The sequence below is a fragment of the Haemorhous mexicanus genome, chromosome 1, assembly GCF_027477595.1.
Source record: "Haemorhous mexicanus isolate bHaeMex1 chromosome 1, bHaeMex1.pri, whole genome shotgun sequence".
Taxonomy (NCBI): domain Eukaryota; kingdom Metazoa; phylum Chordata; class Aves; order Passeriformes; family Fringillidae; genus Haemorhous; species Haemorhous mexicanus.
The window spans coordinates 129,948,123-130,014,009 of record NC_082341.1 but is presented as its reverse complement, the minus strand read 5'-3'; the positions used below and the strand labels follow the sequence as shown (position 1 = coordinate 130,014,009).

The following is a 65,887-nucleotide window of genomic DNA, read 5'->3' as shown; positions in this document are numbered from 1 at the left end:
CTTTTTTGAAATGTAGCTATGAAGAAACAGCATTTATTCTACTAGAAAAAAAATTGATTTTGAGTAGAACATTGTGTAGGAAATTTCATGTGGTTTGTTTGTATAGGGGTTTTTCCTATCCTAGCTGTGGCAGGCTCTGATACATGCTGGGTGAGTGATGTGGAATTCAAAAAGTTGCATCCTGAAGTTGCTGCTACAATCAGGTTTTTTTTTAGAAATGTCAGATAACACAAATCAATAGACCAAGGTGAAAAATCACCAAGGAAGGGAAGAATCTTATAGGAAATACTCTAGAGAATGCCAGGTCTTAGGGGTCTTTATTCCTATCATTCCTTCCTATATTTCAATTAAGTCTTCATGCAAGAGATCAGAACATTCCGATTACTAGGCAGTTCCAACACTCCAAACCAGACACATATTTTTCCTAAAAAATACAGAACTTGCTTTAAGGGATGCTTGGGCAACTGAACTGTATCCTCACATCCACCTTTGTTTGAATCTAATAAGGAATCTAGGAACTGATAATGCATCCAACTGCAAAAGATGTCTCTCTTAAGAGTTTGTACTGACCAGTGCAGTTGGTGGTTCTACACTATTATGATCTTCAACACATTGTTAATGCATAAGATCTTAACCTCCTAGAGGAAAGATGAGAGAGAATGGAAAAAACAGAAGGGAAAGTGCACAAAAGAAACTTGTCCATAGTTTACACCTGAGCATTTTTCCCCTTGGAAATTTAAAAATTTGTTGACGCATTTGTTGACCAGAACTGCTTCTCTACTAATTGTTAGCTTCTGTGTTGTGAGTGGTTTAGGCTCTGTGTTAATTGTAAACCATTCAGGATCACCTTCTCCCACAGCACTGGGATTTCTTTCCAGCCTCACTGTGCTAACCTTTATCCCAGTCTTGTTTCAGAGGACAATCTTTTGTGTTCAGTCCTCAGGTTGTGCATTGCAAAGAAAACACTGAGCCCAGGGCTTCTGTTCAGTCTTTTTGATCTGTCAATATTTTATTTACCTTTTGTTTCTGATGCAACTATGTGGATTCAGAGGAGTGGAAAAATAAGGAAAATGCTAAACACTTAGCATAAACATGCTTCCTGCTAAACAATAAAATATTAATGTATCTATAGATATCCTTATTTTGTAGTAGATCTAAATGACAAATGTCATCCTCAGAGTAATAGTGACTGTTGGTCAGTTTACAGCTTATTCTCCAGCTGGGTGTCTTGAGTGTTACACTGGAATACAAAATGTTTCTCTTGTAATTTCTCCTTGGGTTGCTGAGTTCAGAACTGTTCTGATGGTTGTTCTGGAGTCAGGAAAAGGTTGTCATGAGACATGTCTAAGCATAACTCTGTGTCACATACAAAGCATCTTTTTTCTTCTGGTGGACATATTTAAAAGCCCCAAACTGCAGGTTTATCCACCATCAAAACAAAGTGATATTAGGATTGAAGAATCTTACTAAGATTGAAGAATCCTGTTTAACAAGCGTCAGGCAGAGTTACACTGATGCTGCCCAGAGCACAGGATGTGCACAAGCAGGATGTTTCCAAGACAAGCATTTTTCACTGTCATGTAACAGGAAGGCTGAAGGAGCTCTGTAATTGGCTGAGTTCTCAAATGTAATTCTGCTTAGCTGGATAAATCAGCCTGATGTGTACGCTATTCTTACTTAAGAAAATGAGAATTTTTTACATGAAGTCTTTTTGCAACAGAACAGTGCTTGACACTGAAATTAAAATTCAGGAAAGCTAGTGATGTTCTAACTCAACTGGCAAAGCTTCTCTTTGTCCTTTTATACCCTTAACCTCCTCCTGACATTGAGAAAAATGGTCTTCAGTGCATTTCTCTTGTGTATAACTCAGATCTTCACTGTTTTCCTGCCCCTGTTTGTATGACTTGTGCCTTTTCTATCTCATTAAGCACATCAGAGCATCCAGCCCAGGCTGGAATTTTGGTATGGCTTGCAAATATTGCAAAATGCAAAGCAGGGCAGCATGGCTCTGGAGAAAGAGGAGGCATGGACATGGCAGTGCTGAACTTGGAGTAATAATTTCAGTCCTTAGAAGTCCCTGCTAGCCAGAGCTGAACCCTTTGGCTTCGGGAGACAGGGACCTCACCTGTCACATGCATCACCTGTCAGGAAGAGATCACTCCCCACAGTGCAGAAATCCTCAGCATGGGTCTTCCTTCTAGCAGAGGCTGTTCAAAGCACTGGCCTAATAAATGGGATTCTGGGATCAAGTCTCAGCAGTGGCCAAGTCTCATCTATTTTCAGGGAAGTTAAAAGGTTCTGCCCCTTAACCCTTTGCTAAGCCTTCAAAAGCAGTGCTCCAACCTATGTTTTCCTGGTTTTCAGCACAATCTTCATGGAAACCTTTCCCCTTTTTAGCTCTTTCAAGCTCTTCATGGTGACCCTAAAGGCTTGCTGATTCATACTCAGCACTTCTTTGACTTGAGGATCACCAGAATACTTGACAAACGAAGTTTGTCCCCACTTTGTATCTGAGAGATAGGTATTGTATTTCCCTCTGCTGTGCAAACAAGGAACCTGAGGAAGAAAGCAATTACATGATTCACCCTAATGGCACAGTAAGTCAGTTGGTGCAGTCCTAGGGTTACTGCTGACCCCTTTGACTTGTCAGCAAGCTAAAATTAGATGATTTGCTGATGCAGTCAGACTTTTACCTGTACAATACAGGAATTTTGTCTTGGGATATCTCAACTGGATTTCAAGTAGGTTTAAATATCCTTGCTTATAAAATTATTTGCTTCTTCTAGATTTGTAATATTCCTTTCTTCTTGGTAGAAGAATTGAACACAATCAATTCTTCAAACTGAACACATTAGGATGCTTTCAAGTGGTGGAGAAACAGGCCTCTGTTTTCTCAATCCCATGTGGATTAATGCCTTTAATTGAGAAGAAACCACAGCTGCCACAGCTGTTTTATGGAAACGCTGAGGATGACTATGAAACACTGCTTGGTTGGTTGGTTGGCAGTTAACGTGGGGTTGCCAAGCATTGTTCATCTGGCAAGCACCTACTGGGAGAAGGTTGCATATTGACCTTTCAAGATTTCAAAATTTCTTTGTATTTTCTGAAAAATCAGTAGATAGATAGATAGATAGATAGATTAGATAGATAGGAAGCAGCTGCAACATGTGGCAAAACTACAGGATTTCTCCTCCAAGATTTCCTGTGTCTCTTTCTAGGCATTTCTGGTGACCAGGTTATGGGGTGGATTGTTTGTATTGTGATGGAGTCTCCATTTCCCCCTCATTCTGCAGGATAAATACACCTGTTACAGGCACAAGCAGAGGCAATAGGTAAGAGCTCTACCCTATTATGGCAGCTGCTTTGTGCACTTAGATGTCTTGCCCTGAGAAGTTTATTTTTTGTGTGTGGATGTGTATTATGAATTTAGAAATCTTGCAGCACAGCTTGTAGGATAATTGTAAACCTAACAAAAACATCAGAAGCTTCCTTTTAGATTTTAATTTGGTAAGGAAAGAATAATTTGCATTGGAAAAAACAGATGAGAAAACTGTCTCACTCTGTGTAATCTTTTGCAAAAAAAATGACCAAGATTCAGTGAGATGTTCGTGTGCCTATAGAGACATTGCTCCTGCTTAGGTTTACAAAAGCAGCCCAAAAAATGTTTCTTGTAGACATAACTGCAGAGAACGACCGGTCATATCTTAGTTATTCCTACCTAAACGGGCAATTAAAAAATAATTTAAGAATGCTGCAAAATAATGTGCAAAGTAATGTATGATGAAAGAGCATTAAACAATCAAAAATTCAGCTCAGCTTTGCTGTGAGTTAACATGAGAAACAGAACGTGCAAATAATTACATTTATCTATTTTTGCTGTCGGCAGGCTGTAGTTCACCACTGGCATCCTCTGTGAGACCAGTTTCGCATCTGAGTCTAGAAAACCACAGAAAGAACATCTCAACTCATTTCACTTTTCAAATGATGTGAGTTACACAAGACTCATGATTATCCAAAGGTCACAGGACAAGATCTCTTCTCTCAACAAAGAGGCTTCTATGCTCTGCTCTGGTGAAGCAGCTGTTGACTCAGATTTCAGTTTATTCAGACACAATATGGGCTCTAGACAGATTCTCAGGCTACATAAATTAGTGTCTCAACTTGTTATCATTTTCCCCCATCATTTTTTCTCTCCTATTGTCTTCTTTATAAAATTAAATCCTTTGTGTCCAACCACAAGCGTCTGCTACAATACAGATACGATCTGTTCTCAGGTTAGTGCTGTTACAAACCTTTTCCAGAACTACTTGGTTCACATGGGGGGAATTTTTTTCTCTAGCTCAGTGAACTGAATTGACTAAAATATTTTGCCAACTGCTTGCAAAGCATTGGGAGCTGAAGGTTTTAATTTGAAAAGTGTAAGGTGGTATCTCCAACCTATGTTTATCTATGAACTTCTGAAACTGCATTACAGCTGTAAGAAGGTGTCAGTTCAGATGGAATTTCCTGTGCTAAATAAACCCTCTCCTTGGTGAAGCTACCTTTTAAGATCCAAATCCTCAATAAATCAAAGTGATTACTTTCACACATGAACATCAACAGCCTCAAAACCAGCAGCTGCAATACCTCTCTGTAGGCATGTCCCACATGCTCTCACCTAACCCAAAGTAGCACTGACATTACCTCACAATGACTGATGTGCTCTGAACCCTCACAGGGTCTGAGAGACAGACCTGACCGAGAATTCAGTGTCCTCAGTGTGTTCCAATGACATCCAGCTTGCTGTTCACTGCCAAGCACAAGTCACTGAGCCAGTATTAAACTTCTTCAAAATGAGTATTTTTAAGAGATTTAAACCTTTGAGGTTGGTCTTAGCTCTTTTCCCTGGCCTGAGTGTGTAGAGAGGGGACTGGTAAACTGCTGCATGACAATCTGCTTCTGAGCTCCTGCAGTAGTGCAGAGCAGGGAACAAAGCTGGGTGCCAAGATGGCCACAGATAGGGGAAGAGAAGAAAAAAGAAGCCAGAGAAGCAGCCAGGAAGGTGGGTTAGTATTTAAAAGAGCATTTTAGCTCTGAACAAGTGGGGATTTGTGAGAGGAGTGAGAAGAGTGGGAGGGTTTCACCCCTGGTGTTTGAGCAGTACTTCCAGGCAGACCTTTTCCTCCAGCATGAGCAGTAAAACTGAAATCATGTCCTGTGAGAAAACTGCAGCTTTCCAGCCTGCTGGAGTTTATTGCTGTATGCTGAACCCAGAGCTCCTCCTGGAGGCCCACAGAGTCCCAGGCCTGGCACTGATGGACTCACCACTGCTGCTGGGCAGCAAAGCAGCCACACCAGGCACTCCAACACCCCATAAATACACAGGGTACAGACAATAGCTAGGTATGGGGTAACACAACAACCCTACACATGCCTATACATCTGCAGTCCCAGCTGACTTTAGTTTGTTCAGCAGCTGCACCAAGGTCCCTTTAGTAAGCTGAGTACAAAAGTAAAGCTAAGATATCTGGATATATTTATAAATTAAATGTATCAGAACACTCCTTTTACTCCTAAAGTGCAAGTTTAATTTTTTGAGGATAGGATGCTAAACTCAGGGTAGAGTTGGGGTGTCCATGTAAATCCTGTTTGAACCCACAAAACACTCCTTGCCCCATTAGACTTACACCGTGAAAGCTGATGTCACAGCAATGGGAATGGGAGGCACTGACACGTCTCACCTCCATGGGAGCAGACCACCAGCTCAGACAACTGGCCTACCACCTATTTGATTAAATTTAGCTCAATTCACAGAACCTCAACTTGCCTTTCAATCCTAGGAGAGTTGGATGCCTGCCCTTTGAGAAAGCCAGCTGAGGGATACCTAAAGTGCCCTGCTGCCCTAAAAACAGTGGTTTTTTGCCCTGGGTAGCAGTGGCTGCTGAGACAGCACAGGCTGTAAGGGGCTACGTAATGTCAAGCCCAAAGTCCCCAAGATGGCATTGGCCCAAAGTTTATCTTGGTAAAGAGGAATTTGACAGTCAACTGTAGTAACAGCAACCAGGGAATTATCAGAAGACTTCTAACTGCAAGGGGAAAAGTCAGCTAGCATACATACAAGCAAAACACGAAAACACAAGTGTAGTGTGCAGGAGAGGAGGGAGCAGGGCAGCAGAGGGGCTCTGTGACCCTGCCAGACACAGTCATCCTAGGTATACAAGGTTGTTCAGAAATTTCTAGGCACATATTAGCATTTCATAACTACATAATCTAGTTTGATCTGCAGATATTGATCCTAAGAGTTCAGTGGTGACCAGGTAATCACATGCTGCTAACAAAACAAACCATTTAAACTATGATCAAGGTCACATAAAGCAGCTATACTTTTCCTACAATATACACCTGACTCAACAGTGCTATGAAGGTGGGTCTCTGCAATGGGGACAAATGTGAGAAAATGACAGCTACCTGAAATTATACTACTTGTAATTCTTAAGATGTGCTGCTAAATAATTTTGAGACTAAATTTTTCTCCTTATGTTTCTAAAAAAATGACATAATTAAATAATATAAGCTCTACATCATATGAAAGACAGTGAGATTTCCTAAATATTCCCCCTGCACACTCATCCTGTTTTTCCACCCCTCCCCCACAGGTGTAGACACAAACAGCAGTGCTCATACCACAGCAGTTCCTTGGCATTTTGTGACAAAGCCCTTAGGACTTACAAAGAGGAAAAGAGAAGCTGCCCAAGCAATTGAAACCTTTCCACACCAGATGATGAATGGTGGTCCTAAATCACTGCTCCAGCATTTCAAACATACATGTAAATATATGTGTGTGTACATAAAAGGTGAGACACTATACACAGACTTTAAAGAGATTCTACTAAGAAGAATGAAAAAAATGCCCTTTGTATTTGTCTCACTTCATCCTTGCCTATCATATTTTTTTCTTTTTCATTTTTAAAAGACCTGATCATTCTTCCTTTCAAGTAAGGCCTGGAAAGTGAAAACCACATATTTCTGAAACAATTATGAGATCTTCAGGTCAGAGGGGAGGAGAGGGAGGTATTTTGGATATATTAAATTAAAATAATTTCTTACAACACAAAGGTTAAATGTGAAGGAATGCAACCCAAACACCACAGCTTACACTGTGGGGTGGGGTTTTTTGTTGGTTGTTTTTTAAACCGAATCAACTTCAAAGAATTCTTGAATTCCAACTGGCTGCTAAAAGATTAATACATCCAAAAAATGTTTCAAAATATTCTCAAATCCTTTAAAAGAGCACTATATGCTAGTAACAGTATAAGGAGGCTACTTACAATTTTGCCTGATAGGAAAAGAAATTTAATAAAATCATGTAACACAAATATGACACCAAAATATTTATTTACAGTGTGTATATATATACATACATGAATTAGTTTTACTTTTATCAGTATCTTTTCCCCTTTTTAAAGTTATCCAGTTTAAAAATGTCTAAGCCTGTTAGGAGTAAAAAACCAATCTCAGAATAAATAAGCAACAAGAAAGGAAGTAATTTATAGTACACCATCTGCTGCCACAGTCCTCCTGTAAAATATGTTCCAGTTAATAGGGTACATTTAGAATAACACACTGACACTATTCACTCTCGACTGCTTACATACTAAACAAATACCATCTTGGCATGAAGAGAGGCATATGTTCAAATAAGAAAGAGCCATTTGTCCCACTGTTATCTGAATTTACACAGGAAAGAGCCACTCCCTCAGCTGAATTAAATCCCTACAACTCTTTTCCCTTGAAGAAAACTCGTGTCCAAAAAAAAAAATGGCAACAAACACTCCAGTTATGGAGGTCCAGGGTGTCTTTTCGTTTCTGTACACCACTACAGTGTTTCTGAGTATAATTTCACCAACCTCACATCCTGGCCTATGAACTGGTACATGAGTCTGTCTTTCAGGATCACCAGCCACTATACATAAGCTTTCAGAGCAGCTCAGATGAATATTCAGTCTCATTTCTTCACCTTTCAAAAGTTTTGTTTTTAAAGTGCTTGGTCTGAAACATTAATAAGCTGAACACACCTGAAGCTTCTTCAGGATCAACACTTGGCCAAAACATTGCTAGAGGTCAGCAGTCAAATGCTGGTTTGCAAAGGAGATCTCTACAGGATTATTTTGTCTCCAGTGAGGGGTGTTCACATGGAAAATTCTTATTCAAAAACAGCAGGCCTACATTTTGCAAAGCAGAATGAAAATCACTTTAGTTTCAAAATGGAAGCTTAGAGACCCATTAGGTTGTAGAGCACTTCAAATATGCCAAGTGCTACCTACATAAGAGCTAAGCATTGTTAAACTACTAATTCAAACAAGAACAGAGGCTGGAAGCCAGCTTTTCCAAACTAACTATGGGACTGTGTTGGCATGGCCTCGTATTTAGAAATGCCAGAAGTGTCCACAAGCACACTGCCAGCCTTGCACAGTCACACCCCCAGTGTGTGCTCATGTGTTCTGTACACAATTCAGAGACCTGCATAAACTGCACACCCTGAACACAGGATTCAAGCCAAAAGGGTTAGTAAATGGATTTCAAATAACTTTGAATATATGCTATTTTACTAAATATTCCTGCTTTCAGATAACAACATATCATGCTGAATTTCAGCGAGCATTAAAACCAAGTAGCACATGGATAGTATTTGGTTTCCTACTCCTTGAGAGTTCAAAATGTATTTTTAAATTTAAGGCAGCTGTGTCTTTTTTTTTATTTTGTATTTAAAACAAAAATTAAATAATTCCAGACTTCCTCTACTCTCAACAAAAAGGGACAATTTTCTTGGTACCTCCAAATTCCAAATTTTAGGACAGAATTAACACACCCAGTTTTATCCAGTAAGAAAATTATTAATTACGTGGAAAGGCTTGATTCAGCTCTCATACAGATACAATCCAAAAGCAATTCCTCCACAGAGAATGAAAGCCCTGAAAAAGTCAATCTCTTCACAGGGTTTATACATTCTGGGTTTCATCCATGGGGCTCAACTTGACAGGCTCTGAGCAGACCATGTCTAGAAGCATGTATTTGCTTATACTTAACCTAAAATTCACTAACTTGAAGACTGTTGAAGCTGAACACCCAGCAAATCACAGGCTAAAGCCTGCAGGAGAAGGGGTCAGTCTTCTGTTGCTAAAGATCTACAGAAACCAAGTCCACCACTAATCCCCAAGTGGTTCAGTCATCACTAAATTTAAATTCATTTGAAAACAAGAAACCTAGATCAAGGACTCTGCTTCCTACACCCCTAGGAACTCCACACTGTTCTAAGCACACAGTTTAAGACTAATTTAATACTTTGTTAATACAAAGCAGCCTATTTAATTTTTGGGTTGTATTTGAACAGCCATCTCTCCATGTATGTAGTAGTTTAGCACTCAAGAGTGGCATTTTTTCCTTTGGCTAAAGCACTGTCAGTTGGACAGAAACACACCAACTTCACAAGCAACCCAGAATCAGCTTTTAATCAGGGTTTAAAAAGGCCCTGTAAATACAACACACTGGTATTATTTCCATTCATAAACTGAGTAAGAGAAAAGAACCAAATGCTCAGAAATCAAAACTATTTTGAAATTGTGTAACTAAAAACGTGTTGCTAATTTTGCTTTCCTCGATCACTGTAATTCTGTAACCTAGTCAGAAATAGTCCAAAATACAATTCAAGTTGACCTGCAGAAGTGCATGGGACATTGTGGCCAGTTAAAACAAAACAAATACCACATACCACTTCAATAAGCCTACAGAAGAGCTTCCTCTTAATATCTAGGACACCATAAGTTGCTCCAGGCAAACTGTTTGAATCTTCATGTTCAAATGAATAGTTATTAGTTCTTGGGCTCGAGGAACTTGCAATGAATCCAGCTTTGAGCATAAGTGAGGCACGCAGGTTTTACAAACCAACAGATATGGTAAGATAATGCCTATAAAAAACTGATACTAATAATATAACAAATTTCTTCACAAGGCTGAAAAAAAATTATGCCTGAAGGTTTAGACAACTATTTAATTCTTTTGTTTGCTGGTTTTTAAGCTAGTTTTGTAATATGGCAGTAACACTAGTCTCAGCAAGATGTGCCATAAAAAACCCCAGCCTGTATGAAATGCAACCACAGTAAATCAGTGTGGTTATAAAACAGCAGTACAGCTCTTTACTATAATGCTTGGTGTTATAAAAAAAACCATGCTCTTATGAAGCCCAGGCAGCCAGTTTCTTCATTTCATCTTCATCCTCTGCTCTTTTCCTGGTCGATGCTGCAGATAAAGAGACAATAACCATCAACTAATGTAACAATCAGAACCATTCTATCTGTTTGCATGAGGACTTGCATAGTGCTTTTCTGTTTGAAGATCAGACCAATTTACTAAGTAGCAAGCTGAACATGAGTAATGCAGGAAAGAAGCTCATAAGAGATGTGACTATTTTGCCCCATCATTATTTTGTATAGAACTCTAAAGTTTACAATATAGGTCTGACGTCATTCCTACTAAAAGACTCACACAGAAAAAATACTTAATTTCTAAAGGCTGTCACAGCCAGAAAAGGCCCACAAGAATGCTGTCAGTTCTCTCTCCACCATGTAAATGAGAAAAGTGACCTATCCTGGTCAGCTGCACATCCTGCAACCTTTCCAAATAGTGCTGAGAGGTTCTGCACATGCAAGTCTCTGGATGAACTCGCCCCATTTTAATGGGTGGGGTCATTTATTAAATGGAGAATGACATTCCTGAACTGGCTTTGTTCAGGTGACATCAGTTAACTGCCGTGGTCACTGCAACTACAATTCCCAGCTCTGTTTCAGGTCCTACACACACTTTGTACCCAAATCTCCTACCCACATCATCTGCATTCACTGAACTAAACCTCACCCAAACTGCCTTCATTTGCTGACCTGCAAACTAGATGCCCAAGAGCCAAGGTTCAGCCTCAGGCTGCCTCCTCCATTTGTGGGCTGCACACATCAAGACTGGCATCTCTGCAGCCACCAGTGGAACACTGGTGTGGGTGAAACACCTGTGTGTGCACCTTTACAGCAGCCAGCTGGCTCCCACCTGAGGCAGCTGCAGGGCCAGGAGCTGCTGTCTATAGGGAAACTGCAACTACCACCTTCAGGGATTAGGGGTGGGAGAAGCACTGGGGTACCACAGCTTCAGCCCCTCTTCTGCAAGTGTCACAGGTTCACTGTGTGACTGGGGAAGGTCACTATGCCTTGCTTCATTGCAGTTTCCTCATCTTCAAAATCAGGAGGGCAACATGCATCTCCAGTTAGACGCATTATAAATCCATCAACTGGTCTGACTCTACTGTTGCTGTGTAACAGTAAGCAGGAAACATAAGTCAGTTTTTCACAGCCTTGAACTATATAATTGTAACCAGCTCATCTTGCCTAAAGCAGCCATACAGATGGATGTAGAAAATTAAAATAGTGAGAAGCACATGGAGATAGTCTGGGTTTAATAAAAATGTCAACTGGCACAGCTGGATCTGAATCTGGAAGACAATGTATGAACAAACCATAAATGGCCAGACTGAATTTTCACTGTTTTTCTAAATCCCTTTTTTTTTAATAGCTGTTCTGCAACTAAGTTCAGTAGATGAGGCCACAGTCTCAGCTTGAACATTTTAAACTGCTTCTCAGGATTTAAGTGTCATCTGCCAAAACACATATCATAGTACCTGAGTTGAGCTGGTCTAGGTAACCTGTTCTGTAGCAGAAACCATAAGCCACCTGTGCCACATGTGTGCTGTCATTACCATCAAGTATTTATATTCTTTTACTAATGTCAGTACATAGCAAGTCTTTCAACTGACAGTGCAAAGTGTAGTAAAAGTTGACTGCCACTGGCTGAATTCAAAATGAACAGGGAGGAACTACAGAAAAATAAAATTAATACAGCTTAATACCAGGAATAAGCCTGTTCAGTACAAAGAAAGCAAAGGAATGAACATATGTCTTTAAATATGTACTTCCCAATGCCTCCTTCATTTCTAATTAAAATACCAGTAGAAAATATCAAACCACTACCCTGCAAAGCTGGATCTTTATGACATAAACATTTGGAATCTAGGTCAGACTCTAATTGAAAGAGACTAAGGATTTAATTGCCTAAAGAAGAAAAAAAAAGGCAAAAAAGATCATTCCTCAATGATCTCACTACATTTCAGTAGGAAATTCATCATCATATGTGCAAGGTCAAGTTCCCCAAGTTTGTACCCAAAATCTACAGAGAATTTGGTTCTAAATGCTTTCACATAGCAAAATGGAATCCCACTCTGCTTTTTCTGTTAAGCAGATACAAAAATAGGAAAAGGAATTTATAACATTTTAAAAGTTGTAACAGAGTTGAATGCATATTTTAAACCCTCTCTTCCTCTCCCCTTTCTCCCAGCATGGCTTAATCATGAGAAATGTAAAATGGCAAGCAGGCACTTTACCAGGGCGAGAAGGCAGCGATGTGGACGGAACACTTGGCAACCTGACATCTTTCATTCCCTTGTTCAGTTCTTCTTGCTCCAGTTCTTCTAATTCTGCCATCAACTCATCCTAAATTCAAGGAAAACATTATTTACAAATTCTGACAGTGATTACACGCAAGGGTACATTAAACCATCGTGAAGCAAAGTACTACTGAAAAAACAGTTTACACCTGAAAGAACATATCAAGAAACAGCATATTAAATGTGCAATTTTTACTAAGTATGGTCAATTAAGTAAACCTTAACTGAACACTGAAAATAGGACAATGAAAGTTAGAAACAGGACAAGGAATAAACTTAAAAACAAAACTAACAGCAGTACAATACATGCCAAAAAGGCAAATACGGGAGTAAAAAGCCTCTCTGCTCTCTGCTGTCCTCAGGTTTGCTCCAAATCTAGAGCCTATACTCTTCAATGGATTCTAACTTTAGTGTGCCATTTCTCCCATTTTAAAAGGCAAACACCTTCCACTGGTTATAAGGCAGACTGTCATTAAACATTATGCTTCAGCCCTATCATGTAAGTCCAGGATTATAAGTGATTTCAAAGCAGCCCTGGAATCAAAACTGTCCTCCTGGGTCCTGTTGTTCACTCTTGAAGCACGCAGCACTCGTGGGCTTTTAGGTGCAGAGGCTGATTTGGACAGATGATCTAATCCACTTGTACAATGCTAAAAATAAAAAGCCTGTATGCTTTTTTAAAAAGCAAGGAACTTATTCCTGAGCTGAAGTTGCCCAAAGAAAGGAAGTTAAATGCTACATATACATGGAGAAATGGACCTTTGCCACATTGATAAAATGATTTAAAAGAAGCAATGGGCAAAAACAACAGCAGAGGGGTGGGGTACGTGTCAAAAAAGTAGTAAAATAAGAGCTATTAGGTACTGAAATGGGCTTTACCTACATTTATACATTTATACTTTGTTTATCACCAAGGTAGAAGTTAAAATGATAGTTGCATAGCCACCACCGGACTTTATTCCTGCATTACTTTCTCATGGTTTTATAATTTAATGCAAACATACACTGTGCCAACCCAGGGAGAAGGAACTCTTATGTTTCTGTGCCTGTCTGGAGCAAGAGAAATCACATGCTTCCATGGTCTCCTTACAGCCACAGCACACACGTGAAGAGAAAATGCATCCAAATGCATGGAAAAAAAATGCATGTCCTTAAAAAAAATTAAATTAAATATTATCCTTCAACACTAACCAGCTTATATCCCAGCAATTAAGTCATTGATTCTAGAACTCTTAAGGTGCAGTAGCCTGCAAACCAGGTTTCCCAGTTGCTGCCAAGTGCTCTAAGTATTTGGCTCCCATGCAAAAGCTGGTACAACAATGCTCCAAGTGACAGGGGCTTATTTCCCAAACAGGAACAATGCACATCAGCTTCAAGTGGAATCCCTTAGAAACTTCCAGGTCAGTTGTAGCAGGTGCAGGGCCAGCTACGGCTCCGTGGAGGGATGTTTAGAGATTGGTATTTGCTGAGTCATAGGAATTGAACCAGGAGTCCTCACTCTCGTCCTCCAGGCCTGCTTATCTCTCTGTGACCCCATAGGCTAGTTTTCCTAACCCTTACAATTGGTCAGTTTTCAATCCTCCCTAACCCTATAAAAGAGGCTGTCTTGGCCCATTTCTTCAGAAGAGCAGCTTCAAGACCCTTCGCGAGACCCTCAGAATAAACCATTGTGGAACCCTTGGCCGCCTTCTCCTCTCTCCTTCCTCTGCCTTCCAGAAGCCACAGCCAGCCACAGCCCCTACGAGCAAGCTAAGAGCTGAAATCATAAAAGAGCTGATTTTCACTAATATCTGACAATCACTAAGCTTGCTAAGGGTCACGGCTGTGCCGCAGTCTGGCCTAGGGCACCCCAGCCTCCAGAGGGCTGAGGTATCCGGCCTTGAGACTGCTTGCCTGGGGCGCTTACCCTACGAGGGATCAGCTATCCGGCTAAGAAGCTAGCCCCGGTGGCTTCATTTTATTTTACTGTCAATCTGCAACGTGCTTACTAAGCCTAGACTCCAAAAAGTTAAGCACTGTTGAAAAGTAAGACACAGCTGTTTGGGATGGGAGTATGTTTTTCAGTTGTTTGAAGCTCAGGCCAAATCCCATTCCTTGTGCCAGTAATGCCTACATATTTCTTGGAAAGCCTATTTACATTCAAAGGGGAAATACAGGAAAACAGTCATTGGGAACAAAATACAAAAAATCATTATTATTTTCAACAAATTAGATCTGTTGAATTAAACTTCCTCTTCCTCTCAGTCAAGCAAATATGTGCAATACAGCATTTATATATTTCTTTTTTGTCCATTTGGGAACATAGGAACAAATTAGTTGGGAATACAGTGAATGATTTGAGTATTCAGGACATTCTTCAAATGATTCCTAGTGCTTGGCCATTTTGAAACAAAACTGAAAAACAAACCAAAAATGGTTGTGATATTGAGCTTGACACCCATCTCTGCATTCTACAGATAACAAGAATTTTGAATAACCTTGACCTTTGAGTCCTCAAACATGGTTGGATCAGAACCAAATTATATCCTGCTTAGATGTACAAAATCAAATCTGGGGGCACTGGATGAAAGCTACTGCAAAAAATTTTGAGAAGGTCCTAAATGCCTTGTGGGGGTTTCAGAAAAAAAGAGCTGTAGAATGAAAACTTATTGTCTCCAGCGTGTTCTACCTATCAGAGCTACTTCTGTGGTCTGGGCAACAGGCAAAGGACCTGCATCTCCAAGCACTAAAAGATATTAACTTAAAAAAATGGTCCAAATATTCAGAATTATGAACAGCAGCCTGTCCATGACACAGGGACATGCACTTAAGTCAAATGAATGTCTATTTTGAGCAACAAAAAATTATATGTTTCAGTGTCCACTTGGAGTAGTACAAATTACATGTTTTAGTGACCTTCTTCCAAGGCTCAAATGAAAACAATAACTACAGGAGTGCAGTTAAAAATGCTTTTCTTAAAATTGATACAAAAATAAAAATATTTTTCTATTTTTACATTTAAATATCTTTTATTCACTACATTATGTATTTTATAAATAATGGTTTTATTTCATTTTTATATTTTTAATAAAATTATACAATTGTCCTAGATAGGGTAAGCTAGAACCAAGGAATTTCACATCCGCAGTTCTTGAGAAACAAAGCACTGTGGAGCAGAATAACTATGGAGTTAAAACTCACAGGCCTGAAGTACTAACCTCATCAAACTCATCACCAAAGGTGGCTCGGTTTGAGATTGCATCTGAAATTTCCTGGGCAACATCTTGCTGTTCAGTGATATCTTGCATCAAATCATCAATTTTGTTCAAATCCCTGGCAAGGTAACATGGAAACATTTTTTAAAAGATGTATCATTCAAATCCTACAGAACACACTCACCTGAACAGACCCTGTTTTCTTTTTATGCCCATGACTCTATAAACAGCAGCATTCACAGGGAATAATTTTCTTTACCCACACCCAGTCCAGCTACTTCCATGTTGGAATTACAACAAAAGTCAAACTGCAGGAAAGTGTGTCTCTCCCTCTCTGTGCTCCTCATACCTCTGCTAGCCAGTGACAGCCCATGGGCAGATCCTCAAGGTCAGCATCTTTACAGGCCTTTTGGTACTTAAAGGGCCTTTATAAGAAAGATGGGGATAAACATTTACACGGCTTGTTGTGAAGGGCAGATGGTAACAGCTTTAATCCAAAAGAAGGTCAATTTAGATTTGATTCAAGGAAGAAGCTTTTTACTATGAGGAGGTGAAGCACCAGCACAGGTTGCCCAGAAATGGTGGATGCCCCATCACTTGGAAACATCCAAGGTCAGATTGGATGGACTCTGAGCAACCTGATCTAGTTGATGATGTTCCTCTTCACTGCAGGGTGTTTGGACAGGATTATCTTTAAATGTCTCTTTGAACCCAAACTATTCTATGATTTTATGGATCTTTTTTTGATGTTAAGCTTTCACCAGAACTAGGGAGAACTTAACAGAATTGTACCCCACTTAAAGGTTTCCCCTTATTGTTAACTTCATTATTGTTTCAGTTCCTGTTTATTTCTCCCAGAACAACCCTTCTGATTTAACTCTGTTTATTCAGGCAGAAAAACACCCCTTGAAATAATATGGGACATATGAAAAAAAAAAACCCATAATTATTTTCTTTTGGGGGGGTGGGGTGGGGAAAGAGGGTGCATTTAATTAGTACTTTGAATCCGACAGTCCAGCTTATGGATTCTGAGGAAAAGTGCCCACGTAGTTTCTATGACTAGATTTTCTTCTAGACAAAGTCTGTCTTGGCAGTGGAGAGGCCACTCTCCACTGCCAAGACAGACTGAAAAAACCAGATCTCACTAGTTAACTGAACTTCCTTCTAGATTTATTGTTAGGAAAAGATGTTTTTCTGCCAAATATAAAACTGTAGCATTAATATCATTCCTGACATTCAATGTCTGAACCAAAAATGAAGTCAAAACTATCTAACTTGATACAACAGTCTGTAGTAATGGCATAATTTGAAAGTGGTTAGTAAGCTCAACTTGGAAGCTACTATAAAACACTTACATATTTTCATGTACTTTTTTCATAGCTTGTGCAGCATAGCCCATATTCTTGAGCACTTCTGTGTTGGTGTGGGAATTTTCCAATGCCTCTCTCTGGAACTCAATGGTCGAAAGTGTCCCATCAATTTGATTCAACTGTTTCTCATATCTCTTTTTTCTCTTCAGTGCTTGTAAGGCAGCTGGAATGGGAAGAGGCAAAGTGCATTGTGTGTTTTCATAGCAAATGCAAGGACAAGTAGTTCAGCACCAAGCTGACCTGCAGAATTTATAATTCTCACCCTCCTACCTTACTGTGAGGGAGACAAACTTTGACCACACCAGGTCGGCAGCCTGTTAATCACCAACAGGCTGATGAACATCATGGAAAGTCTCTTTTAGATTAACTCCTTCTAGCACCACAAGGAAAAGCAGCTTTTTCCTCCACTGTGGGAGATCTTGAACTCCATCCTGTGCACACAAGCAAAGCCGGGAAGATGGGAAGGAAAAAGAAAAACATCAGAGAGAAGTCAGAAGGGAGGAAGCAGAAGAGAGAATAAAAGAACGAGCTGCAAAATATAAGTAAAACCTAAGGAAGACAGTGTAAGAAGATCTGCCATGATAACCACAACTCCATTATGGCACTTTCTAAACTTTGTCTCAGCAGCAGCAACTGTGAAGTGCAATGGAGGGCTCAAATGGCCCAGCTAGGCAGATGGGTTAGAATCAGAGGAGGATTTGCATTTCTCCAGCTTTTATCTCCCTTATTTCTTAACAATCACTTAGGAACATGATCTTTAAACCTTAGAATTTAAAAACACAAAGAACTGTGCAGACACGGGCACAGTCAAATCAAGCTACGCCCCATTATCTTTGTAAATTGTTGAGATTAGTGTTTTATATTCCCTAAATTATGAGCAGCGTACTCTGCCCAGAGTAAATCATTACCAGAATAAACACACGTGACAAGCATGAGGAGAAAAGAACTTTCTCTTGGCCTCAGGGTGTGGAACACACAAAATTTTGCCACAAGCATTTCCTGATGACAGTCCTTTCCAAACTACACGTGCCAGGCTAAATATTCCACCAAATGAAACAAGAGACTGAGTTAACCCATTGTTTGGTTTCTTTCAATGCTATTAGCACCCCCATTCCTTCCCGTGTCTCCTACATTTATTTTTTTAAACAGATTCAGAGCCTGCCAGCCCCAGCAGCCCTGCAACCCCCCAAACTCAACCAACAGCAGCAGCTACTGTTGTGATCCTGTAAAAATTGTCCATGTACAGTAGCACTGAACCTTGACACTGGAGTACACAACTTTTCAAATGAAATTAGAATTCCCCCAAGGAGGGCACAAAGATTTATGGTGTGTAACAGCCCACGAAAAAAATTATTGCTTTGTTGACAAATGTTTGAATCAACATGATCAAAATTGCTCATCATGAGCTGCTCAAGGACAGGCATTCACACAGGCTAAGATGCCTTCCACCACCTGCAGTGAGATGCTTCAGGACAGCAAACCACAATCCCAACGGATTAACCACAGCATTCAAATCCAAGATTTTCCCAGGTTTTGGGGGATGGTTCAAAGATCATTCTAAAATACTTAATTTTGTTTAATCCCAAACAATCTTTACCTACTTATTATTTCCCTATTCCACTTCCTTTCTTAGCTTCCATTGGATCAAATTTGATCCTGAATTCTTAGGTCAGGAAGCTAGAGGTTCCAGACACATGTAACAGTCTGAAACTGTGCATAACACAGCTGGGCCAGAGAGGACTCTGAGGCCCTGTGGACTGAAGAGCACTCAGCTGGAGCAGGCATGTACCATGGGGCAGTCTTTCTAGTCAGCGTTTGCCAGAAATGGGACTCTGCAATGGTGCTGTTATTATTGGCTGCTCACAGAGAAAATGGATTTCCTCAGTCACACAAAGCACTTGTTTTCAAAATCCTAAAGATCATCTAATTAAACCACACCCAAATCAAGAATACACAGGAGAAGCTAAACTCTCTGCAATTTCAGCTATTCATAAGCAGCTTTTCCTAATTATTGTGGCAAAAGATATTATCTTCATTCTCTTTAGTTTTACCAGTGACTTAGGGAATAAAGCAGTCCATAGGAAATAAATTCATACTCCTTCCTTATTAACCAAAGCAGTATAAATTCTCACACCACACTATATGATTTTTGTGATTTGTGTTAAATGAATGCCCTTTATTGCAGAGTATTTTGCTACAGTAGCTCCTATCACTGATTTATGAGAATTTCCTTGTTATTTGAAATATATTTTCCTATGTTTTACAAAGTACCTAGAATTTTAGTGTTTTTCTACTGCATATTACAAGCATTTTTAAATTTTTGTGCAAATCTTACAGAAGTGAAATGCTTCTGCTTTATAATGCTACCACAATCTAATTACCAAACTGGAGAAGAATGTATCTATTAAAGTATAATGAAATTGAGCAGAGAACACAAACTCACTTCACTGAAGGTCTAAGAATGGCACTGAAAAATGGTGTTTTCCATTCCAAAGATCTTAAAGAAGGAAGACAGCCTGGAGAGGATGAGTTTGAGCAGAGGCAGAGTCTGAGGAAGCAAGTGTAATTAACACCAATTCATTCAGGAAGAGGTGGAGGGCTTCTCCGGGAAAAAAAAACCACAAAAGCAGACTCATACATTTTTTCTTTTGTGTTCCAAAAAAGCCAATTCAACTCCTGAATTTTTTAATGTCAGCTCTTGGCTGGGCTTTAGCACATTTCCTGAACTGAATCCAGTAAGCAGGATACAGCTCATAGATTAGGAACCACTGTTTTTAATATGAGTTTTTATTTTATAGTCAAGGTATCTGGAACAGAAGAAGACTATATGATGTCAGTTTAAGTTTGCATATTAATGAACTCCTTTCATTAACATACAGAAGGGTGCTTTTCCAATATCACTACAATGCTGACACTTTATTAAGGAAGCAGAAATGGCCTGCTGGGCAATAAAAATCCTGGCCACACTGAATATCCAGATTTCAAAAGGAAAAACAGAAGTAATGACATAGGAAGAGTTGTGCACCCTCCTCATGGTTTTATGACAGATCAGACTGAAAAGCAAGAGTGCAGTAATACCACCTTTACCTGTCAAGCACACCATCAACACCCATCAGTACAGAAAGCACCAACAATCTCATCATCTTCTGAAGCAGAAATAAAACAATTGTCTAATAATCCTTATAATTCCCATGAGGAAACATGAAGTAGGAAAAGAGTGTATCTTCTGAAGATGTAACACCACTGTGAAAATATCAGGTCTCACTCTTGGATACAGTTCACAAACTTCCACCTCAGGCCCACAAGGAATTCATGGACTGCAGCTTCTGATGTCCCTCACTTCAGGGACAACCAAAGGCAATGCTGCTGAGGCCACAAAAATCATAGGACCCTAATTAGGCTCATTATCAGCACTCATAGTCCTTAAAGCCTTGTGGAGGAAGCCACATGCAGTTAGAAGTGAGGAGCTAAATCAAGAATAATAATGAGCTGGACCAGTTATAAGCATTCCAGCTCATGGCAAGACACTTGAAACGTGATCATGAAAGTAAGAGATCATTGTAACTCACAGAGCAAAGACACACCAAGGTCTTTCCTTTAAGTCCCTACTAGAAACCCTCCTTCCCAACCTGTCCCACAGCCTGCCATAGGTGTGACTGTCCTGTCCACCACAACACACACCTACCACACCATTGTTTGGCTTCCACAGCCTCCTGGCTACACCCAGCTCATTGAAAAGGAATGCTACACGGCTACATAAACCCTGCCCAATCCTAACACACAGCATATTTAGCAGCATCTACTTGTGAAACCCTCCCTGTTACTCCCACTTTCTTCATAGGTTTTGTCCTCAACAATACTATGTGGTTCTTTATGGTTAAGATTTAATCCTATTCTGGATGGTTTATCTTAACTTTATTCTTTTTATTAAGCTTTTTATATTTTTAGGATCTGTGAAGGACATTGGGCTGAAACAGCACACATTCATGTGTATGTTGTTTTCACAATTAAAGGCATGCTTCAGAAAACACATTTCCTTTTAAACAAAGTTCTCATATATTCAGTATCACTTCCTGTTCTTTAAATTTTATTCTATGTCCTTTAAAACAATGGATAAGAAAAGCCAGTATGTAGATGGAGTTGGTAGCTATGCATTGGCTGAAACTGAGAAACCCCCCAAAATAGCACAGCAAGAGATTTTAAAATAGTTTCTTCCTGGAATGGAGAGACATTAGAATTCAGTGCTAACTGAAAAAATTATTGCTTCTTATGACATAACCTCTTCAGGAGGAATTTCAGCAAACAAAAAACCCTGAAGTGGTCTAGTTATAATCAGATATTAATGGGGAATGCTGGAAATGCATCACATCAAAAGTATAGCCAATTTCAGATTAGGTATAGGAACTGCAGAGATACTTCATAAAGGAAAAGCCAGGACTATTTCAGTGATGTTTCACATCTATGGCATAGCTAATGCATTACAGCTTTTAAATCAAGTTAAGCGTACTGATGTCACACGAAACCCATTCAAGAGTCATATGAAGTCATGAGAAATTGCTGGTGCTTGAATCTGCTCTCCCTTGTGTTGGTGCAACTGACTCAGACTCATGCACCTAAAAAATCAAGTGAGATCATGCTAATTTGCTAATTTTCTCTCCCTGGATACATCTTGCTCCAGTTGCAGACAGCCCTATTTTAGTTTCCATAGGCTTCTATACAGATGCAATGAAGAAAAAAAAAAACCTACATTAAAATTACCAATGATGTCCCTCAAAAACACTCGCTTCAACAAGGCAATGTAGATTCTCTCATTTGTATCTATGTTTACATAATGTTACAATAAATAGTGGTTAGCATAGATTTTCTCTGAGCTATACAGTACTATACACTAGCTAATATGTCAATGTAAATCAACAGTAATTAAACTGTAAGGCAATTGACATATCAAATGAAGACATAATACTGGGGATTTAGGTTCACTGACTATCCTGCTAAATTTAAGCACTTTAGCACAGCAAGGTTATATTTTAAACAGTATATGGTTCATATTGTTTCTCCTCTGACTGTACTTAGATTATCCCATTTTGGTTTTAGAAACATTTTTGGCATGAAGAAAAACTGCCCTAATGCACTTTTAGCCTTACTTTTGCCTCTTTACTGTTCTTAACTGTAGGTCCCCACATAAATGACAAAATCAAAGGCAGTTATTTCTAACCACAATCAGCTCAACACTGCAGTTTGTAATACTACTCCATGAACAATTTAATAGATAAAAAACTAGGGCAATTACATATTGAAACAACGATCTTCAGATATCAAATGCTGCATGCCTGAAGCAAAAGGCCAACACACACCTGAAACCACCATCAACCAGCTGAGTTAAAGATGAAGCAGATCCACTTTTCTCAACAAATTCTCATTCCTGTCTGTGCCCCACTCTTTCCTTCCTAGGTGCACAAGCACACATGTAGCTACCAGGTCAACTGGATAAGTGGAACTTAAACCATCCTGGGTAAAAAGAATAACCCAGACAAAGAAAACCACAATATTTTACAATATCCAGCTTTCTGAAACACACCCTTCAGGGAGCTCTGCTAAGGGGAGGGAAGGGCGTAGCACAAGGGCAGGAGTGAGGCAGGAAATGCTGCTTCTTTCTGCAAATGTGCCAGCTTATATTTCAGGTTTGGGATGAAATTCCAGAGCAGCATGTCTGGATTTAACCAGGAATTGCTATAGTCATAGGAACCAACCTGCTTGCTTGTACCAGCCCTGCAGCTCAGGCTTTTTGCACAATGAATTCAGCCCCAGGAGTCACCTGGTCACTTTGTCCCATAGCAAATTAGCTTCCAGCTGGATCACCTTCCTGAACTAGCCCACTGTGACAGTACAGAGGTGGCAGTACCTGGACAAAGGACCAAGAGACACTCCAGGTGAAGCCAGGGGAGTAGAAAGTGTGAGACTGGGACAATTGTGACAGCTCCCATCCTCTTGAGCAGCTGTCTCAGTTGAGCTCTCAACTGACTTTACTCCCTCGACTGTGCCTTCAAATCTGTCCCATCCTGACCCACAATTTTAAATCCATTTTAACTAAAAGTTAGTTTAGTTAAACTGCCTTTTGCTAATAATTATTAAATGCTAAAGTATTACAAATGCATTAGAGGGCTAACCAGGACACCTCTAACACACAGCTCCACACAAGTTCAAAGTTACAGGGCATTATTTTATAAATTACTGAGTAACAGAACAAGCAGGCAAAAGACCTACTTTCTTATTACATCCCAAATCTTTAATTAAAAATATTCTTCTTCTGTTATTAAGCATTTAAATTAAAATACTGCTCAAGCAAATAGGCCTCCATGCGACTTCAGGAAGTAATTAACTTGTTTCTCTGAGGCCTGTATATTTCCCAAGACACTGACTACCATCATGTGCTTCCCAGGGATAACAACATCAGTATACATAGGAGCCAGGCTTTCTGACCCCTTAGCATCCTCTCCTTTGTAGCTAACAATGTCCCAGAGCAGTAGTCACTAATGCTCTAAGCTATCATTCACTTTTTGGTTGCACATATACTTCTTACATTATTTCGACAAATCATTGCATCACTTTGTTGCTCAGTTGTCAGCAATGGGGATAATGTGCATTGATTCGTGAATATACAGGTGATCCGCACATCCTTCATCTCATCTGCCTCCTGCCCAGTCAGTGCTGATCCCCCAAACAGCGAGTCCCTCCCCTGTTGAGCAGCAGTACATTGCCCTCCGTGTATCCAACCAGCACCTGCATCGAATGCGGTACAAAGCACGAACAGGAGAATCGCACAGGAAACCACTGACAGTGAGGAATAACAAATTCCCATCCCGCTATATGAATCCACAGTTCATTAAACACTAATCGATGCCAAAACCACCATCTCGCCTGGCGTGTGGTGATACTTGCTCGGAGCCCACAGCCGAACCACACTGCACACCTGCGGTGCCAGGTGACCCGGCCCAGGCACAGCCCCGGCGAGACCCGAGCGCCCCCCGTAGCCAGGGCGCTCCAGCCCCGGGATTTAATCGCGCGGGGCCCGGCCCGCACTCACCTCGCTTGTTCTTGGTGCCGTGCTGCCGGGCTACCGCCAGCTCCCGCTCGATCCGCGTCTCCAGGTACTCCTGCTTCTTGCTGAGCATCTCCTCCGTCTCCCGCAGCCGGGCCAGCGCCTCCTGCGGCGACGGACCCCTGCGGCCCTTGGAGCCGGCCGAGCCGCCCCCCTTGAAGAACTTGGAGATCTTGCTCATGGCGGCGATCCCAGCTTGGCACCCGCCGACGGAAAGGTCTGGCCTGCCCGGTCCTCAGGAGCCTCCCCGCCCGGCACACGCCGCGACAGCACTTCCTCAGCCCACCTGGCGGCGGGGCGGGCCCGGGGGCGGCTCCGCGGAGGCCGAGCTGCCGCTGCCCTCAGCCGGCTCAGGAGGAGCCGGCGAGCTCCGCGGGGCAGCCGCAGGGTCCCGGGCCGGGCCGGCGCTGCGAAGGCGGCTGCGAGTTTGTGCTTCCCCCCTACTTTTTTTCCCGTGTCACAGAATGGCAGAATGCACAGCGGGTCATCCGGTCCAACCTCCCTGCTCACGCGATCCTAGAGCACATGGCACAAGACTGCTTCCAGGAGGCTCAGTATCTCCAGAGAGGGAGATTGCACATCTCTGGGCAACCTGTTCGATTGCATAGTCGTCCACACAATAAAAATGTTCTTCCTCGTATTCAGGTGGAAATTCCTGTGCATAAGTTTCTGCCTGTTGCCTCGTCCTATTGCTTGGCACCACGGAGAAGAACCTGCCACAGCCTCTTGGCACCCTCCCATAAGATGTTTATAGACTTTACTTATGTCCCCTCCCAGTCGCTTCTTAAGGCTGAAGAGGCTCAACTCCCTCAGTCTTTCCTTCGAAGGGAGATAATCAAGTCCCTTGAAAAATGTTGTAGCTCTCTGCTGGATCCTCTCCAGGAGCTCCATGTCTCTCTCCGACTGAGGAGCCCAGAATTGGAGACATGCCGCAAGGTGTTTTGGGAGAGTATCACCCTCGAGCACAGGCGTGCACGCGGGTCAGGGCTGGGAAAGTAACACTGAATTCTGAAGGAATGCATTTTTTTACAAAAGTGGCGGGTGCGCCGCTAAGGAAACCTCAGTGGCACCAACCGGTTGCAGAATACACGAAGTGCTTCGGGAAGTCGGGCTACCTCCGCTCTGCCTCTGGCAACAAGGCTCTGCCCCACGGGACGTCACAAATAGCGACACAAATAAGACACAAATTATGCCTTTTTTTTCCCCCTGGAACAGCCCGAGGAGCACCAGCCGCGGCTCTGGGCCCACTGAAGGCTGAGGCTTGCGCCGACATGAGCTGCTCAGGTTGCCCTGACCCCGGTGACGCAGACGGTCCTGCCAGCATCCCCACAGCTCCGAGCTCGCGGGGAGGGCCCAGGCTCAGGCGCAGCCCGGCGCGGGCGGGTCCCCCAAGGTCGCCCCCGGCCCCGCCTCGGCCCCGCCTCGGCCCCGCCTCGGCCCCGCCTCGGCCCCGCCTCGGCCCCGCCTCGGCCCCGCCTCGGCCCCGCCTCGGCCCCGCCTCGGCCCCGCCTCGGCCCCGCCTCGGCCCCGCCTCGGCCCCGCCTCGGCCCCGCCTCGGCCCCGCCTCGGCCCCGCCTCGGCCCCGCCTCGGCCCCGCCTCGGCCCCGCCTCGGCCCCGCCTCGGCCCCGCCCGCCCCGGTGCGAGTCCCGCCCCGCCGCTTCTCCGCCTCCTGTGTGCCGCCGACATGGCGGAGCTGGAGGTGGGGCAGCACTGCGGGGTGTCTGAGTGCCGCCAGCTCGGTAAGAGAGAGCGCGGCGGGTCCCGGCGGAGACTGGGATGGTGGGCCGGGGACGGTACGGGGTTGCCCCCCCAGATCGGGGAGTCCTCTGTGCTGCTGCAGCCCTGCACGGTCCAGTGCCAGCGCCTGTCACCTCGGTTGCCTCACTGGGTGGTTAATAGCCCGCTTGCCCCTTCCTCACACTTGCTGCCTTCAGTGATCTCAGAGACTGTGACTGGAAATGTAACCTCTCAGAAAGAAATAGCAGAACCGCCCGTACCGAGAGCTTTCTGAGGGACCACTCGGAGGTGAAGGGATCGAGATGATCGTGACCTGAGCTGCGTGGTTCAGTTGCTTGGTGGTCTGTCAGCATAAAATCCGAAGGATGGAGAAGCAGAGTAGTGGGCTTGACCTGGCATTTGCTGCTATTAATGATCTGGTGGAGTTCAGCAGACAGTGATGTGGTTTTATGTGTAAGAATTTATGTGGTATGCAGGGGATATGTACAGACACTTAGGAAGTGTGTGCAATTTTAATCACCCAAGGGCACTATGTAGGATATGATGTGAAGAAGGGGCAGGATCATTACGACTGTCCAGTGGAGGGGATGCTCTCGCTTCCAAAGAGCCAGCATCTCCTCCAGTTGGCAGCCCATAAAAAAAAAAAAAGTAAATTGTCCACTGTCAGTAAATAGTGTTCTGAATGGTCTTGAAATAAATTCAGTTTTTATCATAACTGGTAATTTTGATGGCTAGCCATATGTTCCAGTGTCATAGCTTGATATTGAAAAAAAATTGAATTTAAAGCCTAATTCCAACTTCTGGAATGTATATAAATATAATTTACCTGCTCATATATTTTTCTATATTTTAATATTAATTAGGGGAGTTAACAAAAGCCATTTCTTGCTAAAGTGTAGATGCAGTTGCTAAGTATTCTTAAAAATATACCTACTCTGTGATGTTGGTAAACAAAAGTTAATCATGTGAAAATTAAGCTAGAAACTATTAACAAAACAACAACCATGTTGTCTTAACTGAAAACAAATCTCTTTGTTTCAGATTTTCTTCCTTTTGTATGTGATGGCTGTTCAGGCATCTTTTGGTAAGTTCATAGAATCACAGAGTACCTCAAGTTGAAAGGGTTCCACAAGAGTCAACAAATCCAACTCCTTACTCCTCACGGGACTAAAACAAATGACTAAGCATCACTCAGACAATCCTTGAACTCCAGCAGTCTTGGTGCCATGACCACTTCCTTGGGTAGCCTGTTCCAGTGCCCAGCCACCCTCTCTAAGAACCTTTTCCTAATGTTCAACCTGAACTTCCTGTGACACAGCTTCTTTCCATTTCCTCATGTATGCTTGGTCACCAGGATTTCCTCATCTGAGGTGAAGAATCCTGCACTTGCCCTCATTAAATTTCATACAGTTTGTGACTGCCCAGCTCTCTAGTCTATTAAGAATCTCTCTGTGCTCCATCCTCAAAGGAGTTTCCTGGTTTAGAATGGTTGGCAACCGTAACATGTATCCAGATCATTTATAAAAATACTAAAGAGCACTGGCACTAAAATTGAGTCCTGGGAAACTCCACTGTCCACCAGACTGAAGGAATTGCATTAACTGTGACTCTCTGAGCCCAAACCATCAGCCATTTGCTCACCCATAGTACTACAGACTTGTCTAGCTGTGTGCTGGACCTTTTTGTCCAGAAGAACATTCTGAGAGACAGTGTCAAAAGCTTTACTAAAATGCAAAACACCACATCTGCTGGCTTCCCAGTGTCATATAAATGTGTGACCTTGTCACAAAAGGAAATGGCTGATTATGTTTTCTTCTTGAAAAAATTTTGAGGTTTCTTGCAAGGTTGAAATCAGGGCCTGCACTTTGATTTACACTTCAGATTAGCAGAGGGCAACTGAGAGAAGCTCAGAGATTGGGGGCAGATTTCACTTCTAACATATCAGAAGCCTTCAAGGGATTTCTGCCATTACGGAAGAAATTTGAAAATCCATTAAAACAGACAAGCTCTGGTTGCTTTGAACTGAACTCTTAAGCATGCTAATGTCTTCATTCTATTGAAATGGTTTGTTTATCTTGAAGCATAAGTTCCAAAAGCTAAATGTTTTGCATTCTGAGAAAGAATATGATCTATCCATTCAAGAAGTGAAATGCATAGGATAGAAAAAACTTTGGAGAAGATTAATTATTGAATTGAAATTTTTCCATGATAAAACTTGTCAGATTACTCTTTAAACACTTAAATGTTTTCACATGCAAATTTTTTTTCCTGGAGTGTTGATAACAGTGTGATATTTTCTTCTTTTTCCACAAAGCCTTCAGCACAGGAGCCGGGATGCTCATGGGTGTTCTGAGGTAATCTAATCATATATGACAACCTTTAATTTAAATTCCATGCAACTTAGCTCTCTGTTTTCAGACTATTTGAATGCATATGGTATATGAGTATGAATTATTTATCTCAGAATGTGAAAGGCTTAAAAAAAAATCTACTCTTTTTCTTCCTCTCAGAAGTAAATTGACTTTGAGCAGGATGATGGTTATTTTTCTACCTCTGAGCTAAACATAACCAGGGCAAAAGTTGGAGAGAATAGCTGGACCAGGTTTGCCCATAGAATAGAGAGTTATTACAGTCTTTGAGAAAGTTGGGATGGTAACTTATATTTGTAGTATCTGTTTATTTAAACAAAATATTTTTTACTTACTCCTAGGTGAATATAAGAAACAATTCTGTGAAACCTGATCAGCACAGATCTTACCCTTGCTCATACAAAGACTGCAATGCAAAGGAGCTTTTGCCAGTGTTATGTCCTTATTGTGAAAAACATTTTTGTCTCAGGTGAGTGGAACAGAGTGTTTAAACATCAATATTCATTCACTAATGTATGGAAAACTCAATAGAAGTTTAACGTTGTTGTTTACAGACATCGTCATCAATCAGACCATGAATGTGAGAAGCTGGACACACCAAAACCTCGAATGGCTGCCACCCAGCAGCTTGTTCAACAGATTATAGGCAAGTACAGAGGCATATTTATTCATTTTCTTATATTTTTTTCAGAACACTATTTGAGTTTCTGACCTCCTTTTGAGGAGTCAGGTTTTAGCAAAGGAGAAAGGATGGGAGTTCCTTGATTAAATAGCCCTAAACTTACATGTCAACATTTAATACTGTTCATCTAAACTGAGCTAAAACAACAGTACAAGGAGAATCTCTAAAGAAATAAAAGGGTGCAGGTTTCTTTCAGAATTATTGTATTGTTGTCATTCTACAAGTACTATACTATAATGAATTGTAATCTAGCCATTATTATTTACATATTAATCCATGTGCAAATAATGCAATTGTGTTGGATGTTCATGTCAGTCTGCTGGGATAACACCTACACAATCAAGATGCCCAGAAAAGTCTGATTCTACCATGTAATGTTTTGCAGGTTTTAAATAAGCTCTAGGATGGGAAAGAGAATAAACAGCACTGCCCAGCTGGACAGTGGGGTTATGTGTAGAAAGGAGGACCTGAAATGTTGCCATATGAATGCTGTGATAGCCACAGGTGTAGAAACTCCAGAATTTGTATCTATTTGGCTTTTGCAGCCTGTGTTTACATGGTGATAATGTTCACCTTTCAATGTAAAGGAATTCTGCAAGAACTAAAAATGCTGATACGAACTTCAGGAAAGCATGAACAGACACAAAAAGGAATGGGATCTTTCACAATACAATGAGACCCAACAGACTTAGTGGGTCTATGTTATATAATATGCTCAGGAAACTGTCAGAATGATCACACTAACAGGATATTATTGTTCTCAGATTCTAAAAAGAGTGACGAAGTGAAAAGCAAAAAACGTAAAGGAGCAAAAAACAGTGAGACAGCAGCAAAAGTGGCATTAATGAAACTGAAAATGCACGCATGTGGGGACAAGTCCTTGCCTCAGGTCAGTGATGTTTGTTTTCAATAATTGAATTCTCAAAGGAACTGGTACTAAATTGCTTGATCTTCATTGAGTTTCCTCAGCTTAGTTTTGGATTTAATTTTTCAAGACCATAACCCCTTAAATGTACACTTCAGCATGGTACCCAAAAGCAGTCTCTCTAGTCTTATGTCTGTTATAAGATGTCTGTGTGGAGTTTGGAGCAGTGGAATCAAACTCTATTACTTCATAGCAGAAATGTGTTTTGCCTGCCACGTGGCTGCTGTCATATAGCACAGCAGGGACAAAGGGGGTCTTTTGGGGATTCTTGGCAGAAAGATGACAGCACTAAGTTTATCAAATCTTTTTATTTTTACAAAATTTGATGATCAGCAGAGCATAGAATTCCGTTATTAGACTAGAACAGGATTTCTAGAATGACTGTAGCACAATTTTGTAAATAGTGCAGCACAGAATTTAATAGCACAACTTAGCTTTTGTTCTTTGTCACTGGGACCCTTTTTGCAGATAGTGTCAAATCTTAATACTTGGCTAGCAATATCAATGTTTCAGATCATCAAGTCCTGAAACATGTAATTGCTTGCTTTTCCCACCAAGACTGAATTCATATGTTGGGGCATTGCAGCGGACAGTGTAATCTTATCATGAGAATGTGCCTTAAATGTTTGAGTTTGCTAACTTTGAGAGGGTAGAGGGATGAGTATGCCAACTTAAATTGGTACCAAGATGTTTCAGCTGCAGATTCAGCTACTCACCCAGAATTAGCATCTGAAGCTTGAGGGTGTTGTATATACAAAACCATTTGTATGTGTAAAAAACCCATGTGAGAAATGATTTTTATAAACTGCATAACATGATTATCATTCCATTCGTGAAACAGAGAGGAAGGAGGTACAGATAACAGTCAGTACAATACACTGGGTGCTGTGATCATCTTTTTACAGCTGAGGTTTCTGCAAAGGTAAAATGATGATTCCTTGGGCATACTCCAGGTTTGTTCAGGCCAAAAAATCTGTCCCAGTTTCACTTATTTCCTGAAATGATAAGAAATTACCCATTCTTGGGAATTATCCAAACCTCTGTGAAGGTAAATGGAGTCCTCATCTAGAAACAGTTTTTCATGTGCCCTTTGCTTTGGGAGTCAGTAAAGGGACAGACAGGTATTTTAAACTTCATAACGGTAGTAGTTAATAATAACATTATCACTCTGAAAAAAGAGAAGGTCTGACACTAGGGGCTTTATTAGACATTTTACTGTTGGAAAGCAGAAAAATGAGCTTCTTCTGCTGGGCATCTGATGGATCTCTACTGGTTATTTTGAACATCAAAGAGCTTTAAGTAGGGCTTTACCTCATTTTCCCATAAGGAAGCTTTGCCCTAGAGCTCATTCTAGTGGACCATTCCATTTCTTGACTGTACTATTTCTTTGAGGACAGGTGGAACACCCAGGAAACTCCATGATTGTCCTAGGATTCCTGGATTTTTTTTCTTTTTAATGAATGTCATTGTCAGACTGCACAGCAGAGGGCATGGGAGTGTCAGCAAACTGTTGATTAAATCCTGCCAGAGTGGTAAGACCATCAGCTTTACCACAAACAAAAGCTTTCCCTAAGCCTTCCTTATTTATCTCTAGTAAGGGTGTAACACCACCCCTCGGGTGTTCAAGGGAGAAGTTTGCAAAGTGAATCAGGGGGCTTATTTCCTGCCCACAATCCATTTGGTCCCCAGAAAAGGTGACCTCCTGTGTGAGGGCCTGGCATTGTGTCTTCATCAATTGTTTTAATTTTTGTCTTACTTTTCATGTTTTTCTAGACAGAAAGAATTTACTTTCAAGTATTTTTACCAAAAGGGAACAAAGAGAAAAGCAAACCCATGTTCTTTTGCAGTAAGTGGAGTATTGGCAAAGTAGTAGATTTTGCAGCTTCCTTAGCAAGCCTTAAAAATGACAACAACAAATCAACATCCCAGGTAAGTCAGCAATAACAAACATTTTCCAGGTTGTTGCATTTTGGTTTTAGTTTTTCTTTAGCTTTTTGTGCTTCTCCCACCCCACTTCTTTCATCTTGGATAGGCAGATCTTGGTGTTAATTTCTGTCCTATTTGTCTTACAGAAACTGAGATTATGCCATACTGCCTCTGGAGAAGCCTTGCCATTTGAGCACACATTGGAAACATGGCTATCTGATAAAGAGTATCCACTGTACAATGGAGGGAATATAATTCTGGAGTATCTTGATAATGATGTTCTATTTATAGAAGATACAGAATCCTACTTTAGTTAGTCAATAAATTTTCACAAACAAAAAAATCCAGTATTTTTTAGAAGCATTAAAGCAAGTCCAGTTTTCTTTTTAAATCACTGGTATGCCAGAATGTCTTCCATTGTAAAGACACAACTCCCATCAATTTCTCAGCAGCTTGACTCACAGAAGAACTATGTCCTGAAAGGAAAATTATAATAAGGAGTATTACAGATATTCACATTCTAGAATAAATTCTTGCTCTATTGAGCTGTATAATATCAATAATTTTTTCTTAAATTTGGTATTTATTTTTGTGTAAGTGGTGGGGACAGTATGTCTTAATAAATAATGAAAATGTAAACTTGCAGTTTTCTGAAGGAAAGAAACATACTATGCTAACACAGCATCTTTTCTACATCTTCACAAACAGATTTGATTGCATTTGGAAACTGGCACTGTCTGTACATTAGGTTCACATTTTCTTCTTGTAATAGTTTAATGATATTTAGGAGGAAAGGTGTCTTCCCGATTTTAAATCTTGTATGATTAGGTGGGGGATAAAAGATCTCAGTAAGCTTGTCACTTATTTTGCTTTAAGATTCTTTACTGTAGTTTTGACATGACTTAGGTATGAATAAATTGCTTTACTGGATGGGTGGGGATGTCGTGCAAAGGAAGATGTTTTTGATTTTCATAAAGGAAAGGGCTGAATATTTTGGAAATCTTTGTCTCCTGTCAGTGGAAAGTACAGGAGCATTTTTCTGCTTTCCCCTGCCTGTCTCTCCAGCTGTTATTTTGCTTTCCAGTACAAGAGGGACAGTTCCCTTTTTCCTTGTTACTTATTTTCCTCCCTTTCATCTGCAATTGCCTATTCATCTTTCTTTTTATCTTAGGCTGCTGTGGTACAGAATATGCAGTAGGAGCCCAACCAGCATTGTGGAACCAGTATGCTGGGAAGAGCCCTAAGCAGAACTTTTTTCCCACCCTGTTGCTACAAAAGCAAGTGGAAAATACTCTTGTGCAACAGGATCATTTCCCCATTTTTTTTAGCAGAAAATCTTCTGCTAAATCTTCAAGAGTTTTCTACTTAGACCCTTTCTCCTGCCCCTGATTTTTCTGTCTTAGCATTTGCAGGCAAAATAATTGAAATAACACTTTTTTGTGGATAAAGATAAGATAGACTTGGGATGCAGGAAGTAAATCTTTGGGGAGGCCTCAAAGGTTTTACCAGCATGGTTGCTTTCATCAATTGCCAGTAATTGCTAAGATCTATCAGCCTGTAAATGACAGTACAAACATGGCAAGTTGATAAGACTCCAAAAAGTTTTCACTATCATCTTATTCCAGGAATGTGTCTAGGATTGTACACAGAAGCTCATTCCAGGTAGTTTTCAGAAATTGAGAAGCAAAACCAAATTAGTCTGACAGATAAATAATTGAGAAGAGATAAAAACTTGAAAACTCCACCCTAGTCAATGGTACTAGGAACAAAAGCAGAAACTTTTCCAGACCTCCAAGATCTTGCATAGGTTAGAACTGCTCTCATTTTACCTTTAGATTCCAACGTATCTTTACTCAGCATTTTGTTCTGGTTTTTTTTTTTTTTAACTCATTATCTTAGCACATTTTCATACAGAAAGTTCAACAACTACATTTGAAAAACCCAAAATAATTCGGAGGAGTCAGTTCTCATTTGAAACCACTGTGTTAATTTTACAGGCCTGTGCTTAGAAGGTCCTGAATTGTTTCACTTCTAAGTTAAAAAACAAAACTTTAACTTCTAGTAGATGCAAAAAAAATGTATGTAAAGTTATGCAAGCAAGAAAAGGAATTTATCAAAATAAATACTTTCTGATTTTACAACAAATGGTGTTTTCAGTCAAACTACAAAAATAAGTGAGTATCAAGCATTTTAATTGTTCTAGCTGTAATTTTAGAGAATGAACATGGTCAAGGATTTACAAACATTTAGTGAGATGCTGTTGTAGCAGCTCCTGGCCTTGTCCCAGTTCAAACATTGCTGCAAGGTTGCCTGGCATGTGTTTGTAATATATGCAGCAGTTTGGAAAGGGTTGTGTTAACACCAAGAGTTTGGTTCTGCTTGGATACATGACCTGTTAGATCGGCCAGGCAATGCTGTACTAAACAAGAAATAATATATCACACTAAAAAAGCAGGCAGTAATCTCTCACCCTTTTATTTTCACAATTTTCTGTTTTTGTGTTTGTTTTGGAAAAGTGTGATCAGTGTGGTTTGCTTTTTTTATCAATACATCACCTCTGTTCATCCAGTTTATCAGGTGACACATAAAAATACACCTTGCAGCTTATTTTTACACCTAGTAGCCTCATATATAAAATACAAAATTTCATTTCAGCTGGAATAGAAATTGTGGTGTGGATTAGGAAAATTCTTGTTTGGAGAGAACTTCAGGCATTCCTGTTTTACTTCTGCTGATTTTAAGGTGAATTCAGAATTTGAAATCTGTAAAACCCTTGCTGTAATGTTAAGTATACATTAATGATGTCAAAAAAGCCATTTTTCATAACACTCATGCAGTCCTATACAGATTGCACTGAGGCACGTTCAGCTGCTTGCCTCAACAAAACCGAATCTGAGCCAAAGAGCCTCTTTCAGTGGCCTCTTTCAGTGCTTTTGGTGTAACCTTGTAAAGCACGATTTGCAAAATAATTAATAAAAACACAACTTAGCATCTCTGTAGTTCTTTAATGACTGTGAATACTTTAAAAAGCAGGCTTATTCTTGTTAATGAGATGGGAAAGAGGAAATGTGGAATTGCACAGTGACTTGCCCCACACAACAGATTCAGTGAGAGTGGAAACTTCCAGTGATGTGGAAAGGACAAAACTAACCCGCTTTGGCCTAGCTGTGTTATAAATAAGAAGCTTGACTATGCCAATATTCAAGCAGCAATCAGTTTATTAATTAATATGGTAAAGTGTGAGCAACACAACGTTGGGTACAGTGGGGGCAGTTTCCCTCCAACTGCACGCCGATAGTTGGGGCTTACGGGTATTTATAGGGGTACTCATAAGCTTTCTCAGCAGTTTCTATTCCAATTTTTACTCATCAGCAGTTTCTGTTTTCCAATTTTTACTCATCAGCAGTTTCTGTTTTCCAATTTTTACATCACAATTCTATACACTACTATGATTTAGTTTTTCTCAGGATGCGTCCCAAAAAGGAGGATCCCCAGATGGTAGTAGTAGTTTCCAAAATATTGGTCCTGGTTCCCGCAAGAATAAAGACGAATCCCATCTGGTGAAGTCCAGCTCCCCAGATGTGGGTCCACCTTTTTAATTACAATGACTATAAATCTCATAACAGTGATGCCCAGCTTCCCTTGGTCGAAATTATAAGTCCTTGAGATGATGTTCATCTTCCTTTCTCAAGTTGTTTTTCTGTGTTTTGTTAAGGTGTGAGATAAGCATATTTCCTTTATATATATTCTAAAGCTATAGTTTCAAGGATACAAGCAATATTCTACAATTATACTTCAAAAGGTTATTATTGCAGCACTCTTTAAGGCCTGACTACAAGCAAAAAGCAACATCCTTAACACTTTAATTCAAATGCTCCTAAATCAGCCAAGGTTAATTGCAAACAAAAGATAGGTTCAAAGGCCTTCTTCCATGCTTTACTTTCCTCAGTTATTATTAGAATTCGCAACCATCCCATTGTCGGCCTCCACACATATCACAATCACAAATACACACATTGCCTGTATGTACCTGACACGAAACACAGCTTTGTATTTCACAGCTGTGCCTTGAGTTGCCACTAGGGCAATAGGGTAAGACAGGTTCTTTTGGTGTGGTAGGCATTTCATGATTATTTTAAGCATAAAGCAGATTGCACCTCTTGCCCTGTTTAGCCAGGTCACCATTTTACATAGGACAGTCAGTTACATCAGCTGCAACTTGTGAGAACAAGCCCTCAGTGTTTTGCCTTTACCTGATAAAAGAAAATAGGCTCAAAAGACCACAGGGGGGGAAAAGAAGAAACTGGTATCAGTCCGGCTTGGAAAGTTTTTTCCTCTATATGATTTTAATTCATTTTGAAGATGCATCAGTGGCACTGCAAATTGCTTTCAAAAACCGTTGAACTCTGTGTGAACTCGCCCTCCGTGAGGGTTCTGAGGCACTGACACACGTTTCCCAGAGATGACGTGGATGGCCCTCCCCTGGAATGGGCTCTGACAACCTGGACTAGTGCAAGGTATCCCTGCCACGGCAGAGGGGCTGCTTATGATCTTTAAAGCTCCTTCCAACCCAAACCATCCTTTCAATTCTACGATAAACTTCAATCGCGTGCTCCATGGGAGAATATTTAAGATATCTCCGCCCTGCCAAGTCTAATTATCAACAAGAAGTCGACATCAAAGCCTAATTTCAACACTTCCCCTGTAAATTTTGACAGCGCCGGCGCCGAGGCGGCCTTGCCCTGCCCCGGGCTCCCTCACGCGCAGGCGCGGGCGCCACCGAGCGGCGGCGGAGGAGGCGGGTCCGCGGCCTCGCGCGCGACGCCTGCGCCTGGGCGGGAGCGGCGGCGGCGGGGGCGGAGGCGGCGGCGAGTGCGGCGCGCGCCGGAGCCGCCATTTCGGACGCCGTGAGGGGGCCGCGCGTCCTGCAGCGCTCGGGACGCGTCCTGCAGCCCGGGGCGGGCTGGGGCGGGGCGTGCGCTCAGCCTGTTTCCTCGTTTGAACAGTTCTTAAGCCAGTGAAGGAAAGAACTTCGAATTTGTAAAAATAAAAAATAAAAAAAAAAAAAAAGAAGAAGAAGAAAATAAGCCTTAATAATTTTTGGCATTAATCTTTCCTTTTGCTAGGCTCTTTATCTCGGGAAAGATGGCAGATCCCTGGCAAGAATGTATGGATTATGCAGTTGGTTTAGCAAGGAAAGCTGGGGAGGTATGTATAAGCTCTTTATAAATAATAAGGTGATTTATTTGGTCTAATATCTATATAGTTTTTGAAGGAGGTTGATGTTGGAATTTCTTTTGGGTAGTGTTTTGTCAAAAACCTAAGTGGGCAGAATGGTTTGTGATGTTCAAGTGCAAGATTAGAGTGTCTTTTATGTTTGGAACTCAGTTAACTTAAGAAAACAACTTTGCACTTTTCCATGGCTTGGAGTCAGATTAAAGACTAAGGAGTAACTTTGAGTTTGATTCAAAAAATAAAATTCAGAATTGTGATAAACAAAAAGCATCTCGATTTTCACCTTTTAACTACTCCTGTCTGTGGTATTATTTTACCGCCTGAAAGCTGGTGACAGTCTTTTCTTGTGAACACCTCAATCAGCTTTGTACAGAGACTTGTTGATGGCACTCAGTACCAGATTGTGTTCTCTCTATCCTTGGAAGTGTCCAAGGCCAGGTTGGACGGAGCTCCAAGTTTGGTCTAGTGAAAGGTGTCCCTGCCCATGGCAGGAGAGCTGGAACTAGATGGTCTTTTAAGCTCCTTCCAACCCAAACCAATCTGTGATTGTTTCTCTTCATGAAGACTGCTTTGCTTCTCTAAATAAGACCCATCCCTTACACTGGTGATATTTTGCCGTATGAGGTGTAAGATGGCTTAGAACAAGAAGAAGTTTGTACATCTTGGCAAAGCCTCAGCGCAAGGGGTTACCTAATGTTTTGGTTCTTAGTAGTTCTTAGTGCATTTGGAGGCTGTGGCAGGCAGACAAGAGGGCGCATGTAATAATTCTGTCCCCTGGAGCTGCAAAGTCTGTGGAACATTGTCTCTGCAACGACCTCATTAAAGTCTTCCCTTAGAAAATCTTTGAGTTATAGTAAAATAATTCTGTGGGCTGTGAGGCATGGGTTCTTGATTGAGCTGATACTGATGGTTTTAAAATCATAAATGCAGGGTCTGGCTGAAAACAGCTGACTGGAGCTCAGTGATAGGCGTTTTATTCAACTCTGATATTTAAATTTGTGAATCTAAAACTTGTCCTTACAAAATGGACTCCATTTTCATCTACCTGGAGATCTCATTTTGTGCTTAGATTTAAAGCCATGTAAAACTTTGTACTGAATAGGGACTAGAGATGCAAGTCCCAGCACCTGCTGTTAAATCCAGGTTATGTCATTGCATGTGTTTTGTGTGTGCAGTACAGAAAATGACTGTAAAAATTATGCTTAAGTTTTTTTGAAAATTAATATTTTCCATAATAATGAAACAGTGAGAGATTTTTTTTCTATTTGTTTTTGTTTCTACAGATAATCCGTGGAGCACTCAAAGAAGAAATATCTGTTATGACTAAAAGTTCACCTGTAGATTTAGTGACAGAAACTGATCAAAAAGTAGAAAACTTCATTATTTCTTTGATAAAAGAAAAGTATCCTTCTCACAGGTATGGCTTGTTGTATGCTTTTGGCAGAAAAAAAAAGGGAAGTTTATGATTTTGTTGGTGAAGTTTTATTACAACTGGCATGGTGGCAAGCTGTAGCATTAGCTTCAACAAATTAAGTATTTTAGAGTAATAGTGGCTTGAAGTTTTGCCCAGGGCTGTAGGTATCTCCAGGTCTACTGACATGAGACAAAACTTAGGCTGAAAGTCACTTCCACTTGAGAAACTTCCTGGTTACGGTGTTGGAAAGTCAAAGGTGGCCCCAGGAGACCTGGAAGCCAAATTTCTTGTCTGCCTTTGAAACTGGTGTGCCTTTGCTGTCTGGGTTGGATGGGTCCTTTGGAACTGAGTGTGCCTTTGGCAGATCTCATACAGTTTTACAACATAAAACATCCTTAAAAGAAGACAGGGTCTTCTTCTTCAGCATAACAGAAAGACTGTCATACAAAGTACTGGTTTTCTTAATTGCTCTTCCCCTTTTTTCCCCTTCTTCCATCCCTCTCTATATCACTGTCCCTCACCCCTTGAGAAATATATTCTTGGAGGGTAGTCTGTATTTTGCTTGCATGGGTCTGTCTTTAGCATTTTGACATAATGGCTCAAGTTCAATACAGTTTCCTTAAAGTCAGTTTGCTATTTTTTTCTTTCATTTTCTTGGAGATGTTGTTATAGTAGCTGTGTATGTGAAATGTAAGAAATCTATATAGAGCTGGAACAGCTGAGGTTGTGCAAAAGTTCAGTAACCAAATTAGTGTAAGCAAACAGACTTGTGCAATGACCTTGAAATAACAGTTTCTGTGACATTGATAAGTGTTTCAGAATATTTTAACCTCTTTTTATTTTAGGTAACCAATGTCGCGTTAGACATAATGGTGCTGAACTTTCTAGTGAATTACTCATCCACCTATATTCAGTCTCGTTTTTCTGAAGGTCTGCTGCTTTTTGGAAACATGCTGTTTCTCTCTGATTAGTCATCTTCACTTCTGTAGTTAATCATAAAACTCCCAGTCAATATTAAAGAGACCTCATCTGTTTCCTCACAGCAATTATTTTACGTGGTTTTGGAGGAAAGCATGTGTTTCCTGCAAACTTTTCTTCGGTTGAGTAATGTGTGATAAATTGTGACAACCCGCAAAAGACCTCAAAGAGAATTCCTCCCACTTGGACTCATGCTAATAATTTTGCAGTCTAAAACACTTTCCTGAGCAGCAAAACTTGTGGAATTTGGGGTGCTGTGTCCTGTGGTTTAGTACTGTGGCTGAGCATGCACTCACCCATCTACTTCGGGAACTCTGGTTTGAATTTCATCCCTTTACTATGTTACCACTTTGTCATGCTTTTAAAACTAAAGTTTTGAGATTAACAGCTTTCTGTCATATTTGGGTTGAAGTCAGTTTTCAAATTTAACAGTTTCTGCAATGTTCTAACCGGGTACATAAGACCACAGAGGCCTTCTTTACTAAAAACACAAGCTACAAAATAATGTTGTATAGCACAAATAAGCTGAAAGGTGTAAATAGCTATAGGTATTTTGAACAAAATTTGATGATGCTGTTACTGGAAAAATGTTACAAAAACGTCAGTGTTCTGAATGCTAAATTATGGTATTATTCTAGTATACTGTGAATGCTAAATGCTGGTATTTTTTCTATGTTGAAACATAAAATTCTTTTCATGTTATATTGTGCTTATCCTTGACATCATAAATTTGAATGCAAGCTTGGTCAGACATGGTTGGTGCTTTCTGGATATTTCTCAGCTTTTTGCATATGATCACTGGTGGTACTCAAAGCTTCATCTCACTTTTAAGAATTTCAGTGTCAAGGACAATGTTGTAATCCAGACATTTTAAATATTTTCTGTCTTTAAATGTGTTTCTCTGTAGCTTTATCGGAGAAGAATCTGTTGCAGCTGGAGAGGGCAGCATTCTGACAGATAACCCCACATGGATTATAGACCCTATTGATGGTACTACCAACTTTGTACACAGGTCCACCTTTCATTTTTTTTTATGTTAGCAACATCAACTGATTAACCTTTTTCTTTCTCCAGTTCCATGAAAGTAAGGTTGTTTTTAATTTTTAAACTGTTTTAAAAGAAATACTATGAACTTGTTAATAGTTACAAATTGCTGCTTGTTGAGAGCCATTGGGCAGTCTTTGCAAGCATTTTAATATTCCTGTGAGTATTGTAATAGTCCTGCTCTGTTACGTACATCGCTTGTTCCATACAAGGCCTGTATTACATAGCAGGGGTCAGCAGCCTTTGGCATGGATTTCAAAGATAGGTGAGAGATTTCAACAGAAACAGGATTCAGAATAAGAAGTTGCAGCATCTTCAGAAAGGGAATAACAGCTTCAGATGCTGATTTCTAAGAAATTTCAAATCCATTCAGATCTAGGATCCCCAACTATGAAAGAAAGCAGCATATCACCAGTAGTTATCAATGGTATTTCACACCAAGATGAGGATGGGACTTACAGAGTAATGCTGATAACCTATTAATGACATCTTTTAAATGTGATAGATTTTGGGCCCAGTGAACTTTCTGAGTCTGCTTGATTTTAGTTTTGAAATGACTGCTGCTGTGTGCACAATGGCTTTCAAGCACCTTCTGAATCATGCTGAATAACATGTTCAGAAAGTTACAGGGAAATAACCCATTCTGCTGAATCTACAGGCTTAAAAGTTGGTATTTTTTGCAGAAAGAATAAAAGCAAATGTCTAGGAATTGAAAAAAAAAAGTAAAAATTAATTCATTGGTTGATTGTTTTGAGCTTAGACTGAGATGCAGTCCACCACGTCCCATGTCCCGTGGTCTTCACTCTTCCTGCATTCTTCAGTATTTGTTTTTTTCTTGGCTTTGGTGGAGAAAGGGGAGGTGGTGGGAGAGGTAACTTGGTTCTTTTTATGAGACCATTTTGGCCAGCTTGTTCCTTCTGAGAAAGGTTAGTAGCATAGAGGCTTGTTTGCATTCTTTGTAGAAAACAGTCTCTAGGCTAGGAGCATCTGTAACAGCAATGACAGCCCCAGTAGGTAGAAAAGTTTGTGTTTCAAGTGGTAATCAGTATTGTTGGCTCTATTGTGCTAAATTGTGTGAATTACAGAAAACTTGGTTTTGTATAGTCCAAGTTTGGTTTTGAAATATACAGTACGTTTAACTGAACACTGTCTTTATTAAGAGTAAGCATGGTAATAAAAGAAATTTAATATCTCACTATAAAATAGTGAAATGTTTTGTTTTGTAGGTTTCCATTTGTGGCAGTTTCAATTGGCTTTGTTGTAAACAAAAAGGTATACTTTTTTATTACTTAATGTATAATAAAATTCAAATTAATTGCTTGCTTCTAGTTACAACTAAGTTCTGTAATTTCCTATTTCACAGGAAATAGGAATAAAGGGAAAAACCCCACAATGAATTTTTCCTTTTTCTTGCAGATAGAGTTTGGAATTGTGTATAGTTGTATAGAAGACAAGATGTATACTGCCAGAAAAGGAAAAGGTGCATTTTGCAATGGTCAGAAACTTCAAGTATCGGGCCAAGAAGGTAAGCTGAACTGAGTAGCTTCTTTATGGTAATTACCAGATTGCAAGTGTGGCAGGAGAAATTTGGGACCTAGATATATTAGTATGTTTTAGCTCATAGTTTAGTTTTGCAAGACTTTCTTTGGCCATGGGCTGTTTAGTTTTAAGAAACACCTTTTGTTTTCTCTTTAATGCATATGATGTGATCTGTGCAAAATCAGGACTCAGCAATTGAAGATTTTATTTCCCATGTATTGTGGTTTTGTTAGTTTGTTTCTTTGTCTTTAATTCCCTGTATGTCTGCAATCTGTTTGAGATGTTTCTTTAGAGTGAAACAAATCTGCCAAACAATTCAGCTTCTCCCAGGTTGGTTTAAGTCAGTACCACTCTTCTATGCTTACAACCCTACATCAAGTAAAATCCATGCTTCAAATGACATCTTCAAGTATCGCAAGACTGTTTTAATTTTTATAGCGACAGAATTCTGTTTAGTACTGGCATTGATTAGTGTATATGCACAGTTGGAACAGATCATGTTTCTTTAATTGTATTTTTTTTCCTGCAATTTTCCAAACAGCATGAAATTTTTATATGTTTGATATATGTACTATTTTATTAAGATACTCATACGTTGATCTTGTAAGAAAGCAAAGAATGAAAGTAACTCTGCTAGTTACTGTGACTATTTAAGTTGTGCTGTTGGAAGAGTGAGGTTTTGTTTCTTTTCCAGACATTACAAAATCCCTGTTAGTAACAGAATTGGGGTCAAATCGTGATCCAGAGGCTATAAAAATAATTCTTTCTAATATGGAAAGACTTCTCAGTATTCCTATTCATGGGTAAGATACTTCCTATTTTTATAAATATTTATGTTTACTCACAGTGGTTAATATTGTAAATACAATAATTTTTAGAAACTTTGGTTGCATTATATTTGACGCCTTAAATATGAAATATGATTTAAATGTTTCTATCTAGTAGCTTCCACAGAGAAACTGTATTTAACTTTTTCAAGCTGAGGCATGCAGCAGAGAATGCTAACAATCAGTGTTGAGAAGCAAAGCATGTTTGGGCTTGCAGGACTACAAAGTGTTGTATTTAGTAGTTAAAAAAATTAAATACAGTTTTGTGCTTTTTTTTCCCCCTAGATAAAACTGGAAGCTATATTACATTTCTTAGTTTCCTTCCCTTGTAGTAATGAAAATAATTATATACATATATATATAAAAGACAAAAGTTGATCTCCCTTTCCTCTTTCAAAACCATACAGTTTTAATTTGTCTGAGTAGTTTAAATTTTCCATAAACTGCTCCTATTTTGGTTGCATTCCCTGCTTTTTCTCCTCCAGATAAGCCAGTGTGCATTTCCACAAACCATTTTGTTTAAAGTTGATTTCCCTAGACAGTTTTTCGTTACTCAATTGTATTCATGTTTCTGATCTAACAAGTTTTATGTTGAGATTCTCAGGATTCTTGTTTTGACACTTAACATGTAGGTTTTTTCCTACTTTCAAAAAGTCTTCTGATGTTGTTAAAGAATTTATGCTAAGATGTAAGTAGGAAACACATTTTAGATGTGTTGTGAGTTCAGCATAGCAAGTAAGTGTGACTTGTACAAAAAACTGCAATTACTTCAATTAACAGTAAACTTTATGTTAAGTTGTAACTGATAGCAGCTAAACTATTGGAAGAAGCAACTTAACTCCAGTCTCAAACTATTGTTTACAAATAAAATGCCTGAGTTTCCAAAAGAAACTGGAATTTGTGACACGAGGGTTTGGTGAAGTTATGCAGACCAAATTTATGCTGTGTAATTTATTTTTTATGATTACTGTTAGAGGGTTTGGAAAGTCAGAGGAGTTTACTGAGCATCACCAGAGAAACTGAAAAAAAAGTTTCCAGCACTGAAAAGTGTGCACTCTCCTTTAATTCTGGTATTCAAAGAGCAGAATAGATTGTTACTGTTTTATGGGAAATTATCTTCCATAATATGTTTTAGTTTAAGAAATCATTTACGATGTGTTTAAACAAAAATTTATTAACAGAATTTGTAAACGTAATTTCTACAAATTTGCTGTATTTGGAAAACTCTTCAAGTAACACTTCATTACTTCATTTCCATTTTTTATGTTTCACTGCAGCACTTCATAATGCTTGCTCCAGTTCAGTTCACTTCCATCATGACTTTTGTGTTCTCTGCATTTTCTGTTACAGACACTGTAACTTTTCTGTAAACTCTTCTCAATTAAAACAACATCTTGTATCTCCTTTAGGATTAGAGCTGTTGGTACAGCAGCTGTGAACATGTGCCTTGTGGCAACGGGTGGAGCTGATGCCTATTACGAAATGGGGATTCACTGCTGGGATATGGCAGGAGCTGGAATCATTATTACTGAAGCCGGTGGAGTACTGCTGGATGTAACAGGTAAACACATGGGCCTGCATAATACTCTCTTGTCCTTTTAAATGGCTAATAGGGAGCAAAATGTAGCTGAAACAAGAAGGCAAGTTCTTTTCAGTCCTCTTTCTAAACTGAGCAGTTCCAACTGTTAAAAGATGAAGAACAGGTTAATTATATGTTCTTAAGCAAGAAGACATCTTTTACTCCCTTGGCTGGACTCCTGGAAAAGTGGAAAAAGACAGTAAAGATACATTGAAGAGAATTGAAATGCAGCTCATACAAGATACCTGTTGTGTTAAATGCATTTTTATCTAGAAGAAAAATTTGGTCCTAAATAATAATGTATAATTTACACTCAAATTTTTTCAGTGCTTATTTTCATACCAACTTTTAATTTTCTTCATAACTAAAATGGTTGCTTTGTTTGCTTTGCATTCTAGGTGGACCATTTGATTTGATGTCTCGAAGAATAATTGCAGCAAGTAGTCGAGCTATTGGAGAGAGAATAGCCAAAGCACTTCAAGTAATTCCTCTGAGAAGAGATGATGCAACCAACTGAAGACCAAAGCTGCACCATAAATGTCCTTATCTAATGTTGTCTCCTTTTCCCACATGGTGGTCGTTCTACCTTGAATAGATGGTAATCTTTCAGTACTGGTGTGGCTGCTAAGTAGAGCTTTGAGACTGAACAACATTCTAAATAAGCTTTAACTGTTGAGTATTTTATTTAACATCACAATTAGATAAAAACCTAGAAAAATAAGTAAATATATGCAACTAGTATTTTTAAGTCTTATACTATACTGGAACACATAGCAAGAGACTCTTTGATGTATAGATAAGTAAAGATCACTAGTTCTGTAAGTGACAGAAACAAAACCCACAGCTCTCATAACACCGCGTCATCACATCTTATCCTGAACCCAAAAAAAGAAGGCATTACTGTTTATCCAGTCTTTCTCTGTCTGGTCTCCAGTGTATCCATTTCCTTACCTCATTGCAGTTTTTGTAGAGGTGGTTGACACATTTCCAAACCTGTTGGTTGCTTGTAGTTTTGGCTACAATTTAAAGCCTTTATTACTTACATGTCATTGATTTTGTAGTCATCATTCTACCTTTCCAATAGTAGAGCACACAATGTCTTCTTTAGCCTCATATGTGGCCAGTACACTTGAAAATCCATTACAATTTTGAAACTAATAGTTATTGTGCCAGAAAATATGTTCATCTTCCACAATTAAGTTCTGAGCACACCTATCACCAAATGTACTTACTTGAAATTAAGATGCAGTATGATTATAATTTTGTTAATTTTGATTGGGTTTTTTCATGGATGAGTTTGTTTCAAAGTCTAAGGAATCATTAAAGCCAAGAGAGTTTTCAGTACTTCAGCTGGCAAAAAAATAAGCCCATAGTCCATATTTTTTACATAATTTCCTAATTTTTTTGTAAACTACAAAAGCAGTGACCAACCAGGACTAGGTTTCCATTGTGATTTACAGAATGTTCTCAGAGGAAGATATTTCCGTTGTGTTTTACAGAATGTACACAGAGGAAGATATATACCTGAACCTAAAGGATAGTGATTTAGTTCTAGGTATCAGTTGTTGTAAACTTCGAAAATTTTACTGGTTCTTTGCATTTTTGTATTTAAAATTGTTAAAAGCATCAGTGCACTGTTCAGATAATTAATGCACTTTATAAAAGGATGTCACATTGGTTTTTAGACTGGTATTTTTTTGTGTGTGTGTTGAAAAGAAAGTTGTCTCACTGGTTGTTTAGTTAAGAAGCAGCAGTGTTCTGGAAAACTTGACTTTATGTACTGCTGTCCCACTATTTTTGCTTTGGAAAATGGTATATTGAAGTTTCATGAGATTGCATATTATAAATGTCAGGTTCTTACAGCAGTTGATTTTTGCAGATTTTTCAGAAACACTTAATTTTAAGATGTATCTAATGCCAGATGATTAATCTTAACAAGGTCAGCCTCCTATTTAAAGGTCTTCCCAAAAAAAGCCAGACTTAAAATTACTTTACTTTTTAAATTCCTGTTGACAAGGATGTAAACCTTTTGAGCATTTCACTGTAATTTTATTGCTGTAAACAATGTATGTGGGATCATGGTTATTTTTGTAATGCCTTCTGTACCATTTCTGTGGCTTTTGTATAACAAAATCTGTATAACTTTATTTGTGAAATGGCGATATGTCTAAAAAGTACTTAAGATGGCAGAACACGTCAGAAATAAATACACTTTAGCAGCAGTGGCTTTAGCAGTGCTTCCTTTCTTAGCATTCATCAGGTCCAGTGCTGTGACCCATCAAGTTGGATCTGTGGGCCTCAAACTGTTGGAGTTGAACACCGCTTCTTCTTGGCCTCTGATGTGCTCAGATCATAAAATGTTGTGCCTTTAGATGCAGGATTATGTGTGCACCTGCAGTTGGGTTTTGGAGTGCATATTTCAACTTATTCCAATGAGATCATGGTTCATTAATCATCTCCAACCTCAAACTTTGGACTCAAACTTCATGGGTTATCTTGCCAGTCATTTGTGTTGGAGGTCCATCAGCTGGTTGAAACATGTGGCTTTCTCATTGTTAGGCTTCCCAATAATGTTATATGAGGAAAAACTTGTTATGGTTCTTATCTTGGCCTTATTCACTCTATTTCTGTTGGAAACTAGCCATTTTGCTAAGCATTATCTTCTCAGATACCTCTTCAATATACACCCACTTTTGTCATGGGAAAGACACTGAAATGTAATTATTAAGTTTGAATATACTTTGTTTCTGATCTAGCCTGCAATTTTGACAAATTTTTGTAATAAAACAGCAGTCAGGATTTCTGTGTATTCAAAATGCTTTTGAGAGTTTATATATGAGGTAGTCCCTGAATATTCCAAACTACAAGAAGTGTGGTTTTTGTTGCTTTGAAAGATGGAGTGGTAGAATTAATCCTCTTAGATATTTTAAAAATAATTTTAAGATACAATTATATGTTTACAAGATACCTTTTGCTGGGCAATGAGACAATTGGATAGGAGGGGCAGTTACGACAGATTGAACAGACAAACTGTCAAGGTCATGAATATTCCTCATGCAGGATCGAGTATACAAGGAACTTTGTTGAATAGGTTTTCCGTGAATAATGCAGGACTTCCGCTGGGAAGTTCCACTGTGGTTTGAACATCAGCTCTGAATGAAGAACACTCAAAATTTACAGGTGCAAAAAGATCAAGTGGACAGAGTCAGCTACTGGAGTGAGTGAAAAAAATTTTAAAAAACTACTACTAGAAATTAAAGGACTGTATGAGGAAATTTAACCAGTCCCTTCACCTTTACTTTGTGAATTTAAATGTCACTACATTGTCACTACAGTTACTACAGAGCCTACTACTCATCTTAACAAAGATCTTCAGAGTCGGGGACTGATTTTTAGCCTGACACTAAAACAAGTAGAACTGCAAAATGGTTAATAGTGACTTCTAGCCCTGCTGTGTATGCAGGAGTCTTCATCTACTGTCCTGGCAATCATCCATCACTGGTCCTCTCCACTTATTGATTTGCTGATAAGTTGTGATTGTTTCCTATGATGACCTGCAGAGCTTTGCTCCAGCTCCTAAGCAGAGTATTCCAGTAGATGCAATCCTGCAGAGCTCTTCCCAGTGTGAAATATTGCCATAGTCACAAAAGGCTTCAGGCTCTTGTCCAGCCCTCTTTAATAGCCATGCAGAAAATCCCTCCTCTGCCCCTGTTCCCCTTATGGAATATGGACTATCCCTCATATCTGTGACCTAAAGCTGTGGTTTAATTTTGCTTAGTCTAATGTCCATGGGAACTAGGCATTCTGACTAGCTAAAAAATGTCATCTTGTGGCCTTGGTAATGAAACATTTTAAATAAGAATCATCTCTTTCTTTTCCTGAGGTTCTTCCCATCCTCTCAAAGCCAGCTGCTGATTTAATTCTATTCATTACCTTGAGGGAGGTAATTACTTCCTTCACCAGCCTGATACTGTTGCTACAGTGCTGGCAGGCAACTCTCCAGCAGCACACTGGTTTTGGATCTACAGCAGCTGGCATGGCTGCCTTTATTTGCGCCATCTCCAAACATCACAAGGATGTCAATGATGTGACACCTCAAGAGTCTCAGCCAGATCCCATGGACAGCAAAATCTGTTCCACCTCTGGATTGCTGCTTGTCCAGCATCAAGAGTAACAGTGAATGTAGTCCGTCACATCATGCTCCAGTTTGCGCAATCTTCACACAAAGATCTGCAGCTTCTTAGAGCTCAGTGGGAGCTTCTGAAATGTCCTCAGTGACCACTATCTGCTGTCTGCCTGCTAAAACAACAGGGCAAAGAAAATCTGACACACTTCAAAGCCTATGCAGCATTTGGAACAAACAAACGGGAGGACTGCGCTCAGCCGAGAGCACATTATGGCACTGTATGAAAGAGCTATGAACTCCTGCCTGTTTGAGGAGGACAATGGATTAAAGAATGGAATGCTCTCTTCCAAAGCAAAGCAGAACTAAATTTCTAGCACAATTCAAGATATTAGGATGCTAAAAATAATGATGAGTGTAGATCCTGTTCCAGAAGCTTGTAGGCTCTTTTGGTGGCTGTTGCATTGCCTCCATACACTATGGTGTACATACATTGGGTTTGCATAATCCCAGTGATGACTTTTACGCTGAGGTAATTCTTTCTATAGAAAAATTTCTTTAGTTGGGAACTGGGCTTTCTGCACTCCCATTAAAGTGGGAGGAAAAGAGGAAGAAAATACAATAGCAATGGCTGTGCCACAGCAAGAGGTAAGCCACCCTCCCCTTTTCATGCCGTGGAAGATAAAGGTTTACGTTGTTTTGTCACTCCTTATCTCAGCAGAGACTATGTTTACAACCATATGAATCACTTTATTTAGAAATGGTTTTACTGCAGATACTTGAGAAATCATTTCATAGGAGATCTTCCTCAACTTTCTGGGTTACATCTTCCTCTGCTGCTGTGCCGGGAGAGGTAGAGGTCGTTCCGTGCTGGTCATCCTGCCGGTGGACGCGGGCGGAGGGCGGTCTCGGCGAAGATGCACAAACCGGCCAAGAGCCGCGCCCCTCACCGCTCCCGGCACAACACTAGATGGCAGCCGGAGCCAGGGAAACACCAGAAGGGTGTTCCTTTGCTTTAGAGAACGTTCCCTTTCCCACGCATGCCTTCCACCCTCTTTCTGCTCCCTGTACGTATTGTTGGATGCAGTAACTGAGAGCTATTCAGAATAATAATGCCAAAATTTTGTGAGGACTTTAACTCTGTTTTTTTCTGACTTCAGAAGGAGTGTGAAGCAGTACTTGTGCTAGCAAAATTAATGTTCCCTCCATTTCAATATATGTTGAAGATTGTAGTATCAATCACAAAAGATCAGAAATCAAAACTCTAAAATAAGATAAAAACATACAAGTCATTAGATTTTACTGCATTTAGATCTGTAGTAATTTCCTCTGTATTTTTTTTTTTTAACTGTCTTAAATTAGGACATGGCTTTTTAAAAGCCTTTCTTTAAGCCTACCAGATAATCTTCTGAGCACGCATGTATTAATCTTGTATGCAGATACAGCCCTGGAACAACAAACCCCGACACAAATAAACAGGTCTTTATGAGTTTTGAGATACCACTGTTTTATTTTCCAAAGAGAAAACAAGCTCAATATTTTGCCTCCAAATGTGTTGTGATGATGAAAAGGAACAATAGTAGCTGTCTGCATTTTACCTGTACAATAGCATATTCAGACTATATTTTTCAGGATCTGCTCAAGCATGGACAGGTAACACATCTGCTTATTTCAAGGCTTCACGGGTCTCTGTGCTGCATCCTGTAAAACGTTTCTTTGTATTGATGACCTTGCCTACAAAGGCAGTGTCCTAGATGTTAAGTGCCAGTGCATTACTGACAAAAAGCTCACTGTTTATCTCAGTGAGGCTGTTGAGTGGTACTGCCTCCCACGAAAAGACTTGTCTCAGGAAAAGACTTTCCTGCCCTCCCTGTAACCTGTCTGGAGATGTCCTGCCAGGGCACACCACACAGGACACACTCAGCATAAGGACACTACCAGGCACATCTCCACAGGCTATTGGGGAGGCCCCAAGGTCTCTGCTTCCTAAAAGCAAGTAGTGAAAGGAGAGATGTGTCCTGTACCGTCTGCAATGCCCTTTAATAGAGGTCAGGGTGAATTAAAATAAGTGCTGATCTAGTGGGGATCAGCATGGTATATCTCTTCTGTACTATGACTTCTCTATGGTGTTGCAAGACTGTCCTTCCTTCCTCAGTTGCAAATTTCCCTTTGGACAAGAGAAAAGCTCCTAGTGTTGTTTCTGGCACTGGGATTCTTGGCCAAGGACAAATAGCTGTGGAAAGGGGGTCCCAGCTGAGATGTGTTGAGGGATTACTGGGGTGTGGGATCTTGGGGAAGGTAGGAGAGGGGCTTGGCCAGAATAGGCCAACAGCAGCAGGGACAGGAGATCCTAGTTTGGTACCACCTTATATTAGTACCTTCAGGGAATGTTTCTAGTTTTTGAAATGTCATTCTTTTCCAGCTCTCATAGCAAACAGGTATTATGACATAGAGGTATATAGAAAACCTCTGTAGGGATTTTCAATTTTCTATAATTTCTCCAGAATTAAAATGAGTAAATTCAGGTGTAAAAGTTCATCATGATGACTTTATTTATTGTTAATGGCATAAATTTCCACTTTACTGGATGTTTGCGTTGACCTATGGTAGGCAAACAGTCACCTCACTACTGAAAGGTAAAAATAATAAAAACACCCTTTATTTCTGCTTCATTATTCTTGAAATTGTGGTTACAGTTCTCGACAGTCCTCCAGCAAAACAAATTTAAAAGAGATTAATGGTTAATGTTATTAGAAATTCCTCTTTCAATATTTATTTAGTTGTAATTAGCAATGTAATAGCTCTGTAAAAGTAAATTTTCCCCCACTTCATCTGTGCACCTTGTTCAGCTCACTGTGTTGAAATGGAATTCATAATGACAAACTGTCATAGCAGAGGGAGGTAAAAAGCTTTGCTTCTGTAGGCACTGAGATGTTAATAGCAGTTTCCACTGAAAGGAAGTGCAAGCCTGGACATAATGATTCCCATCAACAGTCATTTTGTGTGACTGACACTGAAAAACACTGCTATTCTGTCAAATGAATCAATTAGTAGAGAAAATATGTTTTCCACAGTACACATTCCAGTTCAGTTAACTTCTCCTATCTTTTATTTAAATATCATGGAAAATGAATAACTAGTAGTTATTAGCCAGAAGTTATTAGTCAGAAGCATTTCTTTCTGCCAGTTGTACTGCCAACTGTTAAGCCTAATACTTGAGATTTTAGGAAATGCCACCCCAATTCTATATTCAGTTAGTTCCTCCAGTTCAGCAGATTCTGTTACTAGTGTTTATTTCGTCTTCCCAAAGTTTTCACTGCAATCTTCAGTGCATCTCAACTGAAGTCAAGTGGATTATGTCTCCTTGTTAATCCAGAATAGAGAGTTGATTGTCTAGGGGGGGTTGTTTGTTTGTGTTTTGTTGTTGCTGTTGGGGGTTTTGGTTTTTGGTTTTTTCTTTAATTCAAATGAAAGAATTATGGACAAAATAGTCAAAGGATTGGGAGCAGAGAAAGAAATCACAACCCCATTCCCTCTCTCAAGTAAACATGTTCTTCACTGAAGTTCTTCAGGATAGGATACCCTCCTGTCTTCCCTTTTAGAATGACACAACTTCAAGAAGTGAAGGAAAACAAATTTAAAAAGACCACAAAAGCACATCTCTTGATTTACTTGGAATGAGCCTTAAATGCAGTTACTTCCAACTCCACAAATGGCTCTGGTCCAGAAGGCTCTGTACCTAGGCAGAGCCCTGTGGATCTGATGTAATACATAGTAAAGCCTATAGACTGAGCTTTCTGGGAAACAGATATTTGCATCTATCAAAAAAAAAAATTATTTTAGTAGAACAACTAGGAAACTAAGTAATTAGTCAGTTTTTCACAAATATTTAAAGCTATATAATTGGCTTAACTTTCACAAGAAAAGGCACCATCTGCACAGAAGATGGAACAGAAGATAAGAAAGTGGGGGAAACTCAGTTACAGTTTAACCTATAAAGAGATTAATGATTTTCTAAAGAGGCATCAGTTTCAACAAACACCTCCAAATCAAATTACAATTCTGAGATAATATAGACAGCAAATCAAATAAAAGAAGACATTTTTCTTCCCTGTTCATCTTTACCTAAGCATGCTCATTAAAATATTTTTTGTTTCATTTGAAGGCTTTTTTCTCCCCACTTGCTTTACATCTTTCAACTTATGCATGATGACACACGGAGGCAGTGTCTCAGATGTGTGACTCTTCCATTACAGTCTGTGAAAATTTATCCCTGGCATTTCCAAACACAGTGCAGGATCTGTAAATCCACTCCCACCCTGCTTGTTGCAATGTCTTCTATCAATGACTTCAGAGAGAGCGTGAACTCAATGAACTCAAACAGCAACACCATCAACAGGATGCATTTGTTTTGCAAAGGGCATGTAAAGGAGGGTTGGGGGTGTGTCTTATGGTGGCAGAGATCTTGCAAGCTAATGATAGAAAGGACAATTTGCAATACCTTTCTGCTAGAAGGAAGATATTTTAGTAAACAGAAGATTCATGCAACAGAATTTGCTTGGTTTGGTTCAATTTTGGTTCTTAGTACACTGGCTTTTTAAAGCAAGCACATTCACAGCAGGTACGTAGGTGGGCCTGAAGAGATGTAAAGCAGGTACTCTGTCACATTAAACCAGATTGTGGTTGATGCAATTTGAACTTATTAGGTGAGTGAAGGCAGGGGAGGGAACCTAGATGGGTGAGGTAGTTCTATGTGTAACTCCACTGATTTCATGTTGCCACATTCAGGAGCCATGGAAATGACTCCTGGTAGCATGAGGAGAAAATGCTATGTTAATCTACTAGATTCAATACATCTATATTATATATATTGGTTACCTAGCCAATATCCACATGCATAAAGAGAAAAAAAAAAGGCTTGGAAATGTTAAATATCCTGTAAAAATTCATGTATAATGAAGTTTAAATTTTTAAACTTTTACTTTATAAATACTAATTTAACTTGTACCCATCAATTTGCTTTTTCATGGCTAGGCTAGGAGACCTTGAGCCAAATACTTTCTTCTCATCACCACTAAAATGCCTTACATCCTTGAGCCTCCACTTTCAGCAGTGACAAACCAGCACCATGCCAGAGAGGAGGAGGTGGTTCTGGTAAACAGTTCCTTTTCCCCCAGCTTCTGGGGGAACAAGTGTTCAGATCACCCACTGCTTCTGGCCTTGTGAGTAGCTCAGTGCTCAGCAGCCAAACCCTCCAACACCACAGATCGGAATGAAGAGAGCGGCCTCTTCTCAAATCTCCAGTGAGTGACAAGCCATTTGATCAATGCAGCTGTGTTTTCCCTTTCTTGAACCTCCTATGTGATCCTGTCTCTAGTGGAATGTTACTGATTTTTACAGCTTCATGTACATCCAGCAAAACATCTTACCCGTAGGTTCACTTCTATTTCCAATGGCACCATGGAGCATGCTTAGGGAAACTAAGCACATGGCTGGGAGCATGTCACAGCCTAATGGGCTGCCTGGCTTGTGGGTGGGTAGGGATCATGACTGTGGTATTTAGGACTCCATAATACATGAATACATAGAGACTTTTATCCTTTAGATTTATCTATCTTATTACTGGTTAGCACGAATAGCACAAAAATCAACAATAGCAAGTGGATATGATTAATAAAATGAAGATATACATATATCAAGCAATAAAAATGATGATAAGCAATCAATAACATAGTATCAATCACTAGTAGATATCTGTCATTAGGCAGATAATAGCAGCAGCCAATTGTGTAGTAGCAACAAAGGGGGTGCAGGTTATTACAGGTTATTACAAACATTATTAGTGAATAGGTTACAATAGATCATTTCTATGGGTATATAGTACTGGCTAGTACCAAGTGAATTAGACAGATTTCAGAAGGGGCCAAACCATCCCAAAGGAGAGGACAAACTGACCCCAGAGGGCTACCCAGCCATCCCAGAGGTGGTAGGACAATCCCCCAAAACTGTGCCCAAAGGGAGTACAGTACAATGATTATTCAAAGTTCTCCATTTGGAGATGATCTGTGTCACTGAGCCTGGAGTCAGCCAGACATCCCTGGTGAGCATCCAAGTGCTTGCTGAAAGTTTCTGTGAGATTTAACCTGTTAAGGAAAGTAACAGGTGTACTTTCCTTAACAGGTTAAATCTCAAAGGGAGTACAGTACAATGATTATTCAAAGTTCTCCATTTGGAGATGATCTGTGTCACTGAGCCTGGAGTCAGCCAGACACCCCTGGTGAGCGTCCAAGTGCTTGCTGAAAGTTTCTGTGAGATTTAACCTGTTAAGGAAAGAAAAACAAGTGCAGTACAGGAAGGACTCAGAGACAGTGGCATCACTTTGGATGAGAATGTCTTTTAGATCATAGTGGCATAAGGGGGTGTGGGACATCACCACTTCAAGCAGCCAATAAATGCCGTGAATTTCCATTTTTGCACATGTAACAACCAACAAATGATGCTGTTTGCTGTTCCTTTAGAACCATTTTATTTTCCCGTACTGTTTCCAGTTTTTCAGACAGTAACTTGCTGTTACAGCTTCTTATTTTGGGGCCTATCACTAGTGTCTCAAGATATCTCTGGCTGACAGGTACACAGCTCTACTTCACATATGTCAGCTGCATTTCTCAATCATGTTTCTCTTTCCCAAGCCTAGTACCCTGTATCACAGTTCCAGGCTGGCAGGCTTTCCTCTGCCAGTATTTTTCAGCAGAACATTTTCTTTTGCTCAGCAATTTTCATCCTGCCTCTTGTATGGCTGTTCATATCAGGACATGCAAAGATTTGAGGGTGTTGCTGGAGCAGAGCCCTCCATCCCAGCAGGCAGCAGTGCACATGCTGAATCTAAGGAGGCAACACTGACATTTCTTTTTAATAACTGGATCTGCTGAAGCTCTCTTCTGTTATGTTCACTCATTGTAGTTGTTTTCTCCATGCTGCCACTGCTTCTCTTGATACATGCCTGCATTTCGATATAGCTCTTTTTCTCCCACTACAAACCCTTTTTAATATTCTCTGCCATCAATGTTCATTCTCTAATTAACATCACCAGAGACTAATAGGTGTCTTAGCTATGCCACAGCAAAGCAAGAAGCTTTAACATGAACCACAACAGCAGTGTTGGAATTTAATTATGATTGCAGCTGCTGGAAACAAAGATAAAAGATACAGATGAATAGTGATCTTTACATACATCAGATATTTGACGCGATAGAGGCTTTGATTCTCAAACCTGTGCAAGTGCATGACTCCATGAATTAATGGGAGGGTTCTTCTCTTTCTAGAGACAGGAAAAATTATTTTTATTGCATTTGAAGTCAATTTTTTTTTTCTTTGATTGCTTCTAACCACAGCAAAAAGGAAGGAAGAGAAGAGTCAGAGTCAACTACAATTGTTCACCCCTGACAAATGTAATGGCTTCAGTCTGAAAGAGGGTAGGTTTAGATTAGCTACAAGGAAGACATTCTTTACTGTGATGGTGGTGAGGTACTAGGACAGGCTGTCTGGAGAAGTTGTGGATGTCTGACCTCTGGAATTCTTCAAGGCCAGGTTGGATGAGACTTTGAGCAACCTAGGTCTAGAGGAAGTTGTCCCTGCCCATGACAGGGGTGTTGGAACCAGATGGTCTGCAAGGGCCCTTACAATCTAAACCATTCCACGACTTCATGTTTATTTAAAGTGTTGTTACAGACCTCTGGTGACACAGACTCTGAAGTTGTTTCCTTCTCTTTGTGACGCAATTAAGAAATCTTTCTACCAATGCCTAAAATAAATTTTTCTAACACTTAAGCTCATAACCTCTTGTTCCATCCCATGTGAATACAGAAAACAAAAATAAGTCTTATATCAAGTAGAAAGCTGAATTTAAGCTGACTGAGGACCTTGCAGAAAAATAAGTCCTTCAATTTTGACAATGAATCATGGAGAATTACATTTTTGCTTGTGCTTTTCTTCTGGTTCCATCCTCCTTAATACCCCTGTAGGAACGTTGAAAGGGAGTGTCAAAAGTCCCTATAAAAGTCAGGACAGATGGCATAATACTCCTTCCCGAACTGTAAGCACAATTGTCCTTTTGAAGAAGAAAATGTTGTAATTACATAATTTGCTCTCGACATATAGTTTGGCAAGTAACAGAATGTTTTTTCAGCACCCATATACTTAGAATTAGTTTTTGAATTGTTGTTAGTAAAGCCCATTATTCCCTATCTCCCCTCCAGTTTTTTTTTTTTTTCCTTTTCTGTATGTTCTCCACTGAGGTTGCTTCAGTCTGTCTTTAAATATAATTCTGAACAATTTATGACCCATGCTGAAAAATCCAACATACAAGAATTTTTTCCTTCCAGGATCTCCCTATCCCATCCTTCACCTAGACTGAAATCTTACACTTTCTAGATTTATATTAATTATTGCAGACCTGCTAATCATTGAACATTTTAAGCAAAAGAAAAAGAAACAACTGAATATTTTGGCATTCTCCACATAAAGCTGTTTTGCAAGTCAATTAGAGGCCTTCTTCTTGCTTGGTTCTTCCCTTACTAAGGCTTTTTAAAGCCGAATTTCTTGTTATTTGACATCTTCTTTCATGCCTTGGTCTTTTGGATCCTGTCTGTAATTGCTCAAGCTCATTCTTCTTTTCCTGTAACTACGAACATGACCTCCTTTTCATTTCTTCTTCCTCTTGAATTTGAGGGCAGTGATGGAAGGACACAGGGAGACAAGCTGCCTCTGTTTTCTGTCTGATTGTTTCTGTATCTGTCTTTCCTATCATCCTTTCTGAGTGACAGCCATTCTTCTTAGCTTAACCTTCCCTCTCATCAACTTGCCATTAAATTTTCGGGACAAACTACCTGAATTTACTGAAATATACCTTTTTGAGTTCTGGTGTTTTGCTTTCCTAGTCTGCCTTTTCTTCACCTCTTTGTGTGTGAATTCTCTTTCTTTTGTCCACATTTTTGCAAGCCAATTTCAATATCAGATTCTCTCTACTGGTTACTAAGTAAATTCCAGAGTTAAATTCATGACAACTGAAATTAAAACAACAGAGATAAGAAAGTCTGTGAGAATTAGGCTCTAAAATACTCCTGAATGGCTGAATTAGAAATGTGCTTCCTTAATTAATTCAGCACACCTAGCAATACCACAGTCTGAAACTCCCTGGGGAAAAGTTTGTCGTAACATACTATAATTAGATAAAATTTCTTTGATGAAGAGTATTAAGAAGGTTACATTAATTAATTGGTGCCCTGATCACTAAAATGCAGGATAACATTTTTAAAAACAGTCAATATCCCATAACACATTAGTGACATTCTAAGGCTAAATTTCATTTACCAAGACACAAGAAGCTGTCAAATTTATACTTCTTTTGTATGTTCTTAGGAAGACAATTTAAATTAAACTCCAGTTGTTTGCAGTAAATTTAAGTCCAGTTGTTTAACCCTCAAGACCTGTGCTTGTTAGTGCTTCACCATGAAGGAAGGGGGGATTTCTGCAATGGTCTCCATTCTGCAGCTCCATTTCTGGGCCCATTGGAATGGCCATGTGCAGCTCAGCCCCTGCTCGCACTTGTATGTGTCCCCCCAGACATTCTTCTTCCTGCCTTGTGGGCAGGCAAGGTCATGCTGAGCTCTCAACCTTGGATCCACATGAAGGCAAATGGAAGCTGCTGTTTTCCTTCAAAATGCAGCTAGGTAGAAAATATTTAAACACTCTGCAACAATCACCAAGAACTGGGATACAGGGTTTGTTCTTCTCTTTGTGGGAAAGGATTAAAATCACCATTGCTCACCTTCCAAAGGGTGTGTAACAAAGGGCAGGGGAGGCTCTGCTTCACCTGCTGAACTTGTTCCATTGTGTGGAAAAGTTAAACGCTGAGTGAGTCACAGAAAGTAAGCATGATTCCTGAGAGAAGCAGTTGGGCTGGAGGGTGATGCTCTTTCAGCCAAAGTTTGTGTTTACATGAAACAAATATTGCATAAAATATTGATGCAATCCTTGTGGCCAGACCCAAACCCACTGTTCCAAACTTCACTGTACGAATCTAATTGCAATACTGTAAGTCACACTCTTGCTTTCCAGTGCAATTAAACTTTTTTCCATGTCAAGCAGGGCATTGCAAAAGCGGAAAACTATGAGCAATCTGAAGACAAGGCAACTGAGTGCAAATTATGAGTCAGGACTCACTAGGCAAAAGAGGGCATTGAACCCCATTTTCCTCAGCTCACATGAATGCTCCCCAACAGAGCGATTTATAAAAAGTTTGTTCCTTCTGCCAATCTGTGTTGATGAACGGGAGTGAACTCTGCACTTGCTGCTAAAGGAGGTGCCCCAGGTGAAAACTCAGAGCTGTGAAATCTGCATGGAGGGAAGCATCTCTTCGTAGCACTGGCTCAGCCATCGATGACCCAGAGAGGGAAGAACTCTAGTAAAATGTCAGAGCTCAGCACTTCCAGCCACCTTGTTTGCATAACTCCCTGTCAGTTTTGCTACTGCCAGTCTCAGATCCACGTATGTTTATACACAGGTCTCTCTGGGTTAGTGCTTTCAAGATATATGAGTGTGTCACTCTCTTACTGCAGTCATACTAATGATAAATAGAAATATTACCTTTCTCTGATCATGCTGCTTTCTTCTCTAAAGATAACTCTGTCTAAATTATACGTTAGGAAAATGACAGTATAGTTAAGCACTGGAATAAATTGCCTAAGGAAATCTGTGAAAATCTTTATCAGAGGAGACTTTTACCAAGACATAAGACAAATATCTGCCAGGAAAGTTGTAGGTAGAGTTTATCCAGTGTCTGGGTGGGAGGTAGAATGGCTGATCTGTAGAAGCTCTTTCCAGCCATAATTTTCTATGATTCAAACACCTCTGACTGTGAAGATTGCTTCACACCATGTGTGTATAAAAGCTTCTTGATCTTGATAGCAGCTCCATATCCAAACTTATTATGTCATTTGCAGCTTCACGCTTTATAAAGCTTTATTTAGTGAAAATAACATCTACAACTTTTCCAGCACAAGGAAGTTAGCCCTGTGTCCCGGCAGTAGATAAGTTGCACTGGAAAAAGTGAATTTATCTGCTGAGTTCTCAACAGTCTGCTGAATTGTCAGTGTACATAGAGGAATGCAGGCAATAAATGTTTACAGGGAAGAGATAACATGATGCAAATCCTGGAGGTGCTCTTAGCATTTCTCCCAAGTGGTTGATGTAGTCAGGGCTCCATCTGCCTCAACCATCACCAAGTGGTCGCATGTCAGGAGCACAGGCGTGGAATCAGCAGAAGCTCCTGCTTTGCTTTCTGGCGACAAAAGGAAAATATTCTGGTCATGGAGAAAATGTTCTAGGCAGTGTTTGAACACTTTTAACTAGCTGAATTTAGACCAAGCGTTCAGTATACTGTTCATACAATTTCAAAGCATCACCTTGCGTGTTTGCATGATGCAAGCCCCAGATCTCTCTGGTTAGGACCATTAATTCGTCATTTGGAGACTAATTTCTTCAAATTTTGCTCATTTTTCTCACAAACAGCCTGCCTCTCTTTCTAAACATAAATGGGTCACTAATTGCCTTTCCTCCTACTTGCAAGTCTGTACATGGAAGACTTTTGGAGCTCTTTCTGCACAAACGGTTTTGTATTTCTGCCAGAAGGATGACTAAGAAAACAAAGCCAATGACTGTAAGTATCCTCATAATCTGGTTTTACACATCTCACAACGAAAGTATATTTTAAACTGTTTTCTGCAGGACCAGCCACAGAGTCATATTGAAGTTTTTCTGCTAGTCATTACTGAAAAGTGTGCTTAGCATTGATGGCAATAAAGAAGCACAAAGTTGAAAAAGGCCGTCTTACTGTGTTTGTCAGGGAGGTCAGAAAAAAGCAACAAGAAGGATGAGACACTTGAAAGGCTTGGACTGTGAAGGAGGAAAGTTGTTAAACAGAAATGAGAAGACTGAGGGCATATTTAGTATTACCTGAAATATTCAGGCAGCTTCTGCAAAAAGTAAAAGAATGAATATTCAGTGAAGACAGAACAAGAGATCATAGATTTAAACTGCAGCAAGATTATTTCTCATAAAAAAAAAATCTGAGAGAGAGTGGGAAATATCTTCTTGCAAGTTGTTAAGAACAAGTTATGCAGATATCTATCAGAAATGCAGTGTTAGTGCTGATCCCTTCAGGGTCAAGGTCCTCTCAAGGTCCTTTCCAGACATATTGCCTGATTTCTATGATAATTTACAAACAAATGCAAATTTGACAGGAGAAGTTAGCAACTGAAGGAAAATTCAGCTAAAAACTTTAGAAGATTGTTCTCCTTTGCTTCTTTGCCTCAGGAGATTGTAAGTCCCTGGGACAGTGTCTGACTATAAAAAGCAAACATACATGGAAGCAGAAATCAAAACTTCTGCTTGTATGATAAGTGTAAGGACACTTAGAAGTTGGAAACAGAATCTACTTTCATTCTTCTAGGGCTTGCTGCAGAGCTGGAAGATGTATAAATATTTATAGTAACAAGTAATAGAAGGCTCCTCCTCTGCAGTGGCACCAGGAGGGAATGGAGAGGTTCTCTAATCATCAGTGTGCAACTCTACTACAGCAGTCAAGATTCCAACATCTATTATGGCAACACCATCAGAACCCTAGCTATTAATTATGGAGTTAGTTAAACCTCTAACAAAATGGCAGAATTTAGGTCACATACAGAAAATCCTGATCTTGAACAGGCGTGTTGCATCAAATACAGGGACTTGGGTTTTGTCCAGATGAAAGCAGGAAAAAATTGTTAAGACATGCGTGAAGGCAGCGAAAGGTGTCCCATTTGTTTCTGCAGCTTAGCTCATCGAGCTGTCAGATGTGAGCCATTGGGAAGAGAATGGAGCAGTTACACCACCTGGGCACTGAATATCCTTTGTTGCTGTTTGCACACTCAGCAAAAAGCCTGTAGTGGATTCAACTGGCTTGTTAAAACAAGACCTGCTGGTTTCTGATCTCAGGTTTTTGGACATTCTCTCTCTACTCTCAGCTACATTTGCAGCAAAATGCAAGCAGCCCAGCCCAGGCATTTTGTAACACAACCAAAATCTCTACCTCTTATGCAATGCTGGGGAAACATACAGAGATGCTCCTGTAAAAAAAGAAAATTGTCCAGAGTCATGCTGACCTGAATAAAATTTGAAACTAATTTTAAAAGTATTCTGGAACTGCTAGGCTGAGCTAAAAGGGCTCACAGGTGCTCACTGGGCAACTGGAAGAATAAGACCCAAGTTGCAAAGCAGGAACTGACACACACCACAGAAATACAGGTGCACTCCTGGGTGGGATGCTGTGGTTTAACGCCAGCCAGCAGCCAAGCCCCACACAGCCACTCACTCACACCAGGGATCGGGACAGAATCAGAAGGGTAAAAGCTAGAAAACTCCTGGGTTGACATACAGACAAAAAAAAGCCAAAAGGCTTGCATACAAGCAAGGCAAAACAAGGGCTTAACTCACTGCTACCCAAGGGCAGGCAGGTGTCCAGCCATCTCCAGGACAGCAGAGCCCCACATGTATAACAGTGACTTGGGAAGACAAATGACATCCCTCCAAATGTACCCCCACCTTTCCTTCTTCTCCCCTCTATTTTATATACTGACCATGATGTCATATGATCTGGAATATCCCTTTGGTCCCCTGTCCTGGCCATGTCTCCTCCCAGCCTCCCAAGTACCTCCAACTTCCTCACCAGTGTGGCAGTATGAAAAGCAGGAAAGGCCTTGGCTCTGTGCAAGCCTCACTCAGCAGTCAGAAAAACATTTCTGTATTGTCAACACTGTGCCCAGCATAAATTCAAAACACAGCCCCCTACCAGCCACTGTGAAGAAAATTAGCACTATGCCAGCCAAAACCAGCACACACAGTGGCCAAAGTGTGTCCCAGCAGGCTCCAGGGACCCTGACTCCAGCTGCCTGGAGCACGTAGTGTCTTGTCTCAGGTCTCCTTCCTTTAGAAGTCAGCAGAGATGGCAGGAGCAAAGAACAGGGGGAAAGGAAGGGTCATAGAGGCAGCACCCACAAAAGCCAGAACACAGAGATGAGAGTAACTGAGCATGGTTGGAGGCAGCTCAAAGCAGGCAAGGAGTGGAAGAATCCCCACACAGCTCAGATTTACCTGGTTTTTACCCAGGTCAGGGAAAAGCTCATCCATAAAGACCAGTTCTTTTCTTGGAGTCAGAAAATGTCTTGCTCATGCCAGAAAACAGCTAATGAGGAATCTTGGATATCCATATCTGGCATAGTCTGAAATGGGAAACCCTGGCTAAATTACTTTCTAGCCCTAATTTGGCACATCAAAGCCTCCTTTTAAGACTGATGACCTAGTTGAAAAGCTGTAGGACACTGTTGAAGCCAGCTTCTCAGCCCACCTGTGTGATGCTGTTCTGCTGTGTATGAACAACATTTTGGAGCAAAAAATGAGAGATAAAAATTACTGGTTAAGTTATTTGGGTCTCTGCTATTTTTAGAAAAATGTTTCTTCCAAAAATGCTCTTAAAATCTGTTGCTCCTAGCTACAAACTGTTTAATTACAAGTGGGTTATACTGATTATGCTGGATGCTCAGTACTATTAGTATGTAAGATGAAGGGAGAGATGCAGGCTTATAAGAGTCCCCCGAGTTTAGACCCTTCAATTTTCAGTGCTCTTAAAATGAACCAGCATCAGTCATTTCCAAAGGAAATCACACCCAATTTCACTTTTATATGTATGTGCTCTGCTTGGATCAGGCAGCCCTCACTCAGTATGATGGGTGTTACTGACACTCTTCTGAGAGGCCTTTCCCTGTCCAGGTATTTTATAATTCATCCACAGTGAGCCAGACCCTTTCTTCTGTTTTTCTCCTTGTTTCTGCTTACCAGACAATAATATATTTGACAATAATATACATCTTGTTTATCAAGATAAAGTAAACCCCTTTTTTCCTGCCTAAACCATCAGTCTGACAGCATAATTTGGCTTCATAAAAATCTACTGCCTTCTTTTTATAGCTGCAGTGCAGCTATGCTCACTGTATTGCAAACTGTACTAAGCTTATCCCAAGCTGAAGAATGTTTCATAAATTTTGTGCTTTCTTTCTTGGTTTATTTTTGTCTTCTCAAAACCCGGTCAGAAGCCAAAAAATTGTGCTTACATCTTTTGTCTGAAGAATGTGTTTCTCACTCTCACAGATGCAGAGAAATTTAGAATACTCCAAAGGCTCAGAAGTAAATGGAACAAAACCAAACTATATTATGAAAATTGAGTTTCTTTTAAGATAATTTCATTTTAGGGAATGGTGAGAGAAGCAGAGAGGCAAGGGACTGGTTTGGGGTTTATTCATTTCTGTTTCTTGAGTGCTCTGTCACAGTTTGTCTCCAAAATGCAAAAATGCCTCCCCTTACTGGACAAAATTAGAGAGCAGTACGTTGGGCCCTGTAGTTTTACTTCTCATGTAGTAACAAACAGATGGCAAAGTTTAAAGAGCCTGGGAATTGTTTTTCAAATAACCCACCCAGCTATCTGTGTATGCATGCACAATGTATGAAGGTGAGAAACCCTTTTGAATCTGTCATTATGATGATATCAGAAAAGTATTACTTTATCAGAGTAACACTAAGGTTTCTTGGCTAATGGGTCCATGAGATTACAGGGCCTGTGGGTACAGCTTGTCTGGTCTGCTCGCCGTCTTCCCATTCCCAGCTCACTGCATCTGCCTCTGGATCTGGGACCTGTGCTCAGGAGAGCTCCTTCTGCAGCGGAGGCTGCCGTGCCACCAGTGATGGGTGAAGGGAGAAACGCCATGCCTGGCTCACACTGTGACCTGGGAAAGCCAGGAGGGGACAAGTCCAGAGCCATGGCTACCATGGCAATAATACAGGTGGCCAGTGCTTCTGGCACTCTTGGCCACCGTAGCTGTTCAGGCTGACCATGCTGCCTGTGGCTGAGAACCTGTCCAGGTCCAGGAGCTGACATCTAATTTCCCTTGGATGAACCATGTCCAGCCCTAATGCCTGGTGAGAAGCCCTTCAAACAGAGGTGAGCAACGCAGCTCACCAGGATCTTGCCACAGCTCATGGACACACTGACAAAACTGCAAGTTTTGAGCTGCTGTTAGAGTTTGTGTGATTTTGAGCAGAGGGCCTTTGGCCTCGTGGGCAGCAGCCCACATGGCTGATGTACCTGCAATTCTGTGTACATCAAGGACTGAAAATCAAAGACAACTTTGGGAGAGCTGATGGGCTCAGAAGTTAGTCCACTTTTTTCTTTCCACAAATCAGGTTTTCTGTAAACACTGCTACTCTCCTTGCAAACCCCACCACTCTCTTACACATCTTTGTGGGTTTGGGTCAGCAGAAATGTAGAGTCCTCTGATGGTACAAGCCAGAGGAGACTAGGTCACTGGTGATGTTAGCAAAGACATAGTTGGTCATCCCTTCAACACCAACCTCTGACTAGCCACACTACAGAGAAATAAATATATATATAAGGAAACTCAGTATAGTCAGTTCTCCGTATTAAAAAACCCCAACAAACAATGATGACCTCATATGGCTAATTTTATAGCTAAAGACAGGAATTTTAAACTGATAAATTAGGTGCTATTTCTTTTCAGGTACACATCTTTAGTGGGGTTTTGGCTTGGGCTTTTTTGTAGTCAGCAAAGCTATAAACTCAGATTTTAAATGAAAGCCTCTGTCTCCCATAGGACTTGAAGGAAGCTATGAATGAGAAGTGCAGGTAAAACTATCAGCTGGAAACATTGAGAGCAGAGTAGAGATATTCTGTGCAGATAGTGTGGAGAATAACTCCAAAACTGATGAAATCAGAAAATGGTCAAATTTCTAAGAAAATAATAATCTAAGGAAAGCTACGAGAAAGGTCAGATCTATTATAGTGCTTTGTCTAGTTTTAAATGCTTTTCAAAACCACTTGATAATAGCACAGAATAACTCATATTGAGAAAAATAAGGTAAATAGCAGAAAAAATAAACATCTGTGTCATAACAGAATTTCACATCTTTTTCTGTGAAGGCAAGAGATGCTTGCTCTGATGTTGTACACAGCATAATATATCCTGTTTTGCTAGGAAGATAAATGTTAAGGTACTTTTTTCAACCCTTTTTTTTTTAATTTCTTTTTTTTTAATTTTTTATTTCGCAGCTGGTGACAAGGCTTCCAGAGCACAGTTATGCTCACCAAAGGTGAAGGCACACAGCTACAGGCTCTTTTCATCACCACTTCCTGTCAGGCCTTTGGCACAGCTTGGACTGCTT

The 65,887-nt window shown here is 40.2% G+C and overlaps 3 protein-coding genes across 4 annotated transcripts; 2 read left to right on the top strand and 1 right to left on the bottom strand.

The window, feature by feature from the left end:
* Positions 1-7,357: 7,357 nt before the first annotated feature.
* Positions 7,358-24,486, bottom strand: CHMP4C (charged multivesicular body protein 4C). Its single transcript, XM_059862972.1, has 5 exons — positions 24,169-24,486; positions 17,070-17,247; positions 15,718-15,832; positions 12,458-12,566; positions 7,358-10,275 (listed from the first exon to the last, which is right to left on the bottom strand). The coding sequence occupies exons 1-5, from the start codon at positions 24,362-24,364 to the stop codon at positions 10,211-10,213; spliced, it is 663 nt and encodes a 220-aa protein (XP_059718955.1). The 5' UTR covers positions 24,365-24,486; the 3' UTR covers positions 7,358-10,210.
* Positions 24,487-25,813: 1,327 nt separating this feature from the next.
* ZFAND1 (zinc finger AN1-type containing 1) lies at positions 25,814-33,968 on the top strand. 2 transcript variants are annotated; one of them, XM_059862951.1, is made up of 8 exons: positions 25,814-25,923; positions 26,963-27,005; positions 28,236-28,275; positions 28,632-28,759; positions 28,845-28,936; positions 29,737-29,861; positions 31,671-31,826; positions 31,970-33,968. In XM_059862951.1, the coding sequence occupies exons 1-8, from the start codon at positions 25,869-25,871 to the stop codon at positions 32,138-32,140; spliced, it is 810 nt and encodes a 269-aa protein (XP_059718934.1). In that variant the 5' UTR covers positions 25,814-25,868; the 3' UTR covers positions 32,141-33,968. The 2 variants fall into 2 exon arrangements, with proteins under 2 accessions (XP_059718934.1, XP_059718942.1); XM_059862959.1 differs by lacking the exon at positions 25,814-25,923 and adding an exon at positions 25,976-26,374.
* A 2,698-nt stretch (positions 33,969-36,666) lies between these two features.
* IMPA1 (inositol monophosphatase 1) lies at positions 36,667-46,661 on the top strand. Its single transcript, XM_059862938.1, has 8 exons — positions 36,667-37,031; positions 38,342-38,475; positions 40,358-40,462; positions 41,721-41,766; positions 41,911-42,019; positions 42,728-42,836; positions 44,270-44,421; positions 44,838-46,661. The coding sequence occupies exons 1-8, from the start codon at positions 36,969-36,971 to the stop codon at positions 44,954-44,956; spliced, it is 837 nt and encodes a 278-aa protein (XP_059718921.1). The 5' UTR covers positions 36,667-36,968; the 3' UTR covers positions 44,957-46,661.
* Positions 46,662-65,887: the final 19,226 nt, after the last annotated feature.

Bases quoted from the DNA above. Each gene is read 5' to 3' on its own strand.
- CHMP4C (XM_059862972.1), bottom strand. From the start codon at position 24,364: ATGAGCAAGATCTCCAAGTTCTTCAAGGGGGGCGGCTCGGCCGGCTCC. The intron at 15,833-17,069 runs GTAAGTGTTTTA...TTACCTTGCCAG, and splicing joins AAAAAAGTACATGAAAATAT to GGATTTGAACAAAATTGATG. The intron at 10,276-12,457 runs GTAAAGTGCCTG...CTTTATCTGCAG, and splicing joins ATCGCTGCCTTCTCGCCCTG to CATCGACCAGGAAAAGAGCA.
- ZFAND1 (XM_059862951.1), top strand. From the start codon at position 25,869: ATGGCGGAGCTGGAGGTGGGGCAGCACTGCGGGGTGTCTGAGTGCCGC. The intron at 28,937-29,736 runs GCAAGTACAGAG...TATTGTTCTCAG, and splicing joins GCTTGTTCAACAGATTATAG to ATTCTAAAAAGAGTGACGAA. The intron at 31,827-31,969 runs GTAAGTCAGCAA...TTTGTCTTACAG, and splicing joins ACAACAAATCAACATCCCAG to AAACTGAGATTATGCCATAC.
- IMPA1 (XM_059862938.1), top strand. From the start codon at position 36,969: ATGGCAGATCCCTGGCAAGAATGTATGGATTATGCAGTTGGTTTAGCA. The intron at 37,032-38,341 runs GTATGTATAAGC...TTGTTTCTACAG, and splicing joins TAGCAAGGAAAGCTGGGGAG to ATAATCCGTGGAGCACTCAA. The intron at 42,837-44,269 runs GTAAGATACTTC...TATCTCCTTTAG, and splicing joins CTCAGTATTCCTATTCATGG to GATTAGAGCTGTTGGTACAG.